This window comes from Diabrotica undecimpunctata, chromosome 1, assembly GCF_040954645.1.
Source record: "Diabrotica undecimpunctata isolate CICGRU chromosome 1, icDiaUnde3, whole genome shotgun sequence".
Classification (NCBI taxonomy): Eukaryota; Metazoa; Arthropoda; class Insecta; order Coleoptera; family Chrysomelidae; genus Diabrotica; species Diabrotica undecimpunctata.
The window spans coordinates 159,460,192-159,532,280 of NC_092803.1; the positions used below are offsets into that span (position 1 = coordinate 159,460,192).

At 31.6% G+C, this 72,089-nt stretch overlaps 4 protein-coding genes across 4 annotated transcripts; 1 reads left to right on the forward strand and 3 right to left on the reverse strand.

The window, feature by feature from the left end:
• Positions 1 to 2,237: 2,237 nt before the first annotated feature.
• LOC140441113 (fatty acid binding protein 1-B.1-like) lies at positions 2,238 to 6,594 on the reverse strand. The gene is made up of 4 exons (XM_072531563.1): positions 6,436 to 6,594; positions 2,974 to 3,152; positions 2,651 to 2,758; positions 2,238 to 2,364 (listed from the first exon to the last, which is right to left on the reverse strand). Exons 1-4 carry the CDS (start codon positions 6,503 to 6,505, stop codon positions 2,314 to 2,316), a joined length of 408 nt encoding a protein of 135 aa, XP_072387664.1. The 5' UTR covers positions 6,506 to 6,594; the 3' UTR covers positions 2,238 to 2,313.
• Positions 6,595 to 13,309: 6,715 nt separating this feature from the next.
• Positions 13,310 to 17,666, reverse strand: LOC140441118 (fatty acid binding protein 1-B.1-like). The gene is made up of 4 exons (XM_072531576.1): positions 17,508 to 17,666; positions 14,046 to 14,224; positions 13,723 to 13,830; positions 13,310 to 13,436 (listed from the first exon to the last, which is right to left on the reverse strand). Exons 1-4 carry the CDS (start codon positions 17,575 to 17,577, stop codon positions 13,386 to 13,388), a joined length of 408 nt encoding a protein of 135 aa, XP_072387677.1. The 5' UTR covers positions 17,578 to 17,666; the 3' UTR covers positions 13,310 to 13,385.
• Positions 17,667 to 24,359: 6,693 nt separating this feature from the next.
• Positions 24,360 to 31,638, reverse strand: LOC140441127 (fatty acid binding protein 1-B.1-like). Its single transcript, XM_072531588.1, has 4 exons — positions 31,481 to 31,638; positions 25,096 to 25,274; positions 24,773 to 24,880; positions 24,360 to 24,486 (listed from the first exon to the last, which is right to left on the reverse strand). Exons 1-4 carry the CDS (start codon positions 31,548 to 31,550, stop codon positions 24,436 to 24,438), a joined length of 408 nt encoding a protein of 135 aa, XP_072387689.1. The 5' UTR covers positions 31,551 to 31,638; the 3' UTR covers positions 24,360 to 24,435.
• Positions 31,639 to 61,406: 29,768 nt separating this feature from the next.
• On the forward strand, positions 61,407 to 62,318 carry LOC140436106 (uncharacterized). Its single transcript, XM_072524813.1, has 2 exons — positions 61,407 to 61,583; positions 61,698 to 62,318. Exons 1-2 carry the CDS (start codon positions 61,407 to 61,409, stop codon positions 62,316 to 62,318), a joined length of 798 nt encoding a protein of 265 aa, XP_072380914.1.
• Positions 62,319 to 72,089: the final 9,771 nt, after the last annotated feature.

Sequence of the window (72,089 nt, forward strand, 5' to 3'; positions counted from 1 at the left end):
ACGACATTATTTCGTCCCGACTTGTAGGAAGAAAATGGGAACAAGCCAAAAAGAGTGCTCAGAACTTTTAAATTGGCAATTAGAAATGTAGACAAAAGACCAGAAGAGCAATCCGGGTCACTGACTCATAGAATATAGTCCTCAAAGACCCCATTTAGGGTCCTGCAGGCAAATCTTTAGCACAGGAAGACAGCTTATTAAATAAAAGATCCATTGTTTCATTCCAAAGTTCTTTTCATAGTGAAGAGATTATTAATGGGTCAACCGAATTCCCGAGGATTTGTATATTAGTTATTGAAACAAATGGGATTCGTTCAAAGGACCAGTGTAAAATAGAAGGTTTCCATAGAAGAAATCAAAAATGAGAATTACAAAAAAAATCAAGGGAAGATGTGCTGATGTAAAAACATCATGAAGCATTTGCGATTATTGGCAAGCAGAAGAACAAAATTGGAGAAACCAGAACGCATTCAAAGGGAAAATATTCAATACAAATTTTTTATAACTCTTCATCATCATCGTGTAGCGCTACACACCTGAGTTATTTTTTGCTAAATACAACTGTTAATTAACTCGATCTTCGATCAATCTGTATTGGGTCAATATTGGATTTGATCGGATGCTACTTCACTATCGTAGTCTAGACGCCCAATGACATTGTTCCCGTGGAAACCTCCTCACATACTAGGTTTAGAAGTTTCTAATTATGGTGTATTATGTATATACTACGGCTAGCTTGCATGCATTGGGATTTAATCTCCTTAAACATCATCAATCGGACAACCTCATCCACAACTGGATATAGGCCTCCCTCAGTGCTTTCTAGTGTTCTCTTCAGTGGGCCGCTTGTAGCCAGTTTAGATTCAAATTCCAACTAGAAAGGTCCAAGTCCCCAGATAATGTCCCCAAAATACTATCCACTTTCAGCAGCTATCGCATAGAGGTGCCATCTGCCTTGACGGTGAGGATCGAAAAGAATTTAATAACATCGTTTTCTGCTCCCCTGGACTATCGAAATGTGCAAACGATTTGAAAATTTCAGCAAAAGCTTTTTATTACATGACATTAGTTGGAATTTTCGAGCTTGAATTTGAATCAACTCGGACGACTGTTTAAATAATTTGTGCTCCAATGCCATAATATTTGCCTACTATTTCATACAAATTATAGATAAACGCATAATCGTCTCAATAAATTGTTTGGCTTAAACTACGTACAACAAGTTTGAGTATAATTATTAAAAGTTTACTACATTGCTAAATTATTGTCTACCTAATCAAGTCTTCAAAATGTCATCCATTGGTAATTTGACAGTATTCTAAATACTAGTAGAGTGTGTCTACATTTCTTCACGTTTCTCTATAAACTAATATATATTCATCGATAATGCTTTGCTTTAGCTCTGCAACACTTTCTGGTTTAGTTTTATAGTTTTTACCTCTCAAGTATCTTGAATAAAAGTAAGCCTTTATAATTCAAATCGGGTGAACGAGGAGGCTACTTAAATACTTTCTAATCTACCAAATCCAATGTCTGAGAAAAGTCTGATCTGAATAACTTTAAACATATACACCAAAATAAGCTGGAGTTTCATCTTGCTGAAATCAGATCTCATTAAAATTGGCTCTAAAATTTCATTTCTAAGTAGCACTTCATAGTTATTGCTGGTTAAAATTAACTTTTATAAAAACGGCCCAATAACTGAAGATCTACTATACTCGACCATACATTTAGCTTTTGTGGTCTTTGAGTAAGGTTTTCACGTATCCAGTATGGCTTTACCTCACTCCAATACCTTAAATTTTGGCAATTTACATTTTCAGTGTAAATACTGCGTTGTCGAAAAAATATATCTTCTTAACGAAGTTCTCGTCAGTTACTCGACTTATAGTCTTATAAGCGCTTAACCAAAGCGCTTTACAATTTTTTGTACGGTCGCCTTATTTATAGGAGAATCGTTTGAAAGAGTATCGTTGAACCAATGATAATATAGAGATAATTGGGCGTTTCAAGACTTATATACAACAATATATATATATATATATATATATATATATATATATATATATTGTTGCAAACCCAATATTTAACGTTTACTTCTTTATATATATATATATATATATATATATATATATATATATATATATATATATATATATATATATATATATATATATATATATATATATATATATAAAGAAGAATGCATTGGGTCCTAAACAATTAAAGAGGTGTAGTTAACTTTTTATAATTCTTTATTCAAAAATTTAAAAAAATATTACATCTACTCCTATAATGTTGGTGTTTGTTCACTTACAACCTCTTGAACAGAAGTTTTCCTTCTCCTTTGCTGCTTTTATGAACCTAAAAATTATTAAATACAATAAAAGTTCTTAAAATGATTTCAAATTATTAATACGATATTACGGTATTATTACGATAAAACAAGGTGTCAATATGTACAGTTATTTCATATTACCGAATCAGTGATAATCATTTTTAAATTGGTCCATTTTAATTGGTTCAGTCATATTTCTCATAGCAATTTTTATTGCACTTTATATTATAGGCTGTAGAGTAAGGAAACTTTGACAAACACAAAGGTAAGATAAGTACATAATAATTATTAAAAATATACATCTATACTTACAACTACTAATCCATCTTCGGAAAAAGTGTGTATTCTTGATATTCCTGTAGATCCATCCTCCTTAAGACTTGTTATTGTGAGAACATTCCCTTCAAGTGTTGCCACATTCTAGAAAAATTCGTAATATTTTTACATAAAATTGGAGTTACATTAAAATTATTGATCTCAATAAAGGATATGTATTTAATTGAACTAATAGTAAACATATTACGAAATACTACGAAAATAGCTGTATAACATTTTCACAGAAACATCCTCAACTTAATCTATTACATTAAGACAAAACTCGAAAATAAAAAAAAACCTTTAATAAGTCTTCTTACCTTAACTTTACGGGGCCCAAATTGTTCTTCATATTCTTGTCCCAAAATGATCTCTCTCGTTCGTGTTTTGTCAGCAGCTCCTTCAACAATATGACTTCTGGTAAGTTGGTGTCCGTCCAGTTTGTATTCACTTATGAATTTCTCATCTTGTGGACGTTGGGCGAAATTTTCTGGCATTCCTATAATATTATTGAGGATTTATTAATAAGTAAATAAATTTAATAAAAATAAATAGATCAAAAACAAACACGAATCCTAAAGGAACCACAAAACACATTTGTTTCAAAATGGAAAACCGAAAAGATTGAAAACTGAGAAGACTGACTGGCTAAGATTTTCAACATATATTGATTATTTCATATAAAGCTGCGAAATAAACTATTGTGCTATCTATAGAACAATCACCAATCTTATTGACTTAAAACGATCTTCAAATTAAAAAAAAAAAAAACAAAAAATGTTCACAATCATCATTCAGCACCATGATGGAATAAAGAGTGGGAAAAAGCAATACGACAAAGCAAAAAAGCTGTCAATAGGTTTAATCGGCACAAAACCCAAGAAAATAAAATCGAATTTAAATGCCTAAAAACTAGAGCCCAATTACATAAAAAATCTGTGTTATTTTTTATGAATAAATTTTAATTATTTTGAAATACAAAAGCCTAAAATAATTATAAACCTTTTAATTTTAAATAATACAAAACATATCACATAAATAATAATATTAATACATATTATATTATATATAATATTATAAATATACACATATGAACAAAAGTTTGGAATATTGGAATATTTCTAGCTTTTTATTGATTTTTATATATAAAATCTTCTGAATAGTTAAACATTATTTTGTTTTAATTCTCAACAATACTAAATAAATCTCAAAACCAGATAAACGATATGCAAAAAAATTATTTATTCTATTGGAGTGAAAAATTTACAATGTACAACTTACTTATAGAAATAAATTAGTATAGAAAAAAATATTTTTTAATAAAACTAATAATTAGTATTTCCTCCATTGGCCTGTATGCATGCCTGTAGGCGATTTGGCATGCTGCCCATTAACTGGTCGAGCTGGGCTTGCGGAATTCTCTCCCATTCTTCACGAGCAGCATCTTTTAGTTCTCGAAGTGTAATAGGGGGATTGTTTCGCTTGTTAATGCGTGTTTTGAGAATGTCCCAAGCATGTTCAATACCGTTCATGTCGGGGGAATTCGAAGGCCACTGTAATGCAGATATTCCTTCTTCTTCCAGAAAATTTTGTACTGCTGCTGTTCGATAATGAGGTGCGTTGTCATGCATAAACACAATTCTGCTTCTCGGAATAGACGTACGACAGGATTTAAAACTTCCTCGACGTACACAGCACCAGTGACTTTTCTCTCCAGAACCAGCAGTGGCGTCCGTGTACCACTCATAATACCACTCCAAACCATAATACTGCCACCTTCAAATGGGACACGCAGTTGGGCTGTTTCTAGTCAGGCTTGTCGTCCTGGGGCCCTCCAAACCAGTGTTCTTCGCGAATCAGATACCAAGCCAATTTTTGAATCATCAGAGAACATCACGTTATTCCAGTTAGGACCATTATGTACCATTTCTCTAGCCCATTGCAACCTTACTATTTTGTGTTGGTAAGTTAGTTTAGGAACACGTAGCGGTCATCTACGATACAAATTTACCGCATTTAGTCTGCGTGTTATTGTTTGCCGTAAAATATTCAGTCCTTGAAGCCTAGAAATTTTTCTGGATATACCACTTGTAGATTCCAGACGATTTCTTCGAGCTATCAATGTTATTTGCCGATCTTGTGCTGCTGTTGTACATCGACTTCTACCACTTCTGGGTCGATCCTTGACGTCATTTGAGTCTTGGATTTTTTTTTAATTATTGATACAGCACTCTGAGCAACATCAACAATATTCGCGATATAACTTTGACTAAAGCCCTGTTGTAACAAAGCAATTACTCTAGATCTGTCAAAATGAGATATCATGTTTCTAGGCATTTTTAAACGGCTCAATTCAAAATCATACAAAAACGATTCAAATTTTTTATCATTTTCATTTAAAAACGCTCTAGAATGAATATCAACAACAGGTTTAAAACCACCATAGGCGTAGATACATTATTTGTACGTATTCCAAACTTTTGGACATGTGTATATATATATATACAATATTATATATATATGGTATATATATAATATTAAATATATATACAAAAGGAACATTTTTATTCTCGAGAGAGGAAGAGAGAGAAAATATCTTCTGTCTCTCTCTCTTTAGGTCGCTAATAACCCTTGTGGTTACGGCGTAAATGAATAAAAAAAAACTGAAGATTTTTAGGATAGAACAGGAAAAATAGCAATACATGGTTGGCTCATTCATCGAAATGTCGTGTATTATCCGTCTTCAAAGATCTCTGTCGCTGGTCATTTCTTTTAATTCATGCCTAGGGCTTTTGCATATTCGTGTAATTTAATCGATCCATCTTGTTAATGATCTTCCTAGTGATCTTCTAGCTTTCCTTGGATAATAAGTCTTTCCATGTTTTCTGTGCCATGTATTCTGTGATAACCGTTTGCTGACTTTTACCTCATTTAAAATTGAAATGTTTGTTCTGCGGTCGGTCCATGGAATTCGTAACATTCTTCTCCAACAGAGCATTTAAGTGACGTCTATCTTTCTTCTTTTCGTTTGTCGTAGGATCCAAGATTCACATCCGCATGTCAGTATTGGGAATAGTAAGTAGTTAATCAACCTCATTTTAAGAGTTCGTGAAATTTGGTCTTCCAATATGATCCAATTAAGTCTGCACCGGAAAACTTTTTTATTTTTAGTTTTATAAAAAAATATTTTTCTTTTAAAAACTTCTACATGGTCTAAAACCTAAAATACAATCATCGAATATTAAATTTTTTCAGTCATATACGCGGATTGTCAAAAAATAAGAATTTTATGTAAGAGTTACCAATATCCACAATTCACATTTTTTTTTTAAATTTAATGTTTGATGATTAAATTTCAAGTTTTAGATCATGCAGAACTTTTTATAAAGAATAAATTTTTTTCATAAAACTAAAAATACAATGTTTCCCATATGGGGCCGACTTAATTGGACTCACTGTATTGTCGATGAATAACATAATACAGTAAAACACGTGAAAATGGAAACAATATATTGAAATAATAAACCAAAGTAGATTGAGAAAGCGACATGGGGCGGTCCCCAAGAAGATGGCAAGACTAAGGGCGGAATGACTTAAAGCTTAATTCTTAAAGTAAATAAGAATAATTGCAAGCCAAGTAAACAAGAAACACTTATATGCAACCAAATTGACTTTGTATAGAAAATGTTATCCTAAAAAGTTTCACTAAACGATATTAAAAAAAATGAATACGAAATTATTCACAACCTTAAATTAAATTATTTTATAAAGTAAATACAAACCTTGACTGATCATGAACTCTTTGAAGCCCTCTTCTCCAACATTAACGTATTTTCCAGTGACTAGAGACATTTTTGCTTAAAATTCTAATACGTTTCTGTTGATGTTAATGAGTTTCTTGGGTGTAATGACGTGAAGTAGACCTCACTGTTTTAATTTATATATTTAAATAAAGGAATGTTATCAAAATTATTAATATTATAATACTATCTCGCATATTTGAGGAACTATTGTTTACTTAATGCTTTAATGTTATCTTAGGATGGTTAAATAGGATGTATTTCTGAATATGTAATATTCTTTTAAAAAAAGAATGTCAAGGTTATGTGGAAAAGTGAACATACAAAAAATTATTTGTTCTTTAAAAAGAAGTATTTTTTGTTTCTATATTTATATAAAACTTATGCCTCAAGATTCCGAGATGATTAACTCTCGAATTAAGTGATGGAGGAAATTTATTTTATCTAATAATAAAACACTGAAAACTTTTGTTTTCAAACTTTCACAATTTTTTTTATGATAATTAATATTTAAATGGGAATAAGCCACAATTAAAGGTTAAAGTAAGTTTATTGACGTTTCAATTTCTACTTCGGAAATCGTTCTCAAAATACAAACATTAGTAAAGTAAATTTACTAATGTTTGTATTTCGAAGTGGGAATTGAAACGCCAATAAACTTACTTTAACCTTTAATTGTGGCTTATTTCCATTTAAATATTAATTACTTTAAAATGCCACAAGAAAATAGCTTCAGCACAATTTTTTTTATGACTACAGCTGTTTGAGCAGAGTGCCTTTCTCAATCGGTATGCGTTTTCACTTTATAGTCTTTAACTGAATAAGTTGAGGAGTGGAGAACTATTTGTCTTAAGTTGGTCATTCAGAATTATGACTGTATTTTTTAGTTTGTTTATTTTCATAGATTTCAATTATAATTATGATTATGGTCTAGAAAATTAAGTGCGTATGTAGAATCTGTTTTTCTATTATTGAAAGTGCTTTTTCTTTTGCTCTTATTGTTCTTAATATATTTGCCTTCGTTGTCGTTTATTGTAAAAGCTGGTGTTATTCCTTTCTTTTTTATGTATTTGCCTATTTTTGTTGATATCTTGCATATACTTATATGTTATATGTATATGGAATCAAACAAAAGGTACTGGGTTTTTTCTTTGGTGGCAGAAATACTAATTTCATGGGATTCTGATGTTTCTTTTGATTTGATTTAAAATTTTAATTATCGTTTGTTCTTTGTTATTTGTTTTTTGACATGGGAATTTCTATTAATCTATGTAACATGCTACGGTAGGTCGCCAATTTATGTTATGTAGGATGAAATGATAAATTGTGTATAGTCGGGTCAGTATGGGTAGCTTTATGAAATAGGGAGAACTCATGGTTGGTTTGAAGTCTGATAATTTTTAAATCTAGAAAATTTAGGGATTGATTCTGTTCTGTTTATAGTAAATAGTTTACAGTCTATAGTAAATTCATCATGACTATGGAGTGAAATAATATACGATAAGAATTGTTTAAGTTGCCTGTTCGTTCCTGTAAACCAGCACATCGTCTACGTATCTCTACCAATATAAAAACTGTTTTGATACGGGATGTTTTGAAGTCTTTGTTATGTATGGATGTCTCATTATAAGTCCTGCACTTTCATTTGTATATATTTGATTATTAAATTCAAAGTAATCCTGGTTAATACAAATTTCAAGAAGATGCAAAAGGTTTTTTACTTGAACAAAAGTTTCTGTAGGAGGAATACTAGGAAAAATATTTTTTATGTCAAATAAAATTAATCAAGAGCGGTTAGGTAATTGAATAAAATACAATACCAGCTTTTAGAACTAACAGCAACTTAGGCAAATATATTAAGAACAACAAGAGCTAAAAGCAAAAACACTTATACAGTAATATTAACAAACTTAAATGTGGCTAGTCCCACAAATGCCCACAAACTTACATCGGTCAAACTGGTAGAACTTTTTAAAACGTATAGCAGAACATAAAAGGGCTTTCAATAATAGAAGAACAGATTCTACGTACGCACTTTACCTTCTATACCATAATCATTCTTTTAATTATTCACATTCAAAATAAAGGACTTAAGGTATCTATCAGAATCTATGGAAAATAACAATTTAAAAATTAGAAACATAATTCTGAATGATCAACTTTAAAAGTTTAAAAACAAAAGTTTTTAGTGTTTTATTGTTAGAATTCTCTAATTGAGTGATCATATACAGTGTGTCAATTTTAAAACTTACAATGGGCTATATCTCACGAACAAAAGCTGATATCGAAAAATGCTTGATATCGTTTCTAGGATAGTAAGGAAGAACTAAAATGACATGAAACAGAACTCATGGCCATCAACCACCTAGGCCCCACCCACCACAACCAAAAAAGTTTCAATTGCAAATCCCTACTTGTGATACATCATTGAAAAGACTCTAAAAATTGCTATCCAATGGTATAAATAATAATTATACAGGGTGAAGCAATAATTGTGAAACTTTGGCTTAAATGGAAAATTTAATGAGGTTTTTGTTGAACTACAAATTTTTTAAAAATGTCAATTAAGTAAATGTTAAAAGTGGATTTCTTTGTTTTGTAAATAATAATACAGCCTATTTTCAAATTCTGCACGAACTTTGGAAAAGGTTGTTCTAGTAATAGCGCGACATGCTTGCGTAATTCTTTTTCGCAATTTCCCAAGTGACGCAGGTTAGGTTTTATAAACAACTGACTTAAGGTAACTCCATAAAAAAAGTCAGGTGGCGGTAAGTCTGGTGACCTCGGTGGCCACTCAATAGGACCTCTCCTTTCAATCCATTTGTTTGGATAAATAGTATCCAACCAGTGCCTAACTGGAGCTGCTTAGTGAGGAGGTGCTTTATATTGTTAAAAGTGCAGCAAATCTTCGTCTAGAGCCAGGTTGCTTTGATCGTCCCTTTGGTTCTCTAAATTATGCACAATTAAACGTTCGATGATATTTTCCAGCATATCGAGATACATGTCGCCACTTAAATTGCCTGGTATGAATAAGGGACCAATTATAGCATCGCTTAATATTCCTGCCCAAACATTCAGTTTTTCAGGATTTTGAGTGTGACCATCTCTGAATCTATGCGGGTTCGCATCACTCCAGTACCGACAGTTTTGTTTATTTACATTACCATTCAGCATAAAATACATTCATCAGTGAAACAAAAATTCTTAGAGTCATGTGTTCACAAAACTCAATTCGTCGGTCTGGATCATGATCGCATAGTTCTTGAAGAAAGCTTTCACCTTTCTAACCGACTCATGTGAAAGTCCTGTCATTGCCGATACTTGACGTGCTGCAGTAGGCTCTATTGCAAAGTTTCCAAGGACCCCAATTTGGGATGCTTTATTCAGTAATCTTGAGTCATCTCTTCTTATATTTTGCACTGAACCCGTTTCTCTAAAGTTTTTAACTAAATCGCGGACGTACAAACGTACATGTGACCTACATATTTGTCCGGATGCCTTCCATGAAATATTTGAGCTGTTCGTAAATAACACTAGTTCTGGGAGGCAAATATGAAAATGATTTCCATGCGTTTATGTATACAATGTCATTGAAAATTCTCAAATAAACCAAATATTATTAAATCTGACAGAACCCAAAAAGAGATGTTTTCAACTTGTTTTGCAAAAACGGCAAATTCAGTTTTTATTTAACAAAAAAAATTCCGACGGGCACTTAACATTAAAAATATTAGTCTGGGAGATAGCATTAAAAATATAAAAGTCATAGTAAGCTGGCTGATATAAACACCCTGTATAATTATTAAACAATAATTATACAGGGTCATCAACAGAATCAACAAAAATCGCACTAAATTTTCCATTTAGCCAAAGTTTCACCATTATTGCTTCACCCTGTATAATTGTTATTTATACCATTGAATAGCATTTTTATAGCCTCTTCAATGATGTATCACAATTAGGGGTTTGCAATTTAAACTTTTTTGCTTGTGGTGGGTGGGGCCTAAAGGGTTGCTGAGGGTGAGTTCCCTTTCATGTCATTTTAGTTGTCCCTTACTATCCTAGAAACCAGTTCAAGCATTTTTCGATATCAGCTTTTGTTCGTGAGATATAGCCCATTGTAAGTTAAAATTGACACACTGTATGTTTAATGTAGATACATGTACCAAACGATTTATACGGTTGGAGACATACAATTATAAAATATTTGAAGAAAATTATTATTATTTAAGAGAAAGAAATGTGCATCCCAATGACTAATAAAGAACCTCCTATTGATATATAGGACCACAGGACAGGTGTGAAGTTATAACTGAATAAATACTCTCCGAACAACAAGAAACATAATAGGGGCTGTATTTATCTCATTCACTGTAGTTTATTGCTTGAACTTGACATATTCTCACACACAAATATACGCACATACGCACATACTCCAACACAAAACATACATGTACACAAGCATATCTGCATTATGTTTAGTCAGCAAGTCTCCAATCAGCCGCACTAAAAGTCATTTTACGGGTGAGATTTCCATTGCAACTACTTTGCTTTCTAATTCTAAGGTGTCCCACCATTGAACCCATGGGAGAAAAAAATAAGCAGAGAGAGCTTGCGAACGACATTATTTCGTCCCGACTTGTAGGAAGAAAATGGGAACAAGCCAAAAAGAGTGCTCAGAACTTTTAAATTGGCAATTAGAAATGTAGACAAAAGACCAGAAGAGCAATCCGGGTCACTGACTCATAGAATATAGTCCTCAAAGACCCCATTTAGGGTCCTGCAGGCAAATCTTTAGCACAGGAAGACAGCTTATTAAATAAAAGATCCATTGTTTCATTCCAAAGTTCTTTTCATAGTGAACAGATTATTAATGGGTCAACCGAATTCCCGAGGATTTGTATATTAGTTATTGAAACAAATGGGATTCGTTCAAAGGACCAGTGTAAAATAGAAGGTTTCCATAGAAGAAATCAAAAATGAGAATTACAAAAAAAATCAAGGGAAGATGTGCTGATGTAAAAACATCATGAAGCATTTGCGATTATTGGCAAGCAGAAGAACAAAATTGGAGAAACCAGAACGCATTCAAAGGGAAAATATTCAATACAAATTTTTTATAACTCTTCATCATCATCGTGTAGCGCTACACACCTGAGTTATTTTTTGCTAAATACAACTGTTAATTAACTCGATCTTCGATCAATCTGTATTGGGTCAATATTGGATTTGATCGGATGCTACTTCACTATCGTAGTCTAGACGCCCAATGACATTGTTCCCGTGGAAACCTCCTCACATACTAGGTTTAGAAGTTTCTAATTATGGTGTATTATGTATATACTACGGCTAGCTTGCATGCATTGGGATTTAATCTCCTTAAACATCATCAATCGGACAACCTCATCCACAACTGGATATAGGCCTCCCTCAGTGCTTTCTAGTGTTCTCTTCAGTGGGCCGCTTGTAGCCAGTTTAGATTCAAATTCCAACTAGAAAGGTCCAAGTCCCCAGATAATGTCCCCAAAATACTATCCACTTTCAGCAGCTATCGCATAGAGGTGCCATCTGCCTTGACGGTGAGGATCGAAAAGAATTTAATAACATCGTTTTCTGCTCCCCTGGACTATCGAAATGTGCAAACGATTTGAAAATTTCAGCAAAAGCTTTTTATTACATGACATTAGTTGGAATTTTCGAGCTTGAATTTGAATCAACTCGGACGACTGTTTAAATAATTTGTGCTCCAATGCCATAATATTTGCCTACTATTTCATACAAATTATAGATAAACGCATAATCGTCTCAATAAATTGTTTGGCTTAAACTACGTACAACAAGTTTGAGTATAATTATTAAAAGTTTACTACATTGCTAAATTATTGTCTACCTAATCAAGTCTTCAAAATGTCATCCATTGGTAATTTGACAGTATTCTAAATACTAGTAGAGTGTGTCTACATTTCTTCACGTTTCTCTATAAACTAATATATATTCATCGATAATGCTTTGCTTTAGCTCTGCAACACTTTCTGGTTTAGTTTTATAGTTTTTACCTCTCAAGTATCTTGAATAAAAGTAAGCCTTTATAATTCAAATCGGGTGAACGAGGAGGCTACTTAAATACTTTCTAATCTACCAAATCCAATGTCTGAGAAAAGTCTGATCTGAATAACTTTAAACATATACACCAAAATAAGCTGGAGTTTCATCTTGCTGAAATCAGATCTCATTAAAATTGGCTCTAAAATTTCATTTCTAAGTAGCACTTCATAGTTATTGCTGGTTAAAATTAACTTTTATAAAAACGGCCCAATAACTGAAGATCTACTATACTCGACCATACATTTAGCTTTTGTGGTCTTTGAGTAAGGTTTTCACGTATCCAGTATGGCTTTACCTCACTCCAATACCTTAAATTTTGGCAATTTACATTTTCAGTGTAAATACTGCGTTGTCGAAAAAATATATCTTCTTAACGAAGTTCTCGTCAGTTACTCGACTTATAGTCTTATAAGCGCTTAACCAAAGCGCTTTACAATTTTTTGTACGGTCGCCTTATTTATAGGAGAATCGTTTGAAAGAGTATCGTTGAACCAATGATAATATAGAGATAATTGGGCGTTTCAAGACTTATATACAACAATATATATATATATATATATATATATATATATATATATATTGTTGCAAACCCAATATTTAACGTTTACTTCTTTATATATATATATATATATATATATATATATATATATATATATATATATATATATATATATATATATATATATATATATATATATATATATATATATAAGAAGAATGCATTGGGTCCTAAACAATTAAAGAGGTGTAGTTAACTTTTTATAATTCTTTATTCAAAAATTTAAAAAAATATTACATCTACTCCTATAATGTTGGTGTTTGTTCACTTACAACCTCTTGAACAGAAGTTTTCCTTCTCCTTTGCTGCTTTTATGAACCTAAAAATTATTAAATACAATAAAAGTTCTTAAAATGATTTCAAATTATTAATACGATATTACGGTATTATTACGATAAAACAAGGTGTCAATATGTACAGTTATTTCATATTACCGAATCAGTGATAATCATTTTTAAATTGGTCCATTTTAATTGGTTCAGTCATATTTCTCATAGCAATTTTTATTGCACTTTATATTATAGGCTGTAGAGTAAGGAAACTTTGACAAACACAAAGGTAAGATAAGTACATAATAATTATTAAAAATATACATCTATACTTACAACTACTAATCCATCTTCGGAAAAAGTGTGTATTCTTGATATTCCTGTAGATCCATCCTCCTTAAGACTTGTTATTGTGAGAACATTCCCTTCAAGTGTTGCCACATTCTAGAAAAATTCGTAATATTTTTACATAAAATTGGAGTTACATTAAAATTATTGATCTCAATAAAGGATATGTATTTAATTGAACTAATAGTAAACATATTACGAAATACTACGAAAATAGCTGTATAACATTTTCACAGAAACATCCTCAACTTAATCTATTACATTAAGACAAAACTCGAAAATAAAAAAAAACCTTTAATAAGTCTTCTTACCTTAACTTTACGGGGCCCAAATTGTTCTTCATATTCTTGTCCCAAAATGATCTCTCTCGTTCGTGTTTTGTCAGCAGCTCCTTCAACAATATGACTTCTGGTAAGTTGGTGTCCGTCCAGTTTGTATTCACTTATGAATTTCTCATCTTGTGGACGTTGGGCGAAATTTTCTGGCATTCCTATAATATTATTGAGGATTTATTAATAAGTAAATAAATTTAATAAAAATAAATAGATCAAAAACAAACACGAATCCTAAAGGAACCACAAAACACATTTGTTTCAAAATGGAAAACCGAAAAGATTGAAAACTGAGAAGACTGACTGGCTAAGATTTTCAACATATATTGATTATTTCATATAAAGCTGCGAAATAAACTATTGTGCTATCTATAGAACAATCACCAATCTTATTGACTTAAAACGATCTTCAAATTAAAAAAAAAAAAAACAAAAAATGTTCACAATCATCATTCAGCACCATGATGGAATAAAGAGTGGGAAAAAGCAATACGACAAAGCAAAAAAGCTGTCAATAGGTTTAATCGGCACAAAACCCAAGAAAATAAAATCGAATTTAAATGCCTAAAAACTAGAGCCCAATTACATAAAAAATCTGTGTTATTTTTTATGAATAAATTTTAATTATTTTGAAATACAAAAGCCTAAAATAATTATAAACCTTTTAATTTTAAATAATACAAAACATATCACATAAATAATAATATTAATACATATTATATTATATATAATATTATAAATATACACATATGAACAAAAGTTTGGAATATTGGAATATTTCTAGCTTTTTATTGATTTTTATATATAAAATCTTCTGAATAGTTAAACATTATTTTGTTTTAATTCTCAACAATACTAAATAAATCTCAAAACCAGATAAACGATATGCAAAAAAATTATTTATTCTATTGGAGTGAAAAATTTACAATGTACAACTTACTTATAGAAATAAATTAGTATAGAAAAAAATATTTTTTAATAAAACTAATAATTAGTATTTCCTCCATTGGCCTGTATGCATGCCTGTAGGCGATTTGGCATGCTGCCCATTAACTGGTCGAGCTGGGCTTGCGGAATTCTCTCCCATTCTTCACGAGCAGCATCTTTTAGTTCTCGAAGTGTAATAGGGGGATTGTTTCGCTTGTTAATGCGTGTTTTGAGAATGTCCCAAGCATGTTCAATACCGTTCATGTCGGGGGAATTCGAAGGCCACTGTAATGCAGATATTCCTTCTTCTTCCAGAAAATTTTGTACTGCTGCTGTTCGATAATGAGGTGCGTTGTCATGCATAAACACAATTCTGCTTCTCGGAATAGACGTACGACAGGATTTAAAACTTCCTCGACGTACACAGCACCAGTGACTTTTCTCTCCAGAACCAGCAGTGGCGTCCGTGTACCACTCATAATACCACTCCAAACCATAATACTGCCACCTTCAAATGGGACACGCAGTTGGGCTGTTTCTAGTCAGGCTTGTCGTCCTGGGGCCCTCCAAACCAGTGTTCTTCGCGAATCAGATACCAAGCCAATTTTTGAATCATCAGAGAACATCACGTTATTCCAGTTAGGACCATTATGTACCATTTCTCTAGCCCATTGCAACCTTACTATTTTGTGTTGGTAAGTTAGTTTAGGAACACGTAGCGGTCATCTACGATACAAATTTACCGCATTTAGTCTGCGTGTTATTGTTTGCCGTAAAATATTCAGTCCTTGAAGCCTAGAAATTTTTCTGGATATACCACTTGTAGATTCCAGACGATTTCTTCGAGCTATCAATGTTATTTGCCGATCTTGTGCTGCTGTTGTACATCGACTTCTACCACTTCTGGGTCGATCCTTGACGTCATTTGAGTCTTGGATTTTTTTTTAATTATTGATACAGCACTCTGAGCAACATCAACAATATTCGCGATATAACTTTGACTAAAGCCCTGTTGTAACAAAGCAATTACTCTAGATCTGTCAAAATGAGATATCATGTTTCTAGGCATTTTTAAACGGCTCAATTCAAAATCATACAAAAACGATTCAAATTTTTTATCATTTTCATTTAAAAACGCTCTAGAATGAATATCAACAACAGGTTTAAAACCACCATAGGCGTAGATACATTATTTGTACGTATTCCAAACTTTTGGACATGTGTATATATATATATACAATATTATATATATATGGTATATATATAATATTAAATATATATACAAAAGGAACATTTTTATTCTCGAGAGAGGAAGAGAGAGAAAATATCTTCTGTCTCTCTCTCTTTAGGTCGCTAATAACCCTTGTGGTTACGGCGTAAATGAATAAAAAAAAACTGAAGATTTTTAGGATAGAACAGGAAAAATAGCAATACATGGTTGGCTCATTCATCGAAATGTCGTGTATTATCCGTCTTCAAAGATCTCTGTCGCTGGTCATTTCTTTTAATTCATGCCTAGGGCTTTTGCATATTCGTGTAATTTAATCGATCCATCTTGTTAATGATCTTCCTAGTGATCTTCTAGCTTTCCTTGGATAATAAGTCTTTCCATGTTTTCTGTGCCATGTATTCTGTGATAACCGTTTGCTGACTTTTACCTCATTTAAAATTGAAATGTTTGTTCTGCGGTCGGTCCATGGAATTCGTAACATTCTTCTCCAACAGAGCATTTAAGTGACGTCTATCTTTCTTCTTTTCGTTTGTCGTAGGATCCAAGATTCACATCCGCATGTCAGTATTGGGAATAGTAAGTAGTTAATCAACCTCATTTTAAGAGTTCGTGAAATTTGGTCTTCCAATATGATCCAATTAAGTCTGCACCGGAAAACTTTTTTATTTTTAGTTTTATAAAAAAATATTTTTCTTTTAAAAACTTCTACATGGTCTAAAACCTAAAATACAATCATCGAATATTAAATTTTTTCAGTCATATACGCGGATTGTCAAAAAATAAGAATTTTATGTAAGAGTTACCAATATCCACAATTCACATTTTTTTTTTAAATTTAATGTTTGATGATTAAATTTCAAGTTTTAGATCATGCAGAACTTTTTATAAAGAATAAATTTTTTTCATAAAACTAAAAATACAATGTTTCCCATATGGGGCCGACTTAATTGGACTCACTGTATTGTCGATGAATAACATAATACAGTAAAACACGTGAAAATGGAAACAATATATTGAAATAATAAACCAAAGTAGATTGAGAAAGCGACATGGGGCGGTCCCCAAGAAGATGGCAAGACTAAGGGCGGAATGACTTAAAGCTTAATTCTTAAAGTAAATAAGAATAATTGCAAGCCAAGTAAACAAGAAACACTTATATGCAACCAAATTGACTTTGTATAGAAAATGTTATCCTAAAAAGTTTCACTAAACGATATTAAAAAAAATGAATACGAAATTATTCACAACCTTAAATTAAATTATTTTATAAAGTAAATACAAACCTTGACTGATCATGAACTCTTTGAAGCCCTCTTCTCCAACATTAACGTATTTTCCAGTGACTAGAGACATTTTTGCTTAAAATTCTAATACGTTTCTGTTGATGTTAATGAGTTTCTTGGGTGTAATGACGTGAAGTAGACCTCACTGTTTTAATTTATATATTTAAATAAAGGAATGTTATCAAAATTATTAATATTATAATACTATCTCGCATATTTGAGGAACTATTGTTTACTTAATGCTTTAATGTTATCTTAGGATGGTTAAATAGGATGTATTTCTGAATATGTAATATTCTTTTAAAAAAAGAATGTCAAGGTTATGTGGAAAAGTGAACATACAAAAAATTATTTGTTCTTTAAAAAGAAGTATTTTTTGTTTCTATATTTATATAAAACTTATGCCTCAAGATTCCGAGATGATTAACTCTCGAATTAAGTGATGGAGGAAATTTATTTTATCTAATAATAAAACACTGAAAACTTTTGTTTTCAAACTTTCACAATTTTTTTTATGATAATTAATATTTAAATGGGAATAAGCCACAATTAAAGGTTAAAGTAAGTTTATTGACGTTTCAATTTCTACTTCGGAAATCGTTCTCAAAATACAAACATTAGTAAAGTAAATTTACTAATGTTTGTATTTCGAAGTGGGAATTGAAACGCCAATAAACTTACTTTAACCTTTAATTGTGGCTTATTTCCATTTAAATATTAATTACTTTAAAATGCCACAAGAAAATAGCTTCAGCACAATTTTTTTTATGACTACAGCTGTTTGAGCAGAGTGCCTTTCTCAATCGGTATGCGTTTTCACTTTATAGTCTTTAACTGAATAAGTTGAGGAGTGGAGAACTATTTGTCTTAAGTTGGTCATTCAGAATTATGACTGTATTTTTTAGTTTGTTTATTTTCATAGATTTCAATTATAATTATGATTATGGTCTAGAAAATTAAGTGCGTATGTAGAATCTGTTTTTCTATTATTGAAAGTGCTTTTTCTTTTGCTCTTATTGTTCTTAATATATTTGCCTTCGTTGTCGTTTATTGTAAAAGCTGGTGTTATTCCTTTCTTTTTTATGTATTTGCCTATTTTTGTTGATATCTTGCATATACTTATATGTTATATGTATATGGAATCAAACAAAAGGTACTGGGTTTTTTCTTTGGTGGCAGAAATACTAATTTCATGGGATTCTGATGTTTCTTTTGATTTGATTTAAAATTTTAATTATCGTTTGTTCTTTGTTATTTGTTTTTTGACATGGGAATTTCTATTAATCTATGTAACATGCTACGGTAGGTCGCCAATTTATGTTATGTAGGATGAAATGATAAATTGTGTATAGTCGGGTCAGTATGGGTAGCTTTATGAAATAGGGAGAACTCATGGTTGGTTTGAAGTCTGATAATTTTTAAATCTAGAAAATTTAGGGATTGATTCTGTTCTGTTTATAGTAAATAGTTTACAGTCTATAGTAAATTCATCATGACTATGGAGTGAAATAATATACGATAAGAATTGTTTAAGTTGCCTGTTCGTTCCTGTAAACCAGCACATCGTCTACGTATCTCTACCAATATAAAAACTGTTTTGATACGGGATGTTTTGAAGTCTTTGTTATGTATGGATGTCTCATTATAAGTCCTGCACTTTCATTTGTATATATTTGATTATTAAATTCAAAGTAATCCTGGTTAATACAAATTTCAAGAAGATGCAAAAGGTTTTTTACTTGAACAAAAGTTTCTGTAGGAGGAATACTAGGAAAAATATTTTTTATGTCAAATAAAATTAATCAAGAGCGGTTAGGTAATTGAATAAAATACAATACCAGCTTTTAGAACTAACAGCAACTTAGGCAAATATATTAAGAACAACAAGAGCTAAAAGCAAAAACACTTATACAGTAATATTAACAAACTTAAATGTGGCTAGTCCCACAAATGCCCACAAACTTACATCGGTCAAACTGGTAGAACTTTTTAAAAACGTATAGCAGAACATAAAAGGGCTTTCAATAATAGAAGAACAGATTCTACGTACGCACTTTACCTTCTATACCATAATCATTCTTTTAATTATTCACATTCAAAATAAAGGACTTAAGGTATCTATCAGAATCTATGGAAAATAACAATTTAAAAATTAGAAACATAATTCTGAATGATCAACTTTAAAAGTTTAAAAACAAAAGTTTTTAGTGTTTTATTGTTAGAATTCTCTAATTGAGTGATCATATACAGTGTGTCAATTTTAAAACTTACAATGGGCTATATCTCACGAACAAAAGCTGATATCGAAAAATGCTTGATATCGTTTCTAGGATAGTAAGGAAGAACTAAAATGACATGAAACAGAACTCATGGCCATCAACCACCTAGGCCCCACCCACCACAACCAAAAAAGTTTCAATTGCAAATCCCTACTTGTGATACATCATTGAAAAGACTCTAAAAATTGCTATCCAATGGTATAAATAATAATTATACAGGGTGAAGCAATAATTGTGAAACTTTGGCTTAAATGGAAAATTTAATGAGGTTTTTGTTGAACTACAAATTTTTTAAAAATGTCAATTAAGTAAATGTTAAAAGTGGATTTCTTTGTTTTGTAAATAATAATACAGCCTATTTTCAAATTCTGCACGAACTTTGGAAAAGGTTGTTCTAGTAATAGCGCGACATGCTTGCGTAATTCTTTTTCGCAATTTCCCAAGTGACGCAGGTTAGGTTTTATAAACAACTGACTTAAGGTAACTCCATAAAAAAAGTCAGGTGGCGGTAAGTCTGGTGACCTCGGTGGCCACTCAATAGGACCTCTCCTTTCAATCCATTTGTTTGGATAAATAGTATCCAACCAGTGCCTAACTGGAGCTGCTTAGTGAGGAGGTGCTTTATATTGTTAAAAGTGCAGCAAATCTTCGTCTAGAGCCAGGTTGCTTTGATCGTCCCTTTGGTTCTCTAAATTATGCACAATTAAACGTTCGATGATATTTTCCAGCATATCGAGATACATGTCGCCACTTAAATTGCCTGGTATGAATAAGGGACCAATTATAGCATCGCTTAATATTCCTGCCCAAACATTCAGTTTTTCAGGATTTTGAGTGTGACCATCTCTGAATCTATGCGGGTTCGCATCACTCCAGTACCGACAGTTTTGTTTATTTACATTACCATTCAGCATAAAATACATTCATCAGTGAAACAAAAATTCTTAGAGTCATGTGTTCACAAAACTCAATTCGTCGGTCTGGATCATGATCGCATAGTTCTTGAAGAAAGCTTTCACCTTTCTAACCGACTCATGTGAAAGTCCTGTCATTGCCGATACTTGACGTGCTGCAGTAGGCTCTATTGCAAAGTTTCCAAGGACCCCAATTTGGGATGCTTTATTCAGTAATCTTGAGTCATCTCTTCTTATATTTTGCACTGAACCCGTTTCTCTAAAGTTTTTAACTAAATCGCGGACGTACAAACGTACATGTGACCTACATATTTGTCCGGATGCCTTCCATGAAATATTTGAGCTGTTCGTAAATAACACTAGTTCTGGGAGGCAAATATGAAAATGATTTCCATGCGTTTATGTATACAATGTCATTGAAAATTCTCAAATAAACCAAATATTATTAAATCTGACAGAACCCAAAAAGAGATGTTTTCAACTTGTTTTGCAAAAACGGCAAATTCAGTTTTTATTTAACAAAAAAAATTCCGACGGGCACTTAACATTAAAAATATTAGTCTGGGAGATAGCATTAAAAATATAAAAGTCATAGTAAGCTGGCTGATATAAACACCCTGTATAATTATTAAACAATAATTATACAGGGTCATCAACAGAATCAACAAAAATCGCACTAAATTTTCCATTTAGCCAAAGTTTCACCATTATTGCTTCACCCTGTATAATTGTTATTTATACCATTGAATAGCATTTTTATAGCCTCTTCAATGATGTATCACAATTAGGGGTTTGCAATTTAAACTTTTTTGCTTGTGGTGGGTGGGGCCTAAAGGGTTGCTGAGGGTGAGTTCCCTTTCATGTCATTTTAGTTGTCCCTTACTATCCTAGAAACCAGTTCAAGCATTTTTCGATATCAGCTTTTGTTCGTGAGATATAGCCCATTGTAAGTTAAAATTGACACACTGTATGTTTAATGTAGATACATGTACCAAACGATTTATACGGTTGGAGACATACAATTATAAAATATTTGAAGAAAATTATTATTATTTAAGAGAAAGAAATGTGCATCCCAATGACTAATAAAGAACCTCCTATTGATATATAGGACCACAGGACAGGTGTGAAGTTATAACTGAATAAATACTCTCCGAACAACAAGAAACATAATAGGGGCTGTATTTATCTCATTCACTGTAGTTTATTGCTTGAACTTGACATATTCTCACACACAAATATACGCACATACGCACATACTCCAACACAAAACATACATGTACACAAGCATATCTGCATTATGTTTAGTCAGCAAGTCTCCAATCAGCCGCACTAAAAGTCATTTTACGGGTGAGATTTCCATTGCAACTACTTTGCTTTCTAATTCTAAGGTGTCCCACCATTGAACCCATGGGAGAAAAAAATAAGCAGAGAGAGCTTGCGAACGACATTATTTCGTCCCGACTTGTAGGAAGAAAATGGGAACAAGCCAAAAAGAGTGCTCAGAACTTTTAAATTGGCAATTAGAAATGTAGACAAAAGACCAGAAGAGCAATCCGGGTCACTGACTCATAGAATATAGTCCTCAAAGACCCCATTTAGGGTCCTGCAGGCAAATCTTTAGCACAGGAAGACAGCTTATTAAATAAAAGATCCATTGTTTCATTCCAAAGTTCTTTTCATAGTGAACAGATTATTAATGGGTCAACCGAATTCCCGAGGATTTGTATATTAGTTATTGAAACAAATGGGATTCGTTCAAAGGACCAGTGTAAAATAGAAGGTTTCCATAGAAGAAATCAAAAATGAGAATTACAAAAAAAATCAAGGGAAGATGTGCTGATGTAAAAACATCATGAAGCATTTGCGATTATTGGCAAGCAGAAGAACAAAATTGGAGAAACCAGAACGCATTCAAAGGGAAAATATTCAATACAAATTTTTTATAACTCTTCATCATCATCGTGTAGCGCTACACACCTGAGTTATTTTTTGCTAAATACAACTGTTAATTAACTCGATCTTCGATCAATCTGTATTGGGTCAATATTGGATTTGATCGGATGCTACTTCACTATCGTAGTCTAGACGCCCAATGACATTGTTCCCGTGGAAACCTCCTCACATACTAGGTTTAGAAGTTTCTAATTATGGTGTATTATGTATATACTACGGCTAGCTTGCATGCATTGGGATTTAATCTCCTTAAACATCATCAATCGGACAACCTCATCCACAACTGGATATAGGCCTCCCTCAGTGCTTTCTAGTGTTCTCTTCAGTGGGCCGCTTGTAGCCAGTTTAGATTCAAATTCCAACTAGAAAGGTCCAAGTCCCCAGATAATGTCCCCAAAATACTATCCACTTTCAGCAGCTATCGCATAGAGATGCCATCTGCCTTGACGGTGAGGATCGAAAAGAATTTAATAACATCGTTTTCTGCTCCCCTGGACTATCGAAATGTGCAAACGATTTGAAAATTTCAGCAAAAGCTTTTTATTACATGACATTAGTTGGAATTTTCGAGCTTGAATTTGAATCAACTCGGACGACTGTTTAAATAATTTGTGCTCCAATGCCATAATATTTGCCTACTATTTCATACAAATTATAGATAAACGCATAATCGTCTCAATAAATTGTTTGGCTTAAACTACGTACAACAAGTTTGAGTATAATTATTAAAAGTTTACTACATTGCTAAATTATTGTCTACCTAATCAAGTCTTCAAAATGTCATCCATTGGTAATTTGACAGTATTCTAAATACTAGTAGAGTGTGTCTACATTTCTTCACGTTTCTCTATAAACTAATATATATTCATCGATAATGCTTTGCTTTAGCTCTGCAACACTTTCTGGTTTAGTTTTATAGTTTTTACCTCTCAAGTATCTTGAATAAAAGTAAGCCTTTATAATTCAAATCGGGTGAACGAGGAGGCTACTTAAATACTTTCTAATCTACCAAATCCAATGTCTGAGAAAAGTCTGATCTGAATAACTTTAAACATATACACCAAAATAAGCTGGAGTTTCATCTTGCTGAAATCAGATCTCATTAAAATTGGCTCTAAAATTTCATTTCTAAGTAGCACTTCATAGTTATTGCTGGTTAAAATTAACTTTTATAAAAACGGCCCAATAACTGAAGATCTACTATACTCGACCATACATTTAGCTTTTGTGGTCTTTGAGTAAGGTTTTCACGTATCCAGTATGGCTTTACCTCACTCCAATACCTTAAATTTTGGCAATTTACATTTTCAGTGTAAATACTGCGTTGTCGAAAAAATATATCTTCTTAACGAAGTTCTCGTCAGTTACTCGACTTATAGTCTTATAAGCGCTTAACCAAAGCGCTTTACAATTTTTTGTACGGTCGCCTTATTTATAGGAGAATCGTTTGAAAGAGTATCGTTGAACCAATGATAATATAGAGATAATTGGGCGTTTCAAGACTTATATACAACAATATATATATATATATATATATATATATATATATATATATATATATATATATATTGTTGCAAACCCAATATTTAACGTTTACTTCTTTATATATATATATATATATATATATATATATATATATATATATATATATATATATATATAAAGAAGAATGCATTGGGTCCTAAACAATTAAAGAGGTGTAGTTAACTTTTTATAATTCTTTATTCAAAAATTTAAAAAAATATTACATCTACTCCTATAATGTTGGTGTTTGTTCACTTACAACCTCTTGAACAGAAGTTTTCCTTCTCCTTTGCTGCTTTTATGAACCTAAAAATTATTAAATACAATAAAAGTTCTTAAAATGATTTCAAATTATTAATACGATATTACGGTATTATTACGATAAAACAAGGTGTCAATATGTACAGTTATTTCATATTACCGAATCAGTGATAATCATTTTTAAATTGGTCCATTTTAATTGGTTCAGTCATATTTCTCATAGCAATTTTTATTGCACTTTATATTATAGGCTGTAGAGTAAGGAAACTTTGACAAACACAAAGGTAAGATAAGTACATAATAATTATTAAAAATATACATCTATACTTACAACTACTAATCCATCTTCGGAAAAAGTGTGTATTCTTGATATTCCTGTAGATCCATCCTCCTTAAGACTTGTTATTGTGAGAACATTCCCTTCAAGTGTTGCCACATTCTAGAAAAATTCGTAATATTTTTACATAAAATTGGAGTTACATTAAAATTATTGATCTCAATAAAGGATATGTATTTAATTGAACTAATAGTAAACATATTACGAAATACTACGAAAATAGCTGTATAACATTTTCACAGAAACATCCTCAACTTAATCTATTACATTAAGACAAAACTCGAAAATAAAAAAAAACCTTTAATAAGTCTTCTTACCTTAACTTTACGGGGCCCAAATTGTTCTTCATATTCTTGTCCCAAAATGATCTCTCTCGTTCGTGTTTTGTCAGCAGCTCCTTCAACAATATGACTTCTGGTCAGTTTGTTTCCGTCCAGTTTGTATTCACTTATGAATTTCTCATCTTGTGGACGTTGGGCGAAATTTTCTGGCATTCCTATAATATTATTGAGGATTTATTAATAAGTAAATAAATTTAATAAAAATAAATAGATCAAAAACAAACACGAATCCTAAAGGAACCACAAAACACATTTGTTTCAAAATGGAAAACCGAAAAGATTGAAAACTGAGAAGACTGACTGGCTAAGATTTTCAACATATATTGATTATTTCATATAAAGCTGCGAAATAAACTATTGTGCTATCTATAGAACAATCACCAATCTTATTGACTTAAAACGATCTTCAAATTAAAAAAAAAAAAAACAAAAAATGTTCACAATCATCATTCAGCACCATGATGGAATAAAGAGTGGGAAAAAGCAATACGACAAAGCAAAAAAGCTGTCAATAGGTTTAATCGGCACAAAACCCAAGAAAATAAAATCGAATTTAAATGCCTAAAAACTAGAGCCCAATTACATAAAAAATCTGTGTTATTTTTTATGAATAAATTTTAATTATTTTGAAATACAAAAGCCTAAAATAATTATAAACCTTTTAATTTTAAATAATACAAAACATATCACATAAATAATAATATTAATACATATTATATTATATATAATATTATAAATATACACATATGAACAAAAGTTTGGAATATTGGAATATTTCTAGCTTTTTATTGATTTTTATATATAAAATCTTCTGAATAGTTAAACATTATTTTGTTTTAATTCTCAACAATACTAAATAAATCTCAAAACCAGATAAACGATATGCAAAAAAATTATTTATTCTATTGGAGTGAAAAATTTACAATGTACAACTTACTTATAGAAATAAATTAGTATAGAAAAAAATATTTTTTAATAAAACTAATAATTAGTATTTCCTCCATTGGCCTGTATGCATGCCTGTAGGCGATTTGGCATGCTGCCCATTAACTGGTCGAGCTGGGCTTGCGGAATTCTCTCCCATTCTTCACGAGCAGCATCTTTTAGTTCTCGAAGTGTAATAGGGGGATTGTTTCGCTTGTTAATGCGTGTTTTGAGAATGTCCCAAGCATGTTCAATACCGTTCATGTCGGGGGAATTCGAAGGCCACTGTAATGCAGATATTCCTTCTTCTTCCAGAAAATTTTGTACTGCTGCTGTTCGATAATGAGGTGCGTTGTCATGCATAAACACAATTCTGCTTCTCGGAATAGACGTACGACAGGATTTAAAACTTCCTCGACGTACACAGCACCAGTGACTTTTCTCTCCAGAACCAGCAGTGGCATCCGTGTACCACTCATAATACCACTCCAAACCATAATACTGCCACCTTCAAATGGGACACGCAGTTGGGCTGTTTCTAGTCAGGCTTGTCGTCCTGGGGCCCTCCAAACCAGTGTTCTTCGCGAATCAGATACCAAGCCAATTTTTGAATCATCAGAGAACATCACGTTATTCCAGTTAGGACCATTATGTACCATTTCTCTAGCCCATTGCAACCTTACTATTTTGTGTTGGTAAGTTAGTTTAGGAACACGTAGCGGTCATCTACGATACAAATTTACCGCATTTAGTCTGCGTGTTATTGTTTGCCGTAAAATATTCAGTCCTTGAAGCCTAGAAATTTTTCTGGATATACCACTTGTAGATTCCCGACGATTTCTTCGAGCTATCAATGTTATTTGCCGATCTTGTGCTGCTGTTGTACATCGACTTCTACCACTTCTGGGTCGATCCTTGACGTCATTTGAGTCTTGGATTTTTTTTTAATTATTGATACAGCACTCTGAGCAACATCAACAATATTCGCGATATAACTTTGACTAAAGCCCTGTTGTAACAAAGCAATTACTCTAGATCTGTCAAAATGAGATATCATGTTTCTAGGCATTTTTAAACGGCTCAATTCAAAATCATACAAAAACGATTCAAATTTTTTATCATTTTCATTTAAAAACGCTCTAGAATGAATATCAACAACAGGTTTAAAACCACCATAGGCGTAGATACATTATTTGTACGTATTCCAAACTTTTGGACATGTGTATATATATATATACAATATTATATATATATGGTATATATATAATATTAAATATATATACAAAAGGAACATTTTTATTCTCGAGAGAGGAAGAGAGAGAAAATATCTTCTGTCTCTCTCTTACTCATTATCTTACATATGTAATGGTTTCACAGATTCACTCTCATGCAAATTTCCAACGCCGACCGTGCGTATAGAAGTATAACTTCAAAAAGCTTGTGTAGCTCTAATAGAAGTGTTTCATAATTTACTTGGCAATAAGAAAGCTGAAAACTATCGAGAAATCATTCAAGAACTTCTTTGTGCTTTTGAAAATCTAGGATGCAACATGTCACTTATGATTCATTTTTTAAATTCGCACTTATATTTTTTTTCCTGAAAATCGAGGTATTTCTATGAGATGAAGGGTAAAGATGTAAAAGTCACAATCTCCAGTTTTTGTTAAAAATTTATTTTTAGTTGTTTCATATTCTTCACATTGAAATACACAATTTTTCAAAGTTTGAGAAAGCAGAACTAACAGTCTCTCGTACAAATTAATTAATAAAAATTGCATTGTTATACTAGTTACACATAAGCGAAGTATTTTTTTTTAAGTTATTGTCGTTTTTTTTTCGATATTTAAAGTAATAAAATACAAAAATAATAGATGTATGTGTACGACCAGTAAACAAAAGAATTGGTGAAACTGCTAGGAAACGAGTGAAGGTATCGGAAAAATGGAAGAGAAGTGAGGCAAAGAAATGTAGGTATTTAACCTAACTTTAATCTTAACTGTGTCTTAAATTCAAGATATCTTGCTTAACTTGAATGTTGAAAGGCTTCCCGAACTTCCCGACATGCAACCACCGTAGTGGTGTATGAACAATATCAGCCCAGAATATTAGACGCTTTCACCCAAAGTTTTATGCAATATAGGATAAAACGTCGCAAGTTCATTTTATCTTAAAACATTTTACTATGCACCAAATCCAAAGAAGGTGTCCTAAAAATAATAGGAATACAGTACAACAAGCTAGAGCGAAATATTTTATACGAAACAATAAAAAGAAACATGTCCCAGTTTGCTATCCTACATTTTTGGAAACCTCAAATTTATCCAGGTACAGCGTGCATCGCTTAGACCAAAGGTACTTAACTACTGGTGAAATGTCAAAAGAAAGGAGAGGAGGGGACGGAACTTCTCACAAGTTTACAGCCAAAAAAGCTAGTATTATGCGTTTTCTTTAATAGCTTGAACTGTAGCGAAACACATTAGGGGACAGTGGTCTATGCTGGGACATGGTTCTTAGTGGGACATATGATCTGGCAACCTTGTAAGTTGCGTATAACACTTCAAATCACTTGTGTTGAGTCATATGTTCATACACGTTGTGTTTGTGATTAATTTGCGGTTTCAGACCAATAATAAGAAAAATATTTAATATTTTTAATAAAAAGGTAATGTTTTATTTTGTCAGTTATGTAACGAGTTTGATTTTTTTCCATATAAAATGTTTTAAATGCTTTTTGTAATGTTAATTTTGATACAAATAAATTTTTTAATATTTTAAATATTGATTCCTCATCAATACCTACTTATTTCCTGCTTCAACTATAATAGTCCCAGTATGGATCATATTTCTCCTGATATAAACCAATAGGAGTCCCACTATGAATCAATATTGGTCCATACTGGGACAAATGGTTCTTACTGGGTCAATGATTATGCTGTCCTTTCTGTTGACTCTATCTAAAACGTCAATTGACACAATCGAGAATACCCAAAGCATTGATTTTATACGTTCAAACCTTTACAAAAATAAGAGATGCACCTAAATAACTTAAATATTCGAAAGTGTCCCGTGAATAAGTCGAAAGCGAATGTACATAACAGCTGTTCAAGACAAAACTGTTGAAGTAAAAGAGCAATACTTTGAATATATTTTTAACACAGAATATAACTTAGGATTTGGTAGCCTACGGTTGGATGTAAGTTTCACTTGCTTGTCACTTACCGAGCAAATAAAAGTATACAAGGATGTACATGTTCAAAAAATCAGGCGCTACCAAAACTTCCAGATCAATTTACTTATTATAGTCGAAAGTCATACTTTAATAATTTTTTGTTAAAGGGTCTTCGAAATCCAAACTTACTAAGGAAAACAAAATTTCCTACGTATGGACTGAGAACGAGTTTGGAAAAAGTTCAGATGTAATAGCATCCTGTTTATTTGATTTATTATGTGCTGTTAATACGACCCCATAGACGGCTGCACATCTTATTAGTGATGGGTGTGGGGGTCAACATAAAAACACAATTTTACTTGGCATGCCGGCCAAATGGTTGCTAAATGCACCAAATCATATAACGGATCTCCAGCTCGTTTTTCCAATGACAGGTCACAGCTTTCTCCCTCCCGATCGCGTTTTTGGAAATATTGAGAAGGAAATCCAAAAGTGTAAGATAATCGTTAACCATGAGGAATATATTCAAATAATAGACAGGTTTGCTACTGTTAAAAAGCTTGAAAATGACGTAACAGTTGCAAATTGGAAATCGGTAACAAAGGAAGTCATAAAAGCTACTGATTTTTTGACTTTATTTTTATACGAAAGAATGTACAAAACGTCAAACGTATTTTGGTTCAAGGTGGGACAATTTACAAGTGGAGAAGTGAAGTTGCAGACACTACACGAAACATCTCTAATCGAGGACAAACTTTGTGTAGCTTAAGGCCCGAGACTATTGCTAAAGGTAATTATATAACGAAACCACAACAGAAAGACGACATAAATTGCCTTTTAAAGAAACGTTATGGAGATGAATGGAAAAATTTTGAAGAATTACATTTTTACAAGACTGTATTAGACGACCCAGAAGAAGGAGTTGCAACTGAAGAAGATGAAGTGCCTTGTTGTTAATGAGATACTTCTTTTCCAAATTTAATTTTTTATTGGCAAGTTTTATATTTTAAAGTGAAATTTGAGCAAAATAAAACAAGTTTAACAAAAAAAAACTGAATTTTTTTATACCTAAATTATATTGGTAAAGATGGAATTTTAATATCTGAACATTTCCATTACGCTTGGTTTCACAACTAACTGTCTCCACCTTGTTACAGTGCAGACCTCACATTCTCCAAATTTTAGTACCAAAAGTAACATTATTCAAGTTAATAAGTAATTTTTTTTGTTTTCAGCGATGTATTCCCCACCATATCTTTATAAAATCCATTATTAATTTACTTTACTAACAAAAAATTCGTTATATGTACTTGACTTCATAATATTATTTGTAGACGTTTTGTTATTTATTTATAAATATTATATTTCCTCTATTTCCCGTTATTTCCTCTATAATTTTCAAAAGTGGAGAATGTGACTTTTGCATCTATATTATTCATATATTGCTCACCTTCAGATGAGCTTGGTGAAACAATTTATCAGGATATATTGCACATTGGCCAGGAAAATGGCCAGGAGTAATGTTGTGTATCGATTATCTGTGGTCTGTTGGTTGAGAAGCTTTAATTAAAGCAATAAAAAGAAAGAACTACAAAATAACTTGGATATTATTATTATACTGAGATAGATTTAGTAAAACTTTTATGATCTGTACATGAAAAATAGTATTTTTTACAGTAAAACTTAAACATAGTACTTTATAATATTTTTTATAGTTGTTACTCTAATAATACCGTTATTTGATTAAATTAAGATTAGCTGTGTGAGGAGTATATGTGCTGTATTTATTCCCTAGTAACATTATATGCATGAAAAAAAAATTGCTGACCAGTGATAAAACTAAATATAAATTGATAAAATAAAATAATGATGACTACTTTAAAATGGAAAAGGAGAAAAATATTAAAACTTGGAAAAGACGCCACAAAAAATATATAAATCAATATTTTGTAAATAAAGGCATTCTTTAGTAAAAATTGTTAAATATCAACAAAAAATATATTCTACAATATAAAAAAGTTTAAAAATAATATGTAGTAATTATTCAAAAATTTTATCCAAAAAATATAAACAACCACACTACAAAAAAAAATAAATTAGATATAATTTTCTCTCTTAAAGGCTGTCCAAATTGGTTATAGCAAAAAAGTCATCCAAAAACTGTCACTAATTTATAATAATAAAAAAAAAAATAGTAGTCATTGACAATGTTCAGTAAAAATTATTTATTTATGTACATATGGATACATAATATATGCTTATACGAACCTTGATTAATCATAAATTCTTTGAAGCCTTCTTCTCCACTCTTAACGTATTTTCCATTGACTAGAGACATTTTTACTAAATTCTAAGAAGTTCCTACTGATACTAACAAGTATGACTACTGTAATGATGTGAAGTAGAAGTACAATTTTTAATTTATATATTTAAATTAAAGGAATTTTATCAAAATTCTTAAAATTATAATACCATTTTGCATATTTAAGGTAATTTTGTGTACTTATAGATTTAATATTATCTGAGGATGGTAAATTAGGATATGATTGTAAATATATAATAAGCTTAATACAATTAGTAGAATGCCAAGGTTATCTGGAAATTTGATGATAATTGTGATACACAAAAATGTGCATTCAAAAAATCCCGTTTATTCAACCTTTGATTCTATCTATACAAATTATTTATCAAGATTCTAACGAAATGATTAACTCCCAAATTGAATTAGCGCATGTTTAAATGATAGTCATATAGTCATACTGGATTATCCTTAAAGGTCCGCCTGCAATTAAAAAATATTCTTTATAGTCCAGTCATTTTGACCCCTAAAAATTATAGAAACAAGATGAATCTCATTGAGAATATAAATTTTGGAATCCCAAAAAAGATGCAAAAAAGTTTACCACTTTTATCCCCGGGCTTCTCCCTAAAGCCCCCTCAGAGAGGGGTAAAAATGCAAAAAATCTTTTTACCAAGAATGTGTACGCCATAGAAAAAAATATTTCAAATAAAAAATGTAGCTCAGATAATTTGAAATAAAATTTTATTAAAAATCCTTTATAAAAGGTATATAATTTAAATTATATACCTTTTATAAAGGATTTTTAATAAATTTTTTTTTGTATATGGTAAACAGCCAACTACAGAGATTCCTTGTAGATTTTAAATAAAAACGTTTCTTATTTTTGTGTAGAATGAACCGTTCTCTCAGAAACAACTGAGATCTACTGAACTATACCACTCTCTTAGGTTTTTTAGCCACGAAATTCTTCGTCTTCCTATGGATCTTTTACCGTTGATTTTACCTTGTATTATGAGCATTAATATCTCATATTTCGCACCTTTGGTAATGTAGCCCAAATATTCCAGCTTTCTTGTTTTGATGTGCTTTATGACCTCGCAATCCTTTTGTAGCCTTTTTAAAACTTCTGCATTTGTAACTCATTGGGTTCATGGTATTTTAAAAACCCTTCTACAGCACCACATCTCAAATGATTCCAACTTCTTTATATTATCCGCTTTTAGTGTCCAGCTTTCCATTTCATACAAAAAAGTCGAGAACACGTAGCATCTTAAGGCTCTTATCCTTAGCTCCAGAGGAAGGTCTCGATTAACAAACATTATTTTCATTTATATAAATGCTTGTCTTGCAATTTCAATGCATATTCTTATCTCTCTACCTTGGTTATTTTTTTCATTCACCCAGGTTCCCAGATATTTGTAGTTATTCACCCTTTCTACTTGTTTTCCCTCGATATCTAGCTTTCATACTGTATGTTGCTTAGAAATAATCATGCACTTGGTTTTCTTAACGTTCATTTCTAGTCCATATTTTATACGGACTTGATGTAATCTATTTACTAGGCGTTGCAGTGCTTCTAGACTGTCTGCAAAACAGCGATGTCGTCTGCGAATCTTACATTGTTCAAGATTTTTCCGTTTATTAATATACCCTGTTGTTTCTCTGATATGGCTTCCTTAAAAATAGCTTACTGTAGAGATTGAATAACAATGGGGACATCACGCAACCCTGTCTAATACCTCTTTTGATTTCTATAGTTTCTGTATCGAAATTTTTGATTCTAACCTTTACGTTTTGATTCTAGTACAGATTGACAATAACCCTTATATCTCTACTTTCCACATTCTTTTGTTTTAACAGTTTTACAAGTTTCTGATGTCGTACTTTATCAAAAGCCTTTTGATAATCTATAAAGCAAACATGAAAAAGAAACATCTCAGCCAACGAACAACATAGATAAAAAATGGCAAAACGTAAAAATGGCGATAACAGGTCCTATGAAGAAAATTCTGACTAAAGAAAAACCAAAAATAAAGCAAAGGTGGATGACTGATAAGATCCTTCTTCTCATGGACAATCGGAGAATAATGAAAGGAAAAAGCGAACAAAGGTATAAACAAATACAGAAAGAAATCAAAATAGAAATCAGAATAGCAAAAGAAGATTTTTATAAAAGAAAATGTGAAGAAATAGAGCAATTGCAGGCAAAACATGATATTTTTAATGTACATAAAAAAGTGAAAGAACTTACAGGTACACAAAAACGTAAGCAGCCAAATACCCTGTATAATGTCAACGGAAACATAATAACAGAACTAGAAGAACAGTTGAAGACATGGAAAAACTATATTGAAGAACTCTTTGCAGATGATAGACAACAATCTGAGCTAAGTAACATACAAGGAGACGAAGGTCCAGAAATAACGGAAGAAGAAGTAATGTACGCACTAAAAAGAATGAAAAATGGTAAAGCCCCAGGTCCAGATGAAATACCAACGGAAATCCTTAAACTAATAGAAAAAGACTCGATTCACATTTTGGTTAAACTTTTCAATAGCATTTATACATCAGGAAAAATACCACAAGAATGGCTTTTATCCACCTTTGTTACTATACCAAAAAAGATAAATGCCAAACAATGCAGTGATTACCGTACAATCAGTCTGATGAGCCATGTACTGAAAATATTTCTGAAAATTATACACTCTAGAGTACACAGAAAACTGGAAATGGACATCAATAATACCCAGTTTGGATTCCGAAATGGACTTGGAACAAGAGAGGCGTTGTTTGCACTGAACGTTATGTCTCAAAGATGTCTTGACATAAATCAAGATGTATTCATGTGTTTCATAGATTACAACAAGGCCTTTGGTAAAGTGCGGCATGATCACCTAATCAGACTCCTGACAGAAAAGAATTTAGATAAATGAGACATCCGACTAATAGCAAATATGTACTACAATCAGAAAGCAGTAGTGAGAGTAGAGAATAATACCACTGAAGAAATCGAAATAAAGCGAGGTGTGAGACAAAGGTGTATACTGTCACCAACCCTGTTTAATCTCTATTCCGAAGACGTAATGAATAGAACACTCTCTGAGCAATCCGTAGGTATTAAAATAAATGGTGTTAGATTAAACAATCTGAGATTTGACGACGACACCGTTCTGATCGCAGAAACACTTGAAGAGCTACAGACATTGGTGAATAAGATAGCAGACTACAGCGAAGAATATGGACTATCTTTGAACATAAGGAAAACTAAATTTATGGTAATATCGAAATCAACACAAAATGTCCAAAATTTATATTTACACAATGAAATTATCGATCGAGTTAGCAAATACAAATATTTAGGCACTTTTATAAATGAAGACCACGATAGCTCAGCAGAAATCAAAATAAGAATAGAAAAAGCCAGATCTATATTCACTAAAATGAAGAGAGTGTTCTGCGGAAGAGATTTGAGCCTTGAAATGAAACTTCGCCTGATGAGATGTTACGTACTTTCTGTGCTGTTCTACGGAATGGAGTCATGGACGTTGAAAAAGATTGATACCAAAAAATTAGAGGCATTTGAACTGTGGATGTATCGCAGAATCCTGAGAATATCATGGACCGAGAGAGTCACAAATGTCGAGGTCTTGAGAAGAATGAATAAAGAAAAGGAAGTCATATTTACGATCAAAAAACGAAAACTGCAATACTTGGGACACATTACAAGAGGCGAAAGATATGAACTGCTTGGAATAATTATGCAAGGGAAAATAGCAGGAAAAAGGTCCATAGGAAGAAGACGAAACTCCTGGCTAAAGAATCTACGGGAATGGTATAGCTGTAGCAGCAACGAATTGTTTCGGTCAGCAGTTTCGAAAATACGTATAGCCCTGATGATCTCCAACCTTCGGAACGAAGATGGCACTTGAAGAAGAAGAAAGCAAACATAGAGATCCTGGTTCATATCTAGTCGTCTTTGCGCGAGAATGTTAAAAGAGAACAGAGCCTCTGTCTTTCCTATTCCTCCTCTGAATCCAAACTGGGTGTCATCTATATCTTCTTCTATTTTTTTGTATAGTCTTTCATGTATTATTTTGAGAAATATATTAAGTGTGTGGCTTATTAAGGAAATTGTTCTGTACTGATAGCATTCTGTCGCATGTATTGACTTTGGTAGTGTTACAAACTTGGACAGCAACCAATCTTCGGGTATTACTCCTGTTGTATATACTTTGTTGAACAGATCTAAAAGTATATGCAGAGTTTCTTCGTCAATGCATTTAATTAGCTCAGTGGGTATCTGATCTGGGCCTACTGATATTGCGGTCTTTGCATTTCTAATTGCCTGTTCTAATTCGCACATTATAATTTTCGGTCCTGTTTGTTCCTGTGGTTCTTTTTGTATCATTCTATCATTGTCGAATAGTTTCATTATGTATTCTCGCCAAAATCTGAGTTTATCTTTAATGTCTGCAGTGAGTTTACCATTATCATCTTTAAGTATCCCATAGTGTGCTCGGTTTTTGCTATTTGTTTGCATACTCTTCTATTTCTATACATTGATCTGTTAACCACTGTTCCTTGGCCTTTTTTATCTCTACTTTAATTCTACTTTGTAGTTCTTGATATTTTGGCTCATTTCTCCCTTTGGCTTTTCTCCTCTCTTTCATTAATACTAGAATTTCTGAAGTCATCCACTTCTGTTTTTTATTTGTCTTTTTAGGCTTTAAATTTTTTTCTGCAGCCTTTAGTAATGCCTTCTAAGTATTGCTCCACTTTTTATAGACATCTTCTGATGTTAAGATTTCTTCTCCTACTTGTGTTAGATTTTAGTTGACTTGTTGGATCACTTTTTGATGTATTTCTCTTTTTCTTAATTTTGTATAATCAAACGTTGGTTTCAGTTGGTTAAGTCAATTTGGTTTCTGATTATGTGGTATTTGTCGTCTGCAGGAGATCTCCAAGTGTATAATCTTCTGTCGGGTAGTTCAAACATTGTGTTCAATATTGCAAAATGTTCATTTTAACAAAAATCCACAAGTCTATCCCCTCTTTCGTTTCTGTCACCTAAACCAAATTCCCCAACATATTCGTCAACTTTTCCTCTCCCGACTTTAGCATTAAAGTCCCCCGTTACTATTGTAATGTCTTCTTTTTTAATAGATCTTAAAATTGTGTCTAACTCCATGTAAAAATGTTCTATCTCCTCTTCATCCTTATCCGCTGTTGGTGCCTACGCTTGAATTAAGTTAACTTGTTGTATATTGTTCTGAGGCTATTTTTTTGTGGCATGTTAGAGTAATTACTATTTAAATGGCAATAAGCCACAATTAAAGGTTAAAGTACGTTTATTAACGTTTCAATTTCCACTTCGGAAATCGTTCTCAAAATACAAACATTAGTAAATTAAACAAAATTTGTTTAATTTACTAATGTTAATCTCTTTAAACTTTTCGAGCCATTTTAAACAACTTTTTAAATCAGCCTCTAAAGGACCAAAAAAGGCAAGTTTGCTAATGAGGAAATATTTGAAATGAACGCATAGATTAATGAGGTATACAAAAAATTATCAGTTTATTAAATAGTCTGTAAGTTCCGGATTTATTATTTCCACAAAATCTTTTATGAACCAAAAAAGAGATACAGCATTCTCAATGCTAATAATAAAGCATACTCAAAGCCGTTGGATATAAACCCCAAATAAATTAGGAGTATAAAAACATGTACCTTTAAATAACCAAGGTTATTACAACCGCTTGTTTGAAACCTTACTGATAATGCCGAAGACCAAAATTCAGGAAATATAAACGAAGATCGAGATGAAGTTAGTGTAGTGACTTATTTGATTATTAAATTTTCCTTTACGTATTTCATTTGCAATAAAAAATCCAAAAACAGTACATTGTTTCATTTTTATTTTTAACATGTGGGATTTTTGGAACAAAAAAGAGGCAACTCTATTTTTTCAAAACAAAATTTTGAAAATTTTTCGTCTTCACTATAAATGAAAAGAAATTATTGAATAAATAATGTTGCTTGTCTAATGTTCCTCTAGAAGGATTAATTTCATTGAGAATAATTCATTCACATTGTCTAAAAATATTTTTCAACACTTCAGAAAAGTGGAGTTGTCCGGTTCTTGCACCGAGGTCTTCATTTTACAATAGATTATTTAAAGTAAAGAAAATGAGCTATCATCAAATATAAAAGAAAAAAAAGTTATAATGGGGAATTTCAGAAATAACCATAAAACGCAAAAATTAATTAAAATATTAAAATTAGTTCTAGAACCTTCTACTGTAGACTTGTTTCAATGATATTTCTTTCAATTAAATGTACTGCATACACTTAAAACTGAGTGGAAAAAAGTTATAGAACAATGTTTCCAAAAAAAAATCTATAAATCCTAAATCTGTAAATCCTAAATACTTTCACCAAACGTCATTTTGAAGACGAAAGATACAAGTTTTTTTTTCTGTAAAGGAATGCTTATACCCATACCCTCTTGGAAAAAGTTATGGGGTAAAAATGCGAAAACCGCGTGTGTTCCTGTTTTTTTGCTTCGTTTATTGAATATATTTTCTTAAAAAAATTATTTTTGACTTTAAATGGTCACTTTTGATAGGAAATTTAATTTTCAACAACTTTTTTGTAGATTATATATATATATATATATATATATATATATATATATATATATATACTAAAATTGCATAGAATTCACCATAGCACCCTAACGCATAAGGACTAATTCACCCCTTTCTCAAAAACGCACCACTTTAAATGGTAGCACTGGCGGTTTATTTATATTTATTTCGAGATCTATTGACCATATTAAACAATAAAACCCCTTTAGCGATGTAGTTCCTTCTAGCCCTAATTTTTTTTAACATAATTAATAGCTTATATACGTAAAAACGACCAAAATAAAGATTAAGACGATGTCACTTTTGACCTCTTTATTCTCAATATATTTTCCGTTAATATTTTTAAGTTCCATCTAAAGATTATCCAAATCATTGATTAAATATTATTGTTTTAATATTTATTTCTTCTGTAACTTTTCATTGATATTGCAATGATTTTGCAAAATACTGCATACCACTTCTTATCTTAAAATGTTATAAAAGTAATATTTGTATCACTTGTATGTTCAGGTTGTGGTTGAGTCATTTCCAAACACATAACTATATTTATTTTTTCAAAAAATGTACATAATCATACTTATATTTATCTGATAAGCTTATATTTATCTGATATCTATACATGGTGATTCATTAAGAATGTCAAAACTGTGAGTTGTATATTCGAGACTTCACAATATGGTGATATTGCCCATCATGCCATATATAAATATGGCGAGTTTCCGAGATAGCCAGTAAAGTTTAAATATGGATTTTAATTTTCTCAATAATTTTATGTGTTCACAATTTCTATTTAAAAATTGACAATTTTACGTTTTTTGGCATGAGGGTTTTTAATTTAGACTCTAATTTAGCATTGTAAATAAAGGACGCTAGTTACACTTGGTTGTGTTTAGTAAATCAAAGCAAATTTTCTTCGGGTGAACTTGTTGCCGAGAAGGGGCATTTGGGCCTGTAGGACCCATCGCCGGCTCTGCGGACTTCTTCCTGTCCTCGGAATTAGACCGGGTGTTGACCATCTTTGCTTGTCACTGATAAAATGGTTTAATACTTCTACTGGTATAAAATAACGGTTACTGTGACAAGTATCTGTTATAGGTAACAGTTCCAAGGAGCAGTTACAAAATAACAGATCAAAAATAGAAAACAGAACAGGTAAAATAGTCTAAGTATTCCTTGACTTACGGAAGGAATAACTTAGTAAACAAGAAAAATAAAATGGTATAAAAGTACAATGCAAAGAAAATGTTTCTAAGTGTTTCTTGACTTACGGAAGAAACAACTTAGAATGAAAAGTAAAATACACAAGATAAAAGAATAGAAAAGTGCAGAAATATTCCTAAGTGTTTCTTGTCTTACGGAAGGAACAACTTAGGACAGAAATACAGATAAAAATATGTAAATATGAAACAAGTTATGGAAATATTTTTAAGTGTTTCTTGACTTACGGAAGAAACAACTTAGAGTGAAAACAAACAAGAGAATCAAATATGGAAAAATAAGAATACAAATACTTATAAGTGTTTCTTGACTTACGGAAGAAACAACTTAGCATAAAATAGAAAATGAAAGAGACAAATGTATTAAGTATTTTCTTAACTTAAGGAAGAAAATATCTTAGATAAAATATCGGAAATAATAATGCAACAATGATTATGAAAATATTTCTAAGTGTTCTTTTGACTTACCGGAAAAGAACGGCTTAGACGCACAATTAAAATAACAAGTCAAATATTCAGAGAAATATTTCTAAGAGTTCTTTGACTTACCGGAAAGAACTACTTAGACAAAGTACAAATCAACATATAAAATAGAAAAAGCAAGATAAATATTTCTAAGTGTTCTTAACTTACGGAAGAACAACTTAGACACAAAATACAAGAAAAATAAACAATCAAAATAACCAATTAAAATATCAAACAATCAGTATATGAACAAATATGGATCAATGTATTATTCTAACCTGAAAAGGTCTGAATATACAATAATGCTAAAATAAAATGGTATATAAAAAAATCAGAAATAAAACAATAACTTAGTAGGAACAATAATAGTACCGACTAGGTCTACAGTAGAAGAGGCAAGCTCGACTGACCGATGAGAGAACATCTACCTGCTTTTATGTAAAACAAATCCTTTGTTTTACGTAGCGAAAGTGGAATTTCCCTGCATCGAATCAATTAGAAATTTGGATTTGGCCAACCTTGGAATTCCCAAGTATTTTAACCGATATCCAAATTCCTTGATGCGTCGAGGACAAACTATGGGTAAAATGATAAAAAATATTAAAGTAAATTTAAGGTAAATATTCAAAATGCCCATTTACTTCAATACACTTTATGATACGGTTTGGCAAAAATGTCTTAATATTAAATAAACCTTAGATTCGCGAATTTAGCCGTAATTCAATTTTTTGTTTTTTTCTTTTCCAAGTACACTGGTGTCATGGTCAATGCATTTTTGAATGTAGACAGTTTATTTAGCAATAAAACTTGCCGATAATATTATATATATATGTGGCTAAACACCCCTTTAGGGGTTACGCCGCTTACGCTCTCTAGATCTATGTTTTGAGGTAGATCAGTCCTCATGTTCCTTATTTAATTTTCTCAGTTATTTTTCTCCATTGTGTCCTATCTCTGGTTTTTCCTTTCCACTGTCGTATGCCCGCCTTGTTGAGATCATTTACAACTTCTTGTAACCATGTAGATCTTGGTCTTCCACGTCTTCTTTTGCCAGCTGGTGTCCATTCCAATATTGAGAATATCGTCGTAGTTGATCCTGATCTCCATACGTGTCCTAGCCATTTTGCTCTTTGTTGTTTTATTTTACACACTATATCTTCCTTAATTTCTTCCAGTAGCTCAAGGTTCGTTCTTTGTCTAAATTCATTTTCATTTATTTTTATTGGTCCCAGTATTGCTCTTAGTATTTTTCTTTCTTGTATTCTAAGGTTTTCCTCTTGTTTTTTTGTCATGCTGAGGGTTTCGGCTGCATACATCATCGTCGGTCGAATTATTGTTTTGTATACCTTCATTTTCGATTTCTTACTCAATAGTTTATTTTTTAGTAATTTCTTATTTGCATGGAAGGTCTTATTTGCTGTAATAATCCTTTCTTTGATTTCTGTTTCTCTTTCTCCATTGTTTGTTATTAATATTCCCAAGTACTTAAATTTTTCGACTTCTTCAAAAATGTATTCGCCTAGTCTAACCTTTTTGTTTTCGAAGTTTTTATCAAATCTCATTATTTTTGTTTTTTCTTGGTTTATTTTTAATCCCATTACTTTTCCTTCTGTTACCATTTCATTTAACATTTTTTCCATTGTTTTTCTATTTTTTGTTATTAGCACAATATCGTCAGCGTATGCTATTATTTGTCCTTCTCTAGTTCTAAGGGTACCTTTGTTTATTTTCCTGACGATGTATTCCAGGGCAAGATTAAACAGGGTTGCTGATAACGAATCTCCTTGTCTAACCCCTTTATTTATGACAAATTCTTCTGTGTCTCCTACTTGAGTTTTTATACTCACTACAGTTCTACTCATTGTCATTTTTATTAATCGTCTTAATTTGTTTTGTATTCCCATTTCTTTCAGAGCTACCATTAATTTTGATCTTTTTATTGTATCAAATGCTTGCTGAAAATCTATAAAAAGCAGTTCAATTTCTATTTTATATCCATGAGCTTTTTCCATAATTTGTTTAACTGTATGTATGGCATCTGTTGTAGACTTTCCCTTAATAAATCCGCATTTATAGTGTCCTATGATATTCGTCATAGCGTTGGTCAGTCTTCGATGTATTAAGGTCGACATAATTTTATATGCTGTGTTTAATAGCGTCAGTCCTCTGTAGTTATTACACATTTGTTGGTCTCCTTTTTTATGAATCGTGATAATTTGTCCTTTGTTCCATTCTTCCGGCATTTTTTCTTCGTCCCATATGTCTTTTATTAAATTGTACAGTTTTTCTTTTAATTCTTCACCACCATATTTTATAAGTTCCATATTGATCCCGTCTGATCCTGAAGATTTACCATTACGGCTGCTATTTATAATTTCCTCAACTTCCTCTTTTGTTGGTCTTTCTAGCTGGTTTCCTAACATCATTGTCTCTTCTTCTACGTTTTCATTTAGGTCTTGATCTTCTTGCTCTGTTAATAATTCTTTAAAATAATGAGTCCAAATTTCTTTATACTCTTCATCATTTTCTGATACTTTTCCATTTTTATCTTTTATGCCTTTTATCTTTCCTTTAAAAGTTTTGTTTTGCTCGCTAATTTTCTTATAAAATGCTTTTGTGTTTCTGTTCTTACTTTCTTTTTCTATTTCTTTTATCTTATCATCTAACCAGGCACGTTTAATTTTCCTTATTTTTTTCTTACATTCATTCCTTATTCTATTGTATTCTTCCCTATAATCCTGTCTATTTGTTCTTATCCACATTTGTCTAATTTCTATCTTCTTTTTTAGCATGTTATGGCATTCTTCATTATACCATTCTTGTTTTTTTTTGTTTCTTTTTATTCCTATGTGTACATCCGCTGTTTCATTTATACATTTTTTTAAATTTCTCCATTCTGTTTCTATATCCTTTGTATATTTACACTGTTCCTTTAGTTTTTTGTTCATGTCATCAGCATACTTAATCCTTATGTCTGGAGCATTCAGTTTTTCTACGTACCATTTGTCTTTCATTGTCGTGTTTTTTAGAGTTCTTTTGACTTTTTGTTTTACCTTTGCAGTCACCATAAAATGATCTGTGTCTGCATGCGCACCTCTGTAAGTTCTCACGTCCGTAACCGATGTTTGTTTCCTTCTTGTAATCAGAATATGGTCTATTTGGGACCATGTTTTTTGGTCTGGGGAAATCCATGTTACTTTATGGTATTTAGGATGTTCGAAATTTGTACTAATGATAATCATATTGGTACTAGCTGCTAGGTTACATAATCTTTGACCATTGTCATTTGTTTTTTCGTGTAATGTGTGTTTACCTGCTACTTGGTTAATGTAGTCTTCCTTACCTACTTGGGCGTTAAAATCTCCCATTACCAGTATTGTGTCTTCTCTAGGTAAATTCTCCATTTCTCGTTCAAGTTCCTCATACATTTTGTCTTTTTCCTCCGCAGCAGCACTTTCAGTTGGAGCATATACGTTTATGATTGATATATTAAATGGTTTGGCGTTAATTCTCAGGTAAGCCATACGTTCATTTATTGGTTTAAATTGCATAATGTTATTTTTTATTTTTCCCATAATTATGAAAGCAACTCCATATTGACCTTGTTTTCCATGTCCCGAATACTGTAGTGTGTAGTTTTTTTTATTTATTTCTCCTTGACCTGCCCATCTAATTTCTTGAATCACTGCAATATCAATTTGGTATCTTTCTAGTTCTGAGACAATCTCCTGCATTTTTCCTGGTTCAAGCATTGTTCTGATGTTCCACGTACTTATTTTTAGTTCATCGCGTTTTTTCATTTTTCTATTATATTTTTTCCTGCTCGTCTGTTTTATCTTATCTAATCTATTCATGTCCTTTTCCTTTGTCATTTTCGTTTCCGTTTTTTGTTGTGTGTACGATATTTGTTGTTTTATCGGTTTTTTGGCGTGTCTTGGTTTGCCTTTTCCAGTTCATTCTTCTCTTTGTTCCATTTCCATATAGCCCCGTCAATATTTAATTTTTGATAACCTACTCTGGTGTTCATACCTTTTTCTTGTTGAAATTTTGCAATTTTCCGTATTTCTTGTTGGATCTTCATCTCTTCTTGCGTTAGATCGTTATTGATGTATATTTCTGGCTTTGATGCCCTTAGTTTGTTTTTGTTCTTCATGATTTTAATTTTTTCATTTCTGTTTTTTAGTTTTACAAGACATGTTTTGTCGCCTATTTTATAAGCATCTTCTATTTCTACTTTAATGCCTAATTCTTTTTCCACGAAATTTGCCATATTTGCCATATTTGCCGATAATATTATTTGATAATAATAAGGTTAAGTGTTAAATTAGTACAATTAAGTAATAAATAAGGAAAATAGGTGTTTATCAAACGATTTTTCAACAATGAGATGTGCGATATGATTTGAGTTTTTGCTCAATCAAATTACAGTGAAACCACTGCGGCTCGAATATATTCACAATTATTCCATCCATATCATTTAACTCCTGTTCAGGATTTAATATCTCAAGATTTTCTGCGCATCTACAATTTGCTGAATTTTTAAGATAAACAAAACATTAAACCTGGACACAATTCTTTTTAATGATCACTTTATACCAGGTGAGAAATATTTAGTTAAAAAATAATATGAGGGATTCTGAAAATTGTCATGTTAAGAAGGAAACCCATTTTCAGCACCACTTTAATGTTAATATTTGGTGTGATATAATATTTGACTACTCAAAAGGTCCTTTTAAACTGTCAACCAGTTTAAATAGACCTCTATATTAAGATTTTCTTTAAGAATATTTAGACGAATTACTAGAGGATACACCTCTCACCTTAAGATAAAACATGTGGTTTGTGCACGACTGGGTAAGACCATATTTTTCTTTAGAAGTTCGTGAAGACTTAAATCAACAGTTTTCGCTTTAAAGATTGGTGGTGGTAATGAGTTTACTTGGTCACTAAGAAGTCCTGATTTCCATCATTTGGATTTTTTAATTTGGTCGTAAATTAAGAGATTACTTTACAAAAAAAAATAATTCTCTTTTGGAATTCAAATCATAAAGTGAGGCGGTGAAAAGAAGTGGTGTAAGTCATTTTTTTATACAATTGAGATAAGTGCGTATTCAAAATCTCTATATTCAAATATGTCAGAAGGAACAGTGGTGTAGGTCATACTCTTCTATTTGCTTACAGATCATAGCACAAACTTAATAGTCAAACAAAATCGCTGTGTTGTTGTACGGGGCGGAGGCATGGACGCTTACAGACACCACTATTAAAAAACTTGAAGCATTTGAGATGTGGCTTTATAGAAGAATGCTGAGAATATCATGGACAGCAAGGATCACGAACAACGAAGTTCTAGAAAAAATGAAGAAGGAACCAGAGATTGTGTTTACGATCAAACGCATAAAATTGCAATATCTGGGACACGTTATGAGAAATCAGCACCGTTACTCCCTGCTGCAGTCTATATTGCAAGGTAAAGTCAAAGGTAAGCGGGGACCCGGTAGAAGGAGAATATCATGGCTGCGGAATTTGAGAACATGGTTTAAGAAAACCTCAACGGAGCTGTTTCGAGCCGCAGCGAGCAAGGTCATGATTGCCAATATGATTTCCAACATCCGAAACGGATAGGAACCAGAAGAAGAAGAAGAAGTAGGGAGTAGGAAGTCAGACTTACACCACTATTCCTTTATTCCTAAGGCAGTTATTTGGTATTTTGCGATTGTGATTTTTTAATACAATAGATGACGACAGTTTAAGTAATGTCAGTGAAGAGCCTAGTATTTTCGCTTACTCAGGAGATGAGTGGGTATCTTCTTATTCTTAACAAGAAAGTACTGGCAAGTTAAACTAGTCTCTCCCCAAGACCATGCAAGGAAAAGTAATAGAGAAGAAGTAGAAGTAAAACAACCCAAGAGAGCACAAAATTGACAGAGGAATGAAAATAAAGAAAGTGGCATCACAACTCAGGTTGTGAGTATAAGACAACAAAAGGAAAAGTAGTGTCAGTTTTTCAAACAACAACTTGTTATTGCAAGAACATTGTTTTTGCAATAAAAAATGTTCTGAAAAGATATCATAATTCGAAGATAGAAAAAAACACATTTGAACCATTCTAGAAATTAAAATCATTTACGGCACATAATGCTTTTATTTGTGATTAAATCAAGCATTAGAAACCTAATGCTTGAGTGAGAAAGTAAAACGTCCTAAGGATCAGTCAAGAACTGGTAAGACAGTGTCTAACCAATATTTCATCCAAAATAACGGGATATGTGTGATTTACTACCATACATTCCTCCAGTCCACCATTCTTATTTTAGAAATCTTATATCATCTGATAAAGTCAATGACTAAGGACTAGTCAAGGTAGAAGAAAATAATGACTAATAAACTAGTAAATTTATTTTTGATTTTCTAATGTAAAAACAATAAACATGTTTTGCTTTCTGTACATTCTCTTTAAACTCTTAAAGGAAAAGTGGTGTAAGTCATTTCAGCCCTTAAAAACTACCCTTAACATAGTTTTATTTATACAAAAATGTTAATAGAGTTACATATGTTTTTAATAAATTAAAAAGAAACCACAAGCATCTCCATAAATGTTACGTAATTTAATTACAATATTTCTAATAAAACCTTTTGTATCTCAAAATGATGGTCAGATGACTTACACCACTTTTCCTTTCACCGCCTCAAGTGTATTGAAGCAAATGGTGGACAATTTAAACATTTACTAAACTTTTTGTTTTTTTTATTTACTTTAATTACTTTTATTTTTTATTGTTACACATTTAAAGAATCAAATTTTTTATTGTAAAATTAAAATTCATTGAACTTTTAAAAGCAAATAACTCGATAACCGATTGAATTACATAAATCAAATTAATTAAAGAATACATTTTTTTGTAGAATTTAACGCTTCTTCATATTTTACTATTATTTTACCCACAGTTCACCCGAAAACGAAAATTGTTTTGATTTACTAAATACAAGCAAGTGCAACTAGCTCCCTCGCTTAGCAATGCTAAATAAGAATCTACATTAGCAATCCTTATACCGAAAAACGTAAAATTGTCAATTTTTAAATAGAAATTGTGAAAACGTATAAAATTATTGCGAAAATTAAAATCCATATTTAAACTTAAAACACCCAGTATCTCAGAAACTAGAAATATTTGTATAAGGCATATTGGGCATAATAATCATCATATTTTGATGACTAGAATCTACAACGCAGAGATTGGACATTCTTAACGAATCACCCTGTACATGAAATATTTAAATGTCTATATAGAAATATTTTTGTATCACGTGCTGCTCTCAATATTTAATTAAATTTAGTGATATATATATATATATATATATATATATATATATATATATATATATATAACTTTTTTTTTTAATTTTAATTTTCTAGAATTGTTCTTAATTGTTCGAATTTATTTTTCTTTACATCCATTAGTGAATAATTTCGAAATAATTTTTAATAATAGGAAGAAACAAGTCTCACCCTTGAGGTAGTTTATTCGGAAACAGTTGCTTCTAATGAGTTTTCCTTATATTCTTATTTTATAAAAAGTGACGAAATGAATATGAACAAAATAAATGTCGATTATCCGTACGTCCATCGACCGAACGACCGCTTATTCGAACTACCTTAAAAAAGACAAGCATAAGTAACTTGTCCCAGTTTGATTCTTTTGACGGAACCACAAGTCGTAAAACGATGAAACTTGCCTCAAAGAGGGATTTAGATGATGCTGGATATAAGTGATTTACTCAAAAAAGATTCTATGGAGAACCTATTTCTAATCTGATTTAGAGTAAAAAAGCAGTTTGATTTAACGAAAAATCCGAAGAGCTGTAGCAAGAGCTGAAGAGCCGAAGTAAGCACAGGCTGGTTAAAACGATTAAGTCGAAACATGGCATTTATGAGCTTAAAATACAAGGATAAAAACTCTGCTAATGCATCAGCAGCAGATTAATTCTGAATAAAATAAAAGAGTCCTTTTCTTTGAGGAAGAAAATTACGGCCTCCAAAATGGTTACAATGCAGACGAAACTGGGCTTATTTGGAAAGCTTTTCCACAAAACTCTTGCGTCATATAGTGAATTAGTAGTAGTTAATAAAACTGTTTGTTATTGGCCGGCCAGAGTGACAATCATCGCTTTAATTGGCCGCTCTAGCCACAATATGTATAAGCAGTGATTAAAACCATGGAAAGGGTTGGAAACCTTTCACACTGTAACTCTTGAAGGTCTCAGTCAGATAAGAGGAGAAAAGAAACAAAGCAAGAAGTTACTATTCCATATATTAGCAGAAACGTTTGGTTTTGTACTTACAAAACAGTATCAGTCCAAATCTGCAAGAGTAATACTCTTTCAGAAGGATTAGTGAAGCTCTTTAAATTAAACAAGTAGGCCAATAAGTGACCTCTCATGTTGATAGAAAGGAGAACAATAATGAAAATGTGGTTAACATGAGCAGTAATACAATATCGATGGTAATTACATCTACCAGTGTTACAAAGAATTAATCAAACTTTTAAAATTTACATCATCTAATAGTATTAATTAGGTTACAATCACTTACTTAATTCATGAAATTATTATTTGCAAATTTACACAAGTAAAAATACCGACAACACGACAAGTTGAAAAATCAGTGTAGTATAAAACACAAAACATTGATAGGTAAAAATATCACATAATTAATACAATAACAACTAATAATTACTTGTTTTAAAAGCACTAAAAGTGCGTATCGGCAAATTAATAATTTACTGCACGTCTTAGGTATTAATTGCCAGTCGCCATTGTGGCATTCCATAAGATATTCATAAGATGATCATAGAAGGACCGGCGCAGAAAGGAACTCAAATGGCTCAACATTTGGGAGAGATGACAGGTGCCGCGAAAACTTAAAATTGGTTTTTTAAAAATTTCGTGATTTTAAATTAACAAATTAGTATATATATAGTTTAGCTTAACAGGCCTCAAAGGCCTAAGGCTTCAACGGTTTTCTTTCATTTCTTTCTATCTTGTGCTAAGTTTTTCCAATCTTGTACCCGCAGTGACTTCAGATCTTCTTTTGCCGACTTCAGCCATTTTCTTCGGGGGCGGCCTCTTTTTCTTTTTGTACCAGCCTCCGTGTTCATTAATTCATTGGGAACTCTTCCTTCCTTCATTCTTGCTATATGTCCCAGCAATCCTTATCTTTGAATTTTCGCGAGTCTTGTTATTTTTGGTTGCCCATATATTTGCATTATTTCTTCATTCGTTCTTCTTCGCCAGATGTTCCCCTCTTTTACACCTCCGTATATCCTATTTGCTAACAACTTCAAAGTTATATTCTTTACTTGGGCTTTGTATCTTAAAGGACTGTCCTAGATGATTTTCGTTTCCCCTCATCACCATATATTTTGTTTTTTCTTGGTTTATTTCTAAACCATATTCCCTGGCTATTCTCTCTATTCTAGTAAAGATTTCTCTTAATTCTGCAGGTCTCCTTGTTATTAAGGTAACATGATCTGCATATGCTACGCATTGATGCCTGTGATGATATATTGTGCCTCTAGTGTAGATGTTACATTCTCGTAAAATCTTCTCTAAGATCAAATTGAAAAAATCTGTTGATAACGGGTCACCTTGTCGTAGACCTCTATTGGTGATAAAGCTATCCGAAACCCGCCCTTCTAACATGACTTTACTTTTAGTATCATTGAGTATGCATTTAGTCAGTCTTACTATTTTTGGTGGGAATTTAAAATATTCTAGTGCTTCATATACTTTATTTCGTTTTATAGTATCATATGCCTGTCTAAAATCAATAAACAGCATGTGTAATGTTAGGTTGAATTCATGTGAGCTAGCTAAAATTTGTTTCATTGTTAAAATTTGGTCTATTACCGATCTGTTTGCTCTGAAACCTGCTTGATATTCACCTAGACAATTTTCAACTTTTGTTTTAATTTTATTTTTAATTGATATGGCTAGAATCTTATACACTGTATCTTGTAGAGCTATTCCCCTATAATTTTTACATTCTGTAACGTCTCCTTTTTTATGCACTGGACATCAGATTGCTTCTTTCCACTGATTGGGTATTTTTTCTTTGATCCACACTTCGCGTATTAACTCAGCGATTTCTTCTTGCACCATTTTGCCACCTTCTTTTAGAAACTCAGCAATGATACCTTTTTCACCAGGTGCTTTGTTGTTTTTTAAGTTTTTTATAATCTCTATAATTTCTTCCTTTGTAGGTACTTCTTCATTTACGTCTGGGTCCCTTACTTCTTTATGTTGTAGTTGCGTTTGTTCTCTTTCATCTTGGTCGTCCGTACACAATATGTTCTCAAAATAATTGGCCCACCTTATTAATTTTTCATCTGTTCCACCCAACAGATTCCCCTCTTCATCTTTATAATATCTTGATGTGGTTTTGTACTGGGTTCTGTCTCGTTTTATTTCTTATTAGAAATTCCTGACTTGTTTATGTAAGAAATCTTCTTCAATACGAACTAGTTTCTGCTCTAAACTTGACCGCTTCTTCCTTCTACAGATCTTCTTTGCTTCCCGTCTTTTTGCGGCATAAGCTTTTTTACTCTCTTCATTATTTCTTATTATGCTATTTATTCTAGCTTTACTTCGGTCACTAATGGCTTTCTTACAATCCTCATCATACCAATTCGTTTGTTTACATTGTCTGTTTCCTGATAATACTGAGTCGGCTGCTTCTTGAATTTTTTCTTCTAGTTGTACCCATTTGCTTTGTATATCATTAACAAATTAGTAATATTTTATTTTATAGCATAGAATTGTATATAGCATTAATGTTGCACAACAAGAAAGAAACTAGGACATTCACGACAACAAATTTAGAAGAATTGGTAAACTCGCACTCCGTCCCGAAATTCCGAAACCCACTTAATGCTATCTGACTTGAGGAAAAGAGTCTATTCTCAGCGTTAAGAACATTCTAATAAGAAAAAAATGAAAGTATTATTTTAATCAATGCTAGGTGTTATTAGGTGACTGTCTCAAGACAATTGACAGTTGAGATAGAGAAAACCAACCTGGCCGTTAAAGACATGCAGATCTAAAATGTTATCTAAAACTACCCTAACAATTATGAAAAAAGTAAAAGTGGAACAAGAAAAGGAGGCAACCAACTCACTAAGTAATTTCCCAGAAAAAAGAGGGAAAACAGGAGAAGATGTTGGTGAAAATCTAACATCTACTTGTTGTGCAAAATGAGTAAATGATAAATTTCACTGAGATGGTAAACATCGTTATGCCTATTTACAGTTGATGGCTGTTTGAGAATGTGACACATCTCAAGAAACGTTCTTTTGAAATAATTATTTTCAGTGGCTAAAATCTTTGTACTCTCAAAATCCGCCTGATGGTTTGTTAATAAAACGTGTGTGGATAAGGCACACGTGTGTTTTAAACACTTGATATCACTTTTGTGTAAAATAAGGGGTCGTTTCAAGAAACGACCAGTTTGCCCAATGTAGGACAACTCACAGTCCTGACAAAGGACTCTATAGACCACATTGATTTTTTCATGTTTAGATAAAGGAGTCTTAGTGTTGGAGAATAACTACTGTCCTCTGGACCTGACATTCTTTATCCAAATTTTAACGAGCACAATCCGTAAAAGCCTCAACATGTTGTGCTTTATCACTGCTTATTTAATTTGGCACTGGTTGCTTCTTGTATATATATATATATATATATATATATATATATATATATATATATATATATAATATACATATGTATGTATACAAATATATATATATATATATATATATATATATATATATATATTGAGATGATTGGTGTTTAAAGAAAATAATTTATAAGTTATATACTAGATAATATTAGATATAACAAGTATTTGGTTATTTTAAGAAGTTATATACTAGAGAATTTAATAAAAAATTATTTATGTGAGGGCATTTTTAAGAAATTAGCATATAATAATTGTAAAAAGTTGTATTTTAATAATTATAATATTGTAGATATATTTAAGTGAGCCATGTGACTAGGCAACCAACTATACAGTAAGTGACAGATAGAAATTAATAATTAGGAATATAAAGTGGGGTTATAATAATGTTAGTTTAAAATGTTTAATTTATATATATAGTTCTGTAGTATCCAGAAAATTCAGACATGTATTTAATAGAACAAATGGAACATGATTTCTTGCTAGATGATTCTGGAACATGAAAAATAGATATAAATACCCGGTGATTTGGATTCAAGATGTCCATTCATTTAGTCAATCAGTTATGAGTTACAGTTACTATGATGGCCAGTTTTAGTATAAAAATTAGTTAGAGGCAGTCAATCAGTTACAATTGTTCAATATAGTGAGTTAAATCAAGATTAAGAAACAGTATAAAGAAAATATTATTGAAGATTAAAGATTATGATGGAAGAAGTATTAATTGAGTATTAAAATTAAATAATATTTTTGGTGATTGGATATTGGTATATAGAAAAGAAGAATAAATATAAATGCTGTTTGCTGGTTTGCTTGGTGGTTTATAAATGCTGGTGAAGAAAAATATCTTAAATTGGTGGAAGGTGATAATTGGAAAAACTAATTTCACAAAAACAAGGATAACCGAAGCTGCGAAGAAGACATTGAGTGGTGATTATAATCTATACAGTGGAAAACAGTTCATTTAGGCATTCAGTGACAGAAAGGTACAAAAATTTGTTAATATAATTTAGTTAGTGTCATAACAATTTCAATTTTGAAGATAGTTTGTTTAAATTTTACATTGTCTATAGAATTTAATTAGTTTCATAAGAATTTCAATTTAAAGATAGTTTATTTTAAATTTACATTGGCTAGGTTAGATATATATGTGTGTTTCATAATAGATATAATAAAGATAATTTAAAAAAGTACTTACAAACTAATTCTTTGAGAACCGCGATAAAAACCCTATATTATTAAAAAATACTCATTGCTCATCATTCAAACAAACAATACATCATAACAATACATATATATATATATATATATATATATATATATATATATATATATATAGATATATATATATATATATATATATATATATATATATATACATATGTATATATACATATGTATATATACTGTCTAAAGTTTGTGCCTCCTAGTGGTGCGATACAGACAATACATTCACTGATAGAACAATCCTTATGCTAGAGGGCTTGGTCTGTACAGAAAAAGGGTGCGGGTTGTACTGCATTTTGTTTGCATTGTTCTAATTATATTACAACTTGTTATATTTATTTCTTCTGTTGATCTTTTTTAAATTTTGACATCAGCTCTTTGAGTATAGTAAAAATTGCAGATTATTCGTATGTCTTTGTAATCTACGTTTTTGTCTTTAAGAAGTTGTATGAGTTGGTCATGTCTTACTTTGTCGAATTCTCTGTTGTTATCAATAGAAGATAAATCGTTTTGTCAATATATTGTATGCAAACAATGCTTCTATTATTCCCAAAGAATATCTATTTCCAAATTGGTTGTATTCGATGTCTCCTTCGAATTTGAAGTATAGTCTGTGGTAAATAATTTTTAGAAACATTTAACATATGGCTCATTAAACTTATTGTGCGATATTCATTGCAGTGTTTGCAAATGCGTTTAGTTTCTTTGTGATGGTTATAAATGAAGATGTGTGCCATTCTTCTAATATTATGACAGTTATATAAGTACTATTAAAAAAGTCATTCTGTGTGTCTACATATTTTTCGTTCACTAGTTTTATAATGTTTATTAGGACTTATCAGGTCCTGGCCTCAGGGTCTGGCATTTTTGTTTTTCCTGTTAGTTCCGTCACTCTCCTTTATATATATATATATATATATATATATATATATATATATATATATATATATATATATATATATATATTAAAATTGTCCTGTTTTTACTCTAGTTTTTTTATTTCTGCGCCCTTATCTGTAAACCATTTTCCTTTAGGGTTTCTGATATTTTCTTTAATTCTTATTGGATTTCTTTGTGTTATTTTGTATACTTATTTATTTAACGATGCATTGCCGGTTAAGCCATTGAAAAGTGACCAATGCAAAAAGGTTAAAAATTAATTAATAGTTAATTTTTTTTTGTTGATTTTCAGTAATGCGTCACAGTAATTCTACAACACTCTTTAATGGAGTTTTTCAAAACTTCTGATGACGTCATTACATGGAAGTAGTTCATATCCTTCCTGTATAGAAGATGATTATCTTAAAAAAATTAAATTTAAAATCAAATATCGACGTATTTCGGCAATTTTTGATGGCATTCTTAATTTGGTTAATAACGATTTTCAATGTTATTTATGGATGCAATCTGTAACAATATTTTCTTATATATTTTTTTTCTAATTGTAAGATTATTAAACCTAGGTGTTATAAATATAGGTGTATAAGTAAATTTGTAACACTTTTCTGGCTTGTTAGTAAACCATTTCCAGTAGGATACCGCTCAATATCTCTTCGCTTCCAGTTCCCACTCTAAAAATTATCGAATCTGCATTTTTACCTCAGAAAAGTGCTAGTGCTTCATTACTTTGCCGTGGAATAAATGAATCATGAATTGAGAACAGTGTGATGCTTAAAACAATTGCTGAAATTCCGAGTCTCAAGTGCCAGAATAATTTCACGTTTTCAAAACTTTAATCAGAACCCTGAACGTAGCCGTTCATTTTGTAACAGGGCCAAGTCAAATTAAATATTTATTTACCATTCAGGTCTTGCAGGACTCAGATATAAATTATAATTACCATAATGAGTTTACGTATTGAATTAATTCATAGCAATTTTTAAATATATAAAGTTAGAAGTATACTCAAAACTGTAGAGCATATTCTATAGATACTATTTCCCTTGTAGCAGTTTAATTATTAGTCTTCTCAATTGCCCTCCTTCCAGTACGTGGATTTATATTTCTTCACCTTACATACATTCTAACCAATTTTTCCTTGGTCTACATTTTTATTCTTCTAAGACAATAATACGACAATTATACTCGATTATATGGAGCGACACTATTACAAGCAAAACTATACCAAATCTTTAAGATAATAGTGGAAAGCTGCTCACTGTATGGCTCAGGAAGGATATGTTTCTGTTTTTGTTTCCAAGGATATGTATTGTGCTCCTTGAACCGAGTAAATGATGAGAAGATCTGCTAATGACATCGCTACTGCATTTTACAAAATATTAGAAAGGGTGTTAGCTGATAATCCCAATATACTACTACTACTACTACTTGTCGGTTTATAACGTTCTCCGTCGTTTTTCGACTTCCAATCACCACTTTGACCGGTTGTTCCATAGATCTTCTTCTATGGCCCTCTCTCTCAGTTCTTTATTTATTCCTTCGCTCCAACTTTTTCTCGGTCTACCTCGTTTTCTCTTTCCTTCTGGTTGCCACTTTAGTATTCCTTTTGGCATTCGTTGTTCCTCCATTCTTTGTATGTGTCCGAACCAGATAAGTTGTTTTGTTGTTAGGTCATCTGTAATTGTTCGTTTGATTCTCATGATTTCTCTAATGCGTTCGTTGGTAATCCTTTCTCTTCTAGATCTTCCTGCGGCTCTTCTCCAAAAATCCATTTCCGTCGCTTTCAGCGTTGACAGTGTTCTTTCTTTTAGTGGCCATACCTCATAGCTGTATAAAGTGATACTTTTTACTATAGTCTCATATATCCTCTTTTTATTTTCTTTGCTGATGGATTGGTCCCATAAAATGGTGTTTAACATTGTGATGACTTTTCTCCCTGACGGATTTTTCTCTCTTATGGCTTTGTCTAATGTTCCATCTTGTGAAATAGTGATACCTAGGTATTTGTAGTCACAGCAGTGCTTTATCGTAGTGTTATCGTCTGATATGAGATCTTTTTGTTCTGCTCCAATGCACAAGTATACTCGGTTTTCTTTTTATTTACTTCTAGACCCCATATATCAAACTCTTCAATTAATTTTCGTGCCATATAGTTTAAATCGTCATAATCTTGAGCCATTATTACTTAATCGTCTGCAAAGTTAAGCGTATATACCATAGTATTGGTGAGCGGCATCCCCATTGTCCTGCATTTTAATAATCCCAATATAAGAGAACTAAACCTGTGGTCAGATAGCTGTGTGCCGCAGAATAGGAATTTAGTGATTTCTTACGCTCTAGGGTATTTTATACAAAAATATCCAAATTTAAAAAATATTACAATGAAATTTTTTACCCCTGATCATTCATGTGTACAATAAATCGGTAATGCACACAGTTGCATTGATCGCGTACTTTCGAAAACCGACTATTATTCTACAATTTCATTGATTCGACTTCTTCTTAAGGTAAACAGAAAACAACCTAGTCACATTATACAAATGCAAGAAATTGATTTTAAAAATTTCCAAGAAAGTGCATCATACTATGTCTATTCTCGTATACCTTTCTCTAAAGTAACATATGTTTTTAAGATGCCCTTATGAACTTAAATATACAATCTCATGTTTTTATAAGTTCTCATATTAATTAATACGGCATTTTATTAATATTTATTAAAAATTTTACCCTTATGGTTTTTATTTATTTTCAACCAAAAAAAATCACTAGTCGCACTATACTTCAGCGTCCGCAATCAAACGGAATGGTTCAAAGACATAATATAACTGTTTACCACTACCTTTTGTTTAACTTCTTGTTCTTAGCTGATGATTAAACAGATTGGGATATTTTAATTCCTCCATACTAAGTAGCCTATAAAAGTTTCGAACATAAATCATCATCATCGTCATCTTGGTGCTACAGCCCTTAGAGGACCTCGACCTTCTCAAGCTTTCTACGCCATTCTATTCTGTCCCTCGCTTACATTTTCCAGTTGCCGACTCCGATGTTCTCCGCATCTTGTGTTACTCCGTCCATCTACCTCAGCTTTGGTCTACCCCGTCTTCTCATTCCCACGGGTTGCGCTGTTAGAATCTTTTTTATCATGTTTGACTCAGGGTCCCGGGCTACATGTCCTGCCCAGTGCAGGTGGTTTCACTTAATTATAGTGGTAATATCTTTACCACCAAACGTATGCTTGTAGATATTCTGCAGTTCAAAGTTGTATCTACGCCTCCATATTCCGTTCTCACAGACCGCTCCGAATATCTTGCGTAGCACCTTTCTTTCAAAAATGGATAGAGCGGATTCATCTGTTTTCGTTAGCGTCCATGCCTCTGATCCATATGTGAGAACGGGGACTATCAGTGTTCTATACAGCCTTATACGAGTTTTTTGAGACACACGTCTGTTAGCTATGTACTTTGATAGACCATGATAACACCTGTTTGCAATTATTATTCGCCTTTTTATTTCCTCAGATGTGTTATTATTGGGGTTAACCGATGTCCCTAGATATATGAACTCTTTGACTGCTTTGAAGTTTTGGTCATTGATGATTAAATTTGTGTCAACATTTCCAGCTCTTGTGTTTGTGTTAGTCGCCATAAATTTGGTTTTATTTTGATTTATCTGTAACCCCATTCGTTCTGCTGCTGCTACTAGCTCGGTTAGGATTTCCGCAGTTCTCGCCCTAGTTCTTGTTATAATGTCCACGTCGTCTGCATATGCTATCTAAATTAGCGTCTCGTACAACTTTTTCTAAGGCGACATTAAAAAGCTGACACGCCAGCGCATCTCCCTGCCTTAACTCCCTATGTATTTGAAATGGGGTTGACGAGTCGTTTTGAATTTTTACTGCTGATAGCATCTTTGCCATTGTTACTTTTATCAAACATGAGTTTTTCGAACATAAAGTCACCGGTTATTCTCCATCGATAATGACCGCCAAAAAAAGAATGAAACTTCTTAAAATTTCATTTTTGGAAGATTGCCTTCCTGCGAAGAAAAACGTTCATATCTGACATACATCGAAAATTTAAAAGAAAAATTGGAGAATATCTACGAATTTGCTCGTAAAAGCTTGAAGCTTAAAAGTAATAAAGCAAAGGCTAGGCTCGAAATTTATGCAACCGGAACAACTTTTAAAAAAAGTGACCAAATATGGTTATAAAACCCCAAACGTAAGAAAGGACTTAGTCCGAAACTACAACGAAACTGGGAGAGCCCGTACACCGTCAAGCAGAAAATAAAGGATTTAATCTATTACATCCAGTTTTCGACTAGATGTAAACCCAAGGTAGTTCATATCGGGAGATTAGCTCCATACTATACAACTGATTTACCCTGTTGGTTTCAGTCGGTTTCTGATATACTAGTTATTTTGAGGCGAATAATTCTAAAAGAAGGTGCAGTGTTACGAAAGTTTTGTAAGATTGATTTCATAGAGAAAAAGTCGCCTGACAAAAAAGAAGAAGTATTAAAAATTTAGAATATTCTACATGTAATCGCAATATTCGGAAATGTCCCGTAATGTCTGAAACGTCAGAAAATGTACATAAACAGAAAATTGACAGTTAACGTAGTGGTATCCGTCCAATTCCGAGGCTTCTGTTAGGTTCTCTGAGCATTGATTTTTTTTTGACAGTAGGTAGGCTGCTAACCTTGCTTACCAACCCCCTTTTTGGAGGACCATTTCTCCCTTCCTCGTCAGCTCTTACCCTGAGGTTGCTCAGGTTTTCCAGGGTTCACCCGTGTAGACCAAGCCGCACTTCGTGGAGGTGAGGATGGGCATTGAGTAGGAGAGGCTAGAGAATGCTAACTGGAAACAGCATTTTATATTGCGCTTCACTACCCCTTTGTACAGTCAACAACGACTGAAACAAAATAAGAGGCAGACAAACAGGAGTAATCCTAGTCGCACGAAGAAGAAGAAGAAGAAGAGACGTAGTGGTGGTAATTGATTTTTTAAATAGTTCTGTTATCAGGTATTGTAATATTGTTTGATGTTTTCAATAAAAGTGATTATCAGGAATTATAATAAAACGATATTGTTGGTCGCAATGCTTCGATTGTAACATAACAATAAACATTGGTTTTATATCATTTTTATTTTTTTAGTATCACGTATAAAATAATTAACACGAAAAGCTCATCACAATAATGACTTTTATGGGCCTCATGCCCTTTTTATCTCTACGATTATGATTAAAACTAGTTAACGCTCGAGTGCACTCTATAACCCTAGCAAACCGAAATGAAAACATTAAGTAAGAATGAATATATCCAGATAGAGGAGTATTTAAATAGAATGTAGAATAATTCATTTTACTGGCTTTCTAAAGGAAGATAAAACTCCCTTCTCGTTTAAATTGTAACTAACGAATGAGTTGTATGATTTAAAATGTTATATCGACATGAGCTTAAGAGAGTTTGTCTTATTATCATTTTGAATGAATGGAATTAAATGGTAACTAGTGATTAACTTCAGTGAGCTAAAAAGATACAAAAAATTATACAGTAATAACATAATTATAGTTGTTCTTACACCTTACATATTCGTTGATATTGCAGATCAATAATATTAATGTTATATCAAAATAATTGAATATTTTTATCTAAACTTAATTATTTTAAACCTCTAATACTATGAACTTGAACACTATGTAATTAAATAAAAAATATTTACATATTTTCGAAAACAATTATCAGGTTCATTTTTTCCATCGTTATTGGTACAGTATTGGTGCTTAATTGAGCTTCGACATTCCTAAGCTTATTTATCCATTGGGTTCTATTCTTTGCAACTTGGTACCAGTTTGGCATGTCGATTTTCCTGCACACAATCGGTTTATCTCAAACTTGATGTACCTCTTCGTCTAGTTTCGTCATGTTTCGGCAATAACAGCGACAAGTATTTACTACAGTAGTATTTATTGTATAGCTCGAAATCATATCGATGACACATGTTTTAGTTTTATTTATTGGGCGCAATATTGTAACGAAAATCAGCTCAGGTGATTAAAGAGAAAAAAATCAGGTACTTATAAGCTAATATTACACAGGAACATTACAAAGACCTCGTTACTCAGAATCGGGAGTGTCATTGGGGTGGGTAAGGATATGGCAAATTAATAGATATCAGATGGATAACAGTTTAACTAAAAGAAAACAAGAAGATCTAGTAAACTTGAGAAAGGGCGGCAATTAATCTTTACCAGATATCTTTAGAGGACTAAAACAAATTAAAAAATTACATAAGCGAAATTACTAAAATTAACATGTTTTACTATATGCTGCAAAAAATTTTATATCGTCAATACATTAATGAACTTCAGAAAATACATTTATTGAATATATAAAAAAAATAAAAAATAGGCACATACCAACATTAATAAACTTATTGCTTAATATATTGCGGTCCTAGATCAAAACAAAATATAACATTATTCAAAAAGATAAATCAAACTAATTATTACTCAACACTCTAAAATTAATAAATATATAATAAAATTAATAAAATCAATAAATTTTATATTGATTATAAATAAACACACAAAGCTCTCATAATATTAAAAAAGTGTAAAACTTCTCATATCAGTACAAAATGAATCGTATGTTTTAATCCAAATAAATAAAATTTTCAAATTCTAATTTATTAGACATCGAAGCAAATGAAGGCGACGAGGAGGAATTTTATGAAATTTTAGAACAGTACACAACGGCACCCAGGTACGACGTCAAAATCATACTAACAGCCGGTTTCCGAAAGGCTGATCATTATCAAAATTAGGTAATCTACTGTTAACAGTCGATTAAATGCATTTTGAGTTGCAGAAACATCGATCAAACTTCAATCACATAACACACATTAACTAATCTAACAAGCAAATAATCGATGATTAACAGCCCGTCAGAAGTATTTTGGGTTTCCGAAACGCTAATTATCGTTTTATCTATGTCAAACTTCTGTCATACTAGCTTGTCAGGTAATCTGAGATTTTTGGACGATTAATCTTATAATCTTTGGTTATGTACCAATGGTTGTAAGTAAATGAAATAAAATCTTTGGTTACGTTGTAAGATACATAAACTTAAGGTGTTTTATAAAAAGCTGTTGTTTAGAAAGAACCCAAAAATATTGTTACACAGGTTCAGTTTAAGAATTAAAGATGATAAATGACAAATTGGTAAACATTAACGAACGACACAAAATTATTAGTTAGCTAGGTTATGTTTGTTTGTTGATTTTCATAATGCAGATTACACATAAACAGGAATGATGGTAAAGTGAAACAGCAACATTACTTTCTTAATTTAGAGCAAGATAAAGAACAATTCGTACAGAAATAATAAACGATTATAATCGATTCCACTGTTTCCATGTAAAATCGTATGTCAAATAATCTATAATCGGCGATCACGTAATTTTACCATAATTTTCATTTCGGTAACCTGTCGCTTGTTAACAATTGATCAAATTTGATACTTAATTACATGATTGGAGATTTGAATAACGTTTCGGAAACCGGCCGTAAGAGATTTCAATGCCAAACTAGGTAAAGAGGACCATCTTAGAGCGGTGATAGGCACACATAGCTTACATGATAACACTAATGATAACGGATCAAGACTGGCAGAATTCGCTGTAACCAACAATATGGTAGTAAAAACTACACAATTCCAAAGAAAAGATATACATAAAGTAACCTGGGTGTTAAATGACGGAATCACACTAAACCAGATAGACCATGTGCTTATCGATGGAAGACATTCTAGCAATATCATTAGCGCACACAGTCTGAGGGGAGCAGAAAGTGACTCTGGCCACTTCCTGGTCAGAACAAAAATGAGAACAAGGCTAAAGACGAGACAGCCAAAGCAACGCCAACAAGGAAACAGATGGGACATTTCAAGGCTCGATTTACCTGATAATGAACGCCAATTTTAGGCACTGATCCAAAACAGATTGCAGACAGTGGAAGAAGAAAAAACATCAACGTCAGAATTGACCATAGACCAGAAATGGCAAAATATAACAAACGCCATAGAAAGTGCCGCAGCGGAAACTATAGGAAAAGAAAGGAATAACAAGAAGAAAAACCAGTGGTTTGACAAGGAGTGCGAACAAAGCTTGCATCAGAAATCAAACAAGAGGCTAGAGTTACTAACGCGCCCTACAGATAAGAACAGCGAAGACTACAACAGAGTAAGGACTCAAACGAGAAAACTTTTGAGAAGAAGAAAAAAGAAACAGTACCTAGAAACGCGAATACAGCAACTGGAGGAGGAACCAAGAACCGGTCAGTCTAGACAGTTTTACAAGGACCTAAAAACAATGAAGGACAAGAGGATTAACAGCCCAAGATTTATAAAAGACGATGCAGGACAATTGCTTACAGATGACGAGGAGATAAGCCGCCAATGGAGAAAGTATTTTGAGGAACTCCTAAATACAGAAAAACCCATAACGGCAGGGCAACAAAGACAGTACCAGTTAGCCGAACCTGAAATACCAGGGCCCACACTAGCTGATATAAAGTCCGCAATTTCGTCCCTAAAAAACCCATAAAACTCCAGGCCCAGACGGCATACAGGCGGAACTACTTATTAAAGGGGGAGAAAAGCCCCACTTTGAGATATATCATCTTATAAGAGAAGTCTGGAAAAGAAAAGAAATACCGAAACACTGGCATGAGAGCCATATAGTACCAATTCACAAGAAGGGAGACAAACAAATATGTCGGATCTATAGAGAAATATCGTTAATCGATACAACGTACAAAATTATATCCATAACACTGTCTAGAAGGCTAACTCCATACGCAGAGGAAATAATAGGCGACTACCAAAGCGGATTCAGGAGTATATATATTGTTATGATTGTTTATTTTGACTTTGATTTTAATTTATTGAGCCAATAAAAAAATTATAATTTAATTGTTATCAAATGTAAAATAAGACTCCTTATATTACCTGTGTTCGATGGATTCAAAGATTTTCTAGTTGTCCTTTATCGAGATAGAGAAGAAGGATAATAATAAAAGAAAATAGTGTATTACAAAAATTAAGTATTCTTTATTTTATATAAAAAAGAAATTAAACAATTTTCAAATTCTGCCGTTATCTTATCAATCAGCATACAAGAAAAAAAATGAAATTTTTATAATAATAAGATTTTAAATCTACATAAATTTATAATAAGTGAAAACCAATTTTACTTAAACTTTCCTTTACTTGAAACAAAAAACAACAAAACTGTAACTTTTGATTAGTCAAACAAAACTCAATTCTTTAAATTTGAATAATAATGACCATGATGTCAACACAGATCCTTCACAGATACCAATTTCAATTGTACAAAACACTTACAGCTTTTTTTTTCTTATTGAATTGTATGTTGGCACATACCCAGGAAAGTCCAGTCTCCTCAACTATGTGATCTCTCCTCTTTGGCATCTCGGCTCCTTCCTAACGTCTCTGCAAACCTCCTGCAGACTACACAAAAACACCTGATTCACTTCTCCAAAAACTCAGCTACTTATTTATATTTATGACACAAGGACCTCCTTTTGTCAACTTGATGCCGTAAAACTACTTTCACATATACTTCACAAAATGCCCACGGTAGATACAAGGACCTCTTTTAATCTACTTGTTATCTTCTTCTGCAAAACTATTCACTTCTTTTCACAATGCCGGTCTCCAAACTCACGAACCACACCCTATCTTCTAACAAACGACTGTTTCCTTCGATGGCCAAATTACAACTGCCTCTCCCCGTCTCCTAATCAGGCTAACCCCATTACCATTCAAAAACGACTATCCAATCAAAAGCTTAAATCTTGTTTACTACTGTTAATGTTTGTTCTAAAAATTCTGTGTATCATTTGGGAAGACCAAATTACTGTTTCAGCGAAATAATAAATAAAAATTAATTTTTGTATCCTCAGTCTGTTAATACACAATCTATACCTGTTTTCAAAGATTAGAATATGGTCATTTAATACACAAACAATGACAAGATTAACTTACAGGTAAAATGTCTTCTAATTCTACACAAAGGAGTTTTTTTATAATTTGGTTGGAAACGGAATTTTTCTTTGGTTGGGAAAGAAGAAGTATGACAATATATATATATATATATATATATATATATATATATATATATATATATATATTTATATATATATATATATAAATATATATATATTATATATATATATATATATATATTTATATATATATATATATATATATATATATATATATATATATATATATATATATATATATATATATATATATATATATATATATATATATTGTTATGATGTGTTTTTTGTTTGAATGATGAGCAATGAGTATTTTTAATAATATAATATATAGGGTTTTTATCGCGGTTCTCAAAGAATTAGCTTGTAAGTACTTTTTTAAATTATCTTTATTATAACTATTATGAAACACACATATATATCTAACCTAGCCAATGTAAATTTAAAATAAACTATCTTTAAATTGATGTTCTTATAAAACTAATTAAATTCTATAGACAATGTTAAATTTAAACAAACTATCTTCAAAATTGAAATTGTTATAACACTAACTAAATTATATTAACAAAATTTTGTACCTTTCTTTCACTGAATGCCTAAATGAACTGTTTTCCACTATATAGATTCTAATCACCACTGAATGTCTTCGTACTTCAGTTATCCTTGTTTTTTGTGAAATTACTTTTTCCAATTATCAGCTTCTACCAATTTAAGATATAGTTTTCTTCACCAGCATTTATACACCACCAACCAAACCAGCAAACACCATTTATATTTATTCTTCTTTTCAATATACCAATATCCAATTATTATAAGTTGATTTATACTAATCTCCAATCATAATATAATTTTAATTCCTTCCAATGTCCATCCAATATTCTTCTTATATACTTTTATAATCTTCAATAATTATTTGTGTATAATTATAAATGTGCATTAAATATATGCATAATTTTTAATCTTCATTTAACTCACTATATTAAACAATTGGACTATTTGTAAGTGATTCACTGACTCCAACTAACTTTCATATTTCTTACTAAATTTGTCTGACTGACTTCTTGAAAATTCTGAACAATTTACTTCACTAACTAATCTACTAACTTTCATAATAAACTGCTTGACTTCTGACTAAAAACTGCCATCTTTAATCCAAATCACGGGTATTTATATCTTTTTGGATCCTCTAGAATCATCTGGTAAGAGATCATGTTCCATTCGTTCTATTAACTTCTATATAGATGTTCTCGAAAAAAATATCTGTTCGATCCACCGCCATAATCATTATTCCAGAATGTTCGACCGTAAACAATGGTCACACTCTGCACTCTGGAGAATTCGTTAATGTTCCATTAATAATTTTGTTGACATTTAGGCTTTTCAGATCAGAATAAACATTCAAATTAGTAACTAACACTCTAATTTAATAAAATCCACATTTCGAACAATATAACCCCACTTTATATTTCTTATAATTCTTAATTTCTATCTGTCACTTCGAGAGTATTTTTGGTTGCCTATGCACATGGCTCACTTAAATCTATTTAAAACATTAAAATACAACTTTTTACAATTATTATATGCTAATTTCTTAAAATGCCCTCACATAAATATATTTTTATAAAATTCTCTAGTATATAACTTATTTAAAATAATCAAATACTTTTTTATATCTAATATTATGTAGTATATAACTTATAAATTATTTTCTATAAACCCCAATCGTATCAATATATATATATATATATATATATATATATATATATATATATATATATATATATATATATATATATATATATAGATAGTACGGAGTAGAAACGTGTACATTAAAGGCAGAAACTCTATCAAAACTTTAGGCTTGTTTGAGATATGGTTACAAAGAAGGATCCTGAAGATATAATGGACAGACAAAGTCACCAATAAAGAAGTACTGCGGAGGATAAACACAACCGCGGATTTGGTCAACATCGTGAAGGGCCGAAAGCTGTAGTACTTGGGAAATATAATGAGAAATCAACGCAGATACGAGCTACTCCAATGCAGTTTGCAAGGTAAAATTGAAGGAAAAAGGGCTCCAGGATGAAGAAGAATATCCTGGCTTGCTAACCTGAGAGCATCGTATATAAATACCTTAACACAGCTATTCCATATAGCAACCAACAAACTCATCATAGCCAGAATGATCGCTAACGTTTGGAACGGACAGGCACCCTAAGAAAAATATCCTTTTGATGACGTCAGTCACCCTGGTTCTTCTCCTGACCTCTTCGTTTTTTAATCTGCCTTGAACTCGATGTTTTTTAGGTGAAGAATGGCAATTACCACTGGTACTTGGCATTGGCTTTATATTTTTAGCTTGGTAATACTAATACGTCGCTAAAGGGTTTCTGAAAGTAACTGTTTTTTATATAAGTGCAGAACAAAAATCTAAAAATTAAAGAATAACTCAAAAAACACAAAAAATTGGTCAATATTTCATAATTTAGTGGAGTAAACTTGCCTGTGGTTGGATCAATTAGAAATAAGCATTACGGCGCGGTAAATTTGAATTCCTTCTCCTGGTTTAAAAACGAGGTAGTATAATATTAAAGAATTGCGTATTTTGCTTTCACAAATTGCGCTGGCATTCATCCCCTTGATGTCCCAATATATCAGTCCTGGAAATTAAAAAATGCAAATTGGGCATCCTATCAATCATATATCAATAATAAACTTAAAAACTTTAATTTAAGCAATGATACAAACTATGATATCACCTCTTTAAATAATATTATTATAGAAGCAGCTTTAGAAAATATAGGAAAGACCCTGTCAAAGGCAACCCGTACCTTGGTGGAATAGTGAAATTGCAAAAGCACTCTCATCTTGTAAACATGCCTTTAATAAACTTAAAAAACATAATACAGACGAAAACTTACTTAATTTTAAAAAACTATCGTCCATAAATTCATCAACACCTTCACAGGTTATTTGGTCTAAAATTCGGAAACTTAAAGGTACCAACTCCTTTAGGCATATCAATGCACTAACATATAATAATGAGATCATCACCTGTAAAAAAGCTATTGGTGAAACTTTAGCCAAAGTTTACCAAGAAAATTCTAGCGACCCAAATATAACGCCGCAATTATTATTTCATAAGAAAAATATAGAACCATTCGAAATCGTTGATAAGGAATCTGGTGATCCATTAAATGCTACCATAACTCTTCAAGAACTAGAATACACTATTGTAAACTTCAAAAATACATCCCCAGGACATAATGATATTCCACCAATATTCATAAAACACCTACCTTTCAGAGCAAAAATAATATTGTTAGATTTATTCAATACCTGTTTTTTAAATCATAAATTTCCAAAACTCTGGTCTCAGTCAATAACTATTCCCATTATTAAACCCAATAAGCCCAAAGATATACCCTCATCGTACCGTCCTATTTCTCTCACATGCAGCATGTGCAAAATACTGGAAAAAATTCTAAATCTCCGTCTAACATGGTATTTAGAAACAAAAGATCTCCTTACAACATTTCAGAGTGATTTTCGCAAGGGACGGTTTACATTAGATAATCATATTTCACTGCAAACCTCAATCCATGAAGCCTTTGCAAACAATCAGAAGTTGATTGCAATATTTTTTGACATAACCCAGGCTTTTGATAGGACATGGAAACACTCTATATTAGCAACACTTAATAATTATGAAATTCAAGGTAACATGCTTGCTTTTATATAAAATTTCTTAAGTAATCGTTCTATACAAGTTAGAATAAGTGGAATTATAAGTTCTCCAAAAATGCTAGATAATGGAATCTCTCAAGTTATGGTATGCTAATGGTCCCTCAATCCCTATTTTTAGTGGCTTTTATTAACATCATAAATGTAATCAGAGCTCCCATTTAGCATTTACGCGGATGATATTGTTATTTACACCAAATCTAATAACCTAGTTTCAGCAACAAATATATTACAACTTATGTTAAATCGACTTCAAAATAGGGCATTACAAACCAGATTCAATTTTTCTGCAGAAAAAACTCAATACGTAATTTTTAGTAAAAATAACACTCACCATACAATTAATTTAAGATTAAATGATTTACCTATAAAACAGTCAACAGAAGTAAGTTTTTTAGGCCTAACTTTCGATAAAAAATTAAATTGGAATGTGCATATTAATAGATTACAACAAGCATGCCAAAACCGGTTAAACATACTTAAGATATTATATAATAAATTTTGGGGTGCCGACTGTAAAACATTAATTAACCTTTACAAATCACTTATTAGAAGTAAATTAGATTACGGTTGCATATCTTACGGTGCTGCAAGTAAAACTGCTTTAAAAAAAAACTAAATAGCATACAATCTACAGCTTTGAGATTGGCACTGGGTGCCTTTAGAACTAGTCCTATTAGTAGCTTACAAGTTTTAGCGAGAGAACCACCTCTATATATTCGACGCCAACAATTAGTCCTAAACTATATAGGGAAAATATCAGCACAGAAACAACATCCAGTATTCTCCCAAATTTGTCATCCGAATATTGGTTCTACAAAACCAACTAAAAATAGTACTCTCCTTATAGAACGAATAAAATCTTCTTACTTTGATATGGATAAGCTAAATCGATTTCTACAAGTCAGTGTAAATTTTCCTCCATGGATAATCCAACCACTTACCATTGATTTAACCCTCACAAAATACCCAAAATCAACTACAAACCTGATTTTCATTAAACACTTGTACTCCGAAGTGATATCTCATTATCCTAATCATCTCCAAATTTTCAGTGATGCCTCTAAAGCTCATGACGGACATGCTGCTGCATACTACTGTAAATACACTACTCACACTATATCCATACCTACAAACTGCTGCATCCTCACAGGCGAGACCACAGCCATTTTGGAAGCCTTAATTTTCCTTAAAACGCGTAGTGAGAATAAATGTGTTATTATCACTGACTCATTAAATGCTCTATTAGGTGTAAAACAAATATACAATACAAATCCAATATTTCGGGCTATAAAAAATGAGATAAATGTAATTCAATCAACTCGAAAAGAAGTAGCATTTATCTGGATACTGTCGCATGTAGGAATAGCTGGAAATGAGAAAGTGGACAACCTAGCAAACACAAGTCGAATAAACTCACAATACACAACCAAATCAATAAATTACCCATATTCCGATCTCAAAAACCTAATTAAAGATCACTGTATGAACATATGGCAAGACTACTGGAAAGATTCAGGAACAAAACTATATGAGATTTATCCCCTTGTGAAGACCATCTTGAATAATCCATCCAATAGAAGGGATCAAGTAATAATTAACCGACTAAGAATTGGACACACTGCACTGACCCATAGATTCTTAATCAACAAAGAACCTTCTCCAACCTGCAGAAACTGTTCTCTCCCATTGACGGTGAAGCATATTCTGAGTGACTGCCACTACCACGAAGAAACAAGAAGAAAATATGGAATCTCAGACGACATCAAAACCACTTTAACCATAAACACTGACCATGTAATAAATTATTTAAAAGATTTACGCTTATATACATCTATTTAATGTAAATAAAATGAACTTTTGTGTATTTACTCCACTAATAACCCTTTGTGGTTGATGTGGATTATACGTTTTTTCTAAATAAAAAAAAATTGCGCTGGGAATTAGATATTCTTGAAAGATTTCAGAAATATTATCTGTAATTAGTTAACATAATTACATAATTCGGAAAATTTGTTGTGATTGTGATAATTCTAAGTCTTATGCCAGTTTAGGTGACAGGTTCGTAAGGGCGCTGTCTGTTGGTTTCTCTATAGAAAATGAATTAAATTATAGTGTGAAAATGATATATATCGCGATTTCTTTCACGATTATTGTGTTAGGCTGACTTGCTTTAACTGGGACTTACTACTAAATATTGTAATTTATCTAATACTTTTCTTTATGTATAAAGTAAACTATATGAATTGGCAATTCTGGAATTTTTTGCTATTAATTTTGCTTTGTGTAATATGTAATACAAAAAGTCATATATTCTCTTGACGTCAACACCGGCCTTGAATAAAAGCCACGTCATTTTTAACCATCCCGAGATAAACACACGCAGAGCTTTGATGATCAACAGTCCTATACTGGCCATTTGTATCTTTTCGTATCTGTTTTTAGTATCTTTTTGTGAATAAGCCCTCTAGTTAAAAGTGGGTAGCCGAGTATAGTGACGCTTCCACATCCACAAGTGTTTATACAGTTCATATCTCTACATCATCATATTCATCACACTACACAGTGTTATGATTACACATTTTTCACTCCGGTTGTTTCTCTACGGACAAACAGTGGGAATAAGCAACAAATTTATTTCATGTAATGGAAACGCAACTTTTCTCTGTATTATTTATGACGTGTTATGAACCGTGCATGAGAGAATGTGTACTTGGCTCACATTGGGTGGCTTGTTGAGATTTCGCTGAAAGAAAACATGTTTTAGGGGAGGTTTAGAAATGTATTATCTATATATTTTACAAAAGATGGCGAGAAATTAAAAATATTTTTTTAAATACCAATAAAAAGTATTTTTTTTATTATCGCTTATTATTCAAGATTATACGGTTTTATAAAGAAATAATAAAAAAAACAGGTATAAGAAAAAATACTCCTAAACTTTTAATTCAATTCACTTATCAATGTTAGTAAATTGTTCGAAGTAATTACTGCTCATTAAACAATTTTAGAACATAAACTGAACCATTTAAGGATGATATCATTTGGTTGTTATCCGGAACTACTGAATATGGGAAACAATCAGTTTCTAAGGATAAAAAATATGCTTTATTATTTATATTAATCTCTTTAATAAGTATGGGACGACTGTGTTTCAGTAGAGTATTGTTCTAAGTCTAATTTATTTTGTTAGTATTGGATAGTTTTTTCAATAATTTACAATCTAATCATAAAACACTGAAAACTCTTGTTTTATACACTTCCACACAATCTATTACAATTTATTTTCATTATAGCTATTTCGACAGAGTGCCTTTCTCAAGTAATCTATTTTTACTATGCGTGTTCACTTTAACTGAATAAGTTTAAGTAGCAGGCGCTGTTTATTTTAAGTTAGTCATTTAGAATTATATTTGTAATTTTAAATTATTAATTTCCACAGATTTCAATAAAGATAGCTTAAGGGCTTTATTTTAAATGTGGAGAATTTGAAATTGGTCATTATAATTGTTAATAAAAAATCTAATAGATTGCATTCAGTGCAATTTTCAATCCCCATGACAACACGATCGAGTTTGACAACTTCATCCAAATAAATTTTAAAATGTCACGTTTCGGCAATGAGAATGTTCAAAGTATAAATGAATTAGGAGATTTTGGAGAGCTCCCAATCTATATAAGGTTCGAATATTGCATGTCGCAACCTCAAATCGTGATTTGAGTTTGCGACATGCAATAAAAATTAACAACAAAAAATTATTGGACATGGCAATCAGAAATCTATAAAACCATACTTAAATCTCGATCAAGAACACCACAAAAAGATTATAAATATTATGAGTGGTAATAGATCTTCTATAGTAGAGAATAGCAACGAATCTAATGTTAACTTAAATTTTAATAATTGTACTTTCACTAACTGTACTTTTAATTAATAAATCGGTACCTCGGAGGTAAAGGACACTATGTCCATTTTCTTACTTTTTCAGGAGAGCAGTTTTAAAATTTTTTAAATTTGTAATCAGTAAATACTCAAATGTTTCTTATATTTAACCAAGATTAATATATTATTATTGTGGTGTGTATAATCGTCTTTCATTCCATGAAGTGTTATATACCTGAGGTTTACCGTTCATTATTTAAATTTTTTTTAAAATGTGTAGTTGGACATAGTGTTGTTTACCTCTAACAACTTTTTTAAATAATGTGGCATTGCATGTTAAGGTCTTTACGAAATAAACAATACAAAACACATTAAACAGCCTATACTATTATTTTATTAGAGGTAAATATTATAATGTTATAATAATTAAGTAAAATTATAGACGACAAGTTTCAAAATTGTTAAAGATGCTCCATATCATCTTCATCTTCTTGTGGGTAATCGTTTGTGGCTACATCGCTACGTGTTAAATTTTGATAAAACGCATGACAAACTGACGAAACAAAAGGCAGTAGTGCAATAAAGTCATTGTACTTTTGTTTTGTGATTGGTAATGGGATTACTGAGACTTGATTTAATTGGGCTGGAAACGTTACTTGCT

What these genes read in the sequence shown, in the direction of transcription:
- LOC140441113 (XM_072531563.1), bottom strand. Translation starts at nt 6,505, where the DNA reads ATGTCTCTAGTCACTGGAAAATACGTTAATGTTGGAGAAGAGGGCTTC. An exon ending in TTGGGCCCCGTAAAGTTAAG is followed by an intron (nt 2,759 to 2,973) that starts GTAAGAAGACTT and finishes GAATTTTTCTAG; the next exon opens with AATGTGGCAACACTTGAAGG. An exon ending in CCGAAGATGGATTAGTAGTT is followed by an intron (nt 2,365 to 2,650) that starts GTAAGTATAGAT and finishes AATAATTTTTAG; the next exon opens with GTTCATAAAAGCAGCAAAGG.
- LOC140441118 (XM_072531576.1), bottom strand. Translation starts at nt 17,577, where the DNA reads ATGTCTCTAGTCACTGGAAAATACGTTAATGTTGGAGAAGAGGGCTTC. An exon ending in AGAGTTCATGATCAGTCAAG is followed by an intron (nt 14,225 to 17,507) that starts GTTTGTATTTAC and finishes ATAATATTATAG; the next exon opens with GAATGCCAGAAAATTTCGCC. An exon ending in TTGGGCCCCGTAAAGTTAAG is followed by an intron (nt 13,831 to 14,045) that starts GTAAGAAGACTT and finishes GAATTTTTCTAG; the next exon opens with AATGTGGCAACACTTGAAGG.
- LOC140441127 (XM_072531588.1), bottom strand. Translation starts at nt 31,550, where the DNA reads ATGTCTCTAGTCAATGGAAAATACGTTAAGAGTGGAGAAGAAGGCTTC. An exon ending in TTGGGCCCCGTAAAGTTAAG is followed by an intron (nt 24,881 to 25,095) that starts GTAAGAAGACTT and finishes GAATTTTTCTAG; the next exon opens with AATGTGGCAACACTTGAAGG. An exon ending in CCGAAGATGGATTAGTAGTT is followed by an intron (nt 24,487 to 24,772) that starts GTAAGTATAGAT and finishes AATAATTTTTAG; the next exon opens with GTTCATAAAAGCAGCAAAGG.
- LOC140436106 (XM_072524813.1), top strand. Translation starts at nt 61,407, where the DNA reads ATGGTAGTAAAAACTACACAATTCCAAAGAAAAGATATACATAAAGTA. An exon ending in GTGACTCTGGCCACTTCCTG is followed by an intron (nt 61,584 to 61,697) that starts GTCAGAACAAAA and finishes CGCCAATTTTAG; the next exon opens with GCACTGATCCAAAACAGATT.